The sequence below is a fragment of the Aegilops tauschii genome, chromosome 3 (assembly GCF_002575655.3).
Source record: "Aegilops tauschii subsp. strangulata cultivar AL8/78 chromosome 3, Aet v6.0, whole genome shotgun sequence".
Taxonomy (NCBI): Eukaryota; Viridiplantae; Streptophyta; class Magnoliopsida; order Poales; family Poaceae; genus Aegilops; species Aegilops tauschii.
In genome coordinates, this window is record NC_053037.3 from 14,404,088 (window position 1) to 14,476,176 (window position 72,089).

The 72,089-nt window shown below is 44.2% G+C and overlaps 3 protein-coding genes and 1 pseudogene across 8 annotated transcripts; 2 read left to right on the forward strand and 2 right to left on the reverse strand.

Moving 5' to 3' along the window:
• Nucleotides 1–8,123: 8,123 nt before the first annotated feature.
• LOC120970901 (uncharacterized) lies at nucleotides 8,124–12,489 on the reverse strand. 6 transcript variants are annotated; one of them, XR_012204062.1, is made up of 8 exons: nucleotides 11,823–12,486; nucleotides 11,509–11,563; nucleotides 10,098–11,122; nucleotides 9,914–9,987; nucleotides 9,701–9,788; nucleotides 9,501–9,595; nucleotides 8,807–8,912; nucleotides 8,124–8,334 (listed from the first exon to the last, which is right to left on the reverse strand). XR_012204062.1 is itself a non-coding variant. In XM_073509829.1 (7 exons), the coding sequence occupies exons 3-6, from the start codon at nucleotides 10,187–10,189 to the stop codon at nucleotides 8,856–8,858; spliced, it is 318 nt and encodes a 105-aa protein (XP_073365930.1). In that variant the 5' UTR covers nucleotides 10,190–11,122; nucleotides 11,509–11,563; nucleotides 11,823–12,489; the 3' UTR covers nucleotides 8,124–8,334; nucleotides 8,807–8,855. The 6 variants fall into 6 exon arrangements, 2 of the variants coding, with proteins under 2 accessions (XP_073365930.1, XP_073365929.1); XR_012204059.1 differs by having other exon boundaries at nucleotides 9,501–9,788; XR_012204061.1 differs by having other exon boundaries at nucleotides 8,807–8,890; nucleotides 9,701–9,987; nucleotides 11,823–12,485.
• Nucleotides 12,490–20,949: 8,460 nt separating this feature from the next.
• LOC141042607 (F-box/LRR-repeat protein 13-like) lies at nucleotides 20,950–22,825 on the forward strand. Its single transcript, XM_073511456.1, has 4 exons — nucleotides 20,950–21,252; nucleotides 21,350–21,479; nucleotides 21,621–21,865; nucleotides 22,724–22,825. The coding sequence occupies exons 1-4, from the start codon at nucleotides 20,950–20,952 to the stop codon at nucleotides 22,823–22,825; spliced, it is 780 nt and encodes a 259-aa protein (XP_073367557.1).
• A 4,087-nt stretch (nucleotides 22,826–26,912) lies between these two features.
• LOC141042608 (F-box/FBD/LRR-repeat protein At5g22660-like) lies at nucleotides 26,913–28,932 on the forward strand. Its single transcript, XM_073511457.1, has 2 exons — nucleotides 26,913–27,833; nucleotides 28,502–28,932. Exons 1-2 carry the CDS (start codon nucleotides 26,913–26,915, stop codon nucleotides 28,736–28,738), a joined length of 1,158 nt encoding a protein of 385 aa, XP_073367558.1. The 3' UTR covers nucleotides 28,739–28,932.
• Nucleotides 28,933–54,320: 25,388 nt separating this feature from the next.
• LOC109777196 (HIPL1 protein-like) lies at nucleotides 54,321–57,469 on the reverse strand (annotated as a pseudogene).
• Nucleotides 57,470–72,089: the final 14,620 nt, after the last annotated feature.

Sequence of the window (72,089 nt, forward strand, 5' to 3'; positions counted from 1 at the left end):
AGGTCCTTGGGCCCTGATCTTCAACACCACCTTCTCTTCAAACGACTCGACGTTCCCTTCGACCACATCATCTCCAGATTCATACTGCACACATTAATGACTGACATTAATACATTATGCATTCAAATACTATAAACATGTAATACTAACTCAATGCACAAATAACATTTCAACTAGGCCTTACCTCATACGGCTCATCTTCATCAGAGTCATATGGGTAGAACCCAGTCTTGTCCCGCTTCCTCTTGTTGCCCACAAGATCCTCCTCCTCCTGCTATATTGTCAAACAAGCACATCAATTATAATGAATTGAATTGCAGTTCAAAGAATGTCATTACTGACAAAATTGTGAATGTGAACCACATTGGTATGTTGCAAGTGACCAAATGCTTTCCTTATAAATACAGAATCTAAGCAATCAATCAACAGACAAATGCTTTCCTTCATAAATGCTAATGAAAATCCAAGCTGGATTCTTGACATTCCCTGGATTAACCCAACACTTTTCTTTTGAGGGAATCCCCCCCCCCCCACAGTACTTAATGGACACATATAGTATATTTTGTTGCTAGGATCCTGCCTTGGAATGTTTACTTCATAGTTATACAATGGTGACATCCTAGCTGCATATTTTTGTAATTCATCATAAGTATTTGCACAAGAGGAAAATCTCTGGCCAGGTTAATTTTATGAGGCTGGACAATAGGCCTGCCTACAACATTTGGTTTATAAAATTTTGGGCAAGGACAATATTTCAAGGCCATGTTACTGTTTTTGAGGCCACCCTTCTGCAATTGTAAAGTGAGTTATCTCTTAGCCCCCTAAATATAAAATTACATCCATTGCTACTAATTACAGAAGCCAACTACAAATTTTAATATGCACAAATTACTGTTTTTGGGATAATGCAGCAAAGCTCCTACACATATTAACATAATGCAGTAGTTAATTAGGTACAACTTCAACTATAAATGCATACATCTCCAACAAACATCTAAAATTTCATTACTTACCTAAACAACAACAAATTATACTATAGATGAATCTTGTATCATCTAAATCAATTCATTGGCACATCAAAATTAATGCATTCCAAATCAAATATGTTTCCATCCAGTATCATTGAACCACAGATCAAATCAAATAATCATATATGTCTGCAGCATTGAACTACATATCTAATAATCATATGACGTCTATCTGACCTTAAATTCCCCCTTAAATAAGGTATTCAACCTCATACTAATTAGAATCTAACAAGCAAAAATTCCACTACTAACCACTGAAAAAACCCCAAGGTGTTTTTATCTCTAAAGCTACGGCATTGGAGAGGATGTTCAATGCTGTAAATATCTCTGAAGCAACGGCAAAATACCACTACTAACCCAAACTAAATAAGCATAGACTTCCCCTTCCCCTCTCCTTCAGAAGCCCCAATCCAACACAAACAAATCCAGCCCTTGAGAAGCTCTTTTTGATTAACATGACAACACCCATTACATGAGCACATCCTTCACTATATTTACAACCAAACTAATGCACCATCTAATCACCTCAGATAGACATTTTCCAAAAACACAAGGACATGCACAACCCATCTCATAGCCTCTGCCAGACAGGCATCAATCAAGCATCAAAGAACTGCAACTATGACAACATGCATCAATCAAGCATCTAAGAATTGCAACTATGACAGGCATAATCCTTAGAACTAAGCATCCATTTAATTAATCATCAAGCCAAAGAACTAAAGCAGGCACCAACCCAAACCAATAGAGAAGTATATATTTGACTAATCCATCGTCTAATCCTCAAGCCAAACACCTAAAGAATTGCAAAAATTCCACTACTAATCTAATAAGCATCTGAAAAAAACCCATCCCTCAATCCGGCTACTTCTAACCTAATCTAATAATCATATGAGGTCCACCATTCTTGCACGAATCAAATACACAAAAACCCTAATGCAGAGAAAACCCTACATCCAACAAATCTAACCAAAAAACCTTCTGGCCACAAACCCTACAATCTAAAAACTACCACATTAAAGTGATAAGCAGATACCTTCTGCTCCGCCTGCTCCTCGCCAGAGCCGGCCTCCACCTTCTCCACCTCGTGCGCCTCGCCAGAGCCCGCCTCCACCTTCTGCGCCTCGCCAGAGCCCGCCTCCACCTTCTGCGCCTCGCCGGAGATCGCCAGAGCGGGTGCATCTGGCTGGACTGCGCCGCTGCAGCCCGCCCCCGCCTTCTCTGCAGCGGGGGGAGCACCGCGCTGGACGCCAGCGCGTCCCCTCACAAAGGTGCCTGCAGCGACCTGCCGCGCCTGCTCCACCAGATCTGCGCCCCAATCGGGGCGCTCGCCTCCTGCGTCCGCCATGGTGATGGAGAGGATGCGATGAGGGCGACAAGGAGGTTGGAGAGGAGAGGGAGTGGGAAGTGGGGAGTGGGGAGAGGGAGATGATGCGGCGGGGGGAAATGGTGGGCGATGCGGCCGGAGGTGGTTGCCGTCCACATTTATATGATGGGACGGTTTTGGAATCTACCCGTGACACGTGCTCCCCCACGCGCGGGCGGCTCCACGCGTGCACGAAACGCCGCCATATACAAATACGTATACGGCCGGGCATACGATCTAACCGGGCCCGTACGGGCCTCCCAGGGCTCCTCGACGGCTATACGCGGGGGCAACAAAGACGATCGTGCCCCTCGTTATGAACCGTTTTTGGTTCATCCTGGCCGTCGATGTGTTTTTCCACCTCGCGTTCAGCCCAGGGGGGAGCACCGGAGCAGAAACGAACCTACTGCTGAGAGAACGCCTTGCACGTGCACCAGTAACTAGTGCAGGTGGAAAGCACCGCGACCAAATGAAATTGCGTGGCGATGCATGGGGAGATGCCTTGTACGGCGATCGAGTCGATCATCGGCTCGTGTTGGTCTGGCTCCTACGGGAAAAGGTCGGGCCAGCGGGGGCTCTACTCACTGTCCACTGCTGTTCGGTTGCTAGATGTTGAACGTTCAAAGATGCACCAACAGTGCAAAACAAGATGCGTCGATCCGATGGCTGATGGGTCTGAAGCTAGCTTGATTTTTTGGGGTCTGATTCGATAGATTGGAGTGCACCGAGGACTGTCAACAAAAATCTAGTGGATATGTGTTCACTCTCTACCAAAATCTTCAACACAACCAGAAGGAGAAAAAAAAATCTCAAAGCAAACGTCAGGGAAACGCCACCCGATAGATATTCGTGTGGTTATGTGATCAACACGCCACGTACGACAGTTAATTTGCGAATTTTCCACGACAAGACGTCATGGGCGTTGCATCTTGCCATAGCCACACGAGTAGTTTTTCTAAAAAAGAAAAACCCACACGAGTAGTGTCTCGAAAGCAAAAAATTTCTAGTGCAGTAGTTACTGCCGGCACTATTCAGGACATTGTAAAATGCACATGCACATGTACCCATCCAGTCGCAGAAACAGAGAAGAAAGGCATTGCAAAATGCACATACGCCCATCCACCCGCAGAAAGGCAGAGAAAAAATGTCACCGTCATGGCTGTCCCTTCTTGTACTATATATTCATTTTACTTTTTATCATGATTAGGAATTCTCGTCATGGACCTGACGTCTGATGCCACCACCGAATTCACTACTGGTGGAGACTCTCTCTGCATTACTGGCCACTACAAAAACCGAGATCTAGCGACGGTCGTCTTAGTTTAGTTTGTGGGTCATATATCGATCCCTCGGTCATCGCCCAACTTTTTTGTGAGGTGTCGCCCAATTTCTTTATGGAATCCACTCGTGATGGTGTGATAATCAACAATGCAACTAATCAATGGACGAGTTGATCGTTTGGTGCGATAAAAAAGATTCTTTCAAGTTGGGCACTTGGTTGGCGGATGTTGACGTATAATGTGCTAACTAGTCTCTTTCATCAGATCGGTCTTTTGTTTGCATTGGCTAAAACATGTACTTCTACATGGTATCAAAACCGAGATCTAGCGACGGTCGTCTTAGTTTAGTTTGTGGGTCATATATCGTATCCCTCGGTCATCGCCCAACTTTTGTGTGGGGTATCGTTTCGTCCAATTTCTTATAGAATCCACTTGTGATGGTATGATAATCAACAACGTGTGCGTGCGTTCATAGAGATAAGTATAGATGCGTATTTTTAAGAGTCTACGTTTGTGCTGTGTTCAAACAAAAACTAATCCACGGACAAGTTGGTCGTTTGGTACGATAAAAACGATTCTCAAGTTGGCCAGTTGGTTCACGGGAATCCCGCCATCTTCCTTCTGGCAATATCTCATCGTGGGTGGCATGGAAAGATTAGAAAAATCTTGACTGCACTTATGAAAGTGAAATGCTCCCCCTGCTATTTCTCTTTTTACCCATTAATTGGTTTATTGATCTAATAAAGTCATGACAATTGATAACACAAGAAAGCAAACTGAAAACAAAGACAGGTGACAAAGCCTCGTGATAAAAACCAAAAGTTATATAATATTGTCTCTTAATTTCTGTTTGTGACGCGCTAAATAAATTGCAGATTTCATATCCATGATTTTTATTTTTGGCAATGATGGACCAGCTTAAAAATTTTCTTTTGATTTTGTTATTTTCTGGATGCAAAGATATTTAAAAAAAACTTCTATGCATAGCGTATATAGGGCCTATTTGGTTCATAACTAATTTTGCCACAACTAAACTTACGCAAGGTATGGTTGCTACAAAAAGTGTGGCTAACAAAATGGCCACCACAAGTGTGGCAAGATTTAGCAAAAAAAAAAAGAGCCTGTAACATGTGGATCGTGCAGCTAGAAAAGTGTGGTGAGCCACAAGTGTGGCAATGAACCAAACACAACCCTAAAATGTTATGGCACTAGGTGTGGCAACCTTAGGCTGCAAAACATAGTGTAAGTATCGACATGCAATTATTTAGACACACTAGATTGCTTAAATGAATCAACCCTTTCCGAGGACGTCGAAACAATACAAAAATATGTCAGAATGATTCCCACCAAGATTGCAATTATGAACATGAAATGCCCCTCCTGTGATTTCTTTTCTTACCCGTTAATTGGCTTTATTTATCAAATAAAGTCATGACAACATAAAAGTGGAAAACGGAAAAAACAGCAGCAACAAAGCCTCTTGATGAAACCAAAAGTAATATCATAATCGTCTCTTAATTTTTGTGCAAGTTAGATAACATGCAGATTTCATACCGATGTTTTTATCATTGATGATGATAGACATGGTTACATTATTTTTTATTGTTTTTATTTTATTGTTTTTGTGATAATGCAAATATGTTTTGACAAAACTTCCCTGTATATATTGGTGTAAGCATCAAATGCAAATATATTAACACACTAGATTGATTAAAGGCATGAACCACAAAAGTTTAGACACACTAGATTGCTTCAAGTGAATGTTGCTAGTTCTTCCAATGAATAATTATAGTTTGGTAAGCGTCGAAATCATGCTCTCTTTTTACATGACTTGAATATTACATCTCCTGTTCATGGGACATGCGTGTTAAATCATGTTTCTACGCATTTTCTCAATGCTTTGTTGACTTTATTCGGATATATTCCATATGTTTTTTGTTAAGAAAATAAAATTTAAAAAATCTACTACATGATTGCATTTACAGGGATTATGATCCCACCCATCCTTGAATACCTCCCCTCCCCGCCATGTTCTCTTAGAGATAGCTTGGAGGGAGGGATTGGCAACTTGCAGGAGGCGGAGCGTTTAAGAGCTTACGAGACGACATGAAATCTAAGATCAGAGGTGTGTGGCAAAGGGTTTCGAGTGTTGATGGTGGATCGATGTTACACCAACAAATGTTAGAGGATTGATAACAGAGACACAATATGCCACCAACCAAGGGTGATAGGGGTGACAATGAAGCCTCGCCAAATTCGATAGGTCGATTGAGATGGTGTCTTTTATGTACAAATATCCTTGATGCTTTTTCGAACTTGTTGTGTGCATATTCCATATACCTAGTTTCAAGACAATTACCTTAGCTTTTTTACTCTGACATAAAATAGATGATTAAGGTCCCACACATTCTTGAATGGCACAATGCAAAGTTACACTCTCTACTCCATCGATCTTTTTCTCTATGCTCGCTTCAAAGGGTGGAGTGGAAAGAGCGTAAGATGTGAGGTGTGCGACGGCATACAAAGTTTCACGATTATGCCTCTCATGGCAGTTGTTGTGCTGCGGCGAGCTACGTGCTCTTGGTGTTGTCTCGGTTCATATATGATCAATGATGGCGCAAGATGCCTTCCCTACTTCCTAATAACCCTGATTTCCCATGGCGGAGCTCCCAACCAAGGACCGTGTTCATGGCGCTCTCTCGACCAACATTACTCCAATTCTTGCCCTTCCTGGCGGAGCATGTGGTCATGGTATGGCAATTGTTGATTGTGGATGCCTCTGTGTTGCGTCTGGGTTTCGGCATGCACGCTGGTGTTGTCGGCCGTTTGCAAAGTCTTGATATTATGTTCCCACGATGACTCCCCACATTTACTTGTGTCTCTCGTGGTGATGGTCCTTCTACCTGCTAGCTAGGTAATGCTTTGTCCTTTTTTTTGAAAAGGAGGATAGACCCCCGGCCTCTGCATCTGGACGATGCATGTGGCCATTTTATTAGTTATTCACAGAGACCATACAAAGTAATACATCAGTCAGCCTGAAGCCACCATCTAGGCAACACCTCTTGCTACTCCTATCCCATTGATGAAGGTGTGCCGAATATCCGTGCCTAATACCAAACAGACATCACAGCAAACCCTAACATCTAAAGCCGGATGCCCCAGCCCAGCCACATACCGGGACTGGGTCTCATACTGGACCAACACACTCCCAGAGGCTGCCGCCACCATCTTCCACCGGTCCATCTCTAGAGCAGTAACTGAGCTATCGACCTTGTCTGGCTTGCCGTCGATGCCATCACGACGCCAGACAACTCCACCATGCTGCACGTATCCATCCACACGCGGCTGTCGTTGAACCTACGTGGCGCCATGCGACCGTGATCCGCAGTTGGCCTTACGGTGGATGAGACACTGCTCTTCCGCTTGTCCCATCCAACCAACACTTGCTCCAAAACGATGCAGATCACTGCTCTGACGGTGGCATTGTTCAGGCTATGATCTGGATCTGGATCTACCGGATTAAGTGGAGCATTGTCCCTAGATCTGGATGAGACACTGCAGGCTATGTGGAGCATTGTTCAGGCTATGATCTGGATCTGGATCTACCGGAGGGGAACCCTAGATCTGGATCTACCGGATCGGACGATGATGATACCTTTGATGCCATTGTCCCTCTCAACAAGCGTTTTGGAGCTGGTAGCCGAGTACTGGTTCAGTGGAGCATTGTTCAGGCTACAGAGTACTGGTTCAGTGGTTCTGGTAGCCGAGTACACTAGGGGCGTGTTTGGATAACTGGCTCGCACCCCCCGTGCAAATTCCAGTGTGATTGGTTCCCTGCGCGGCCCTCTCAGCCTGGCCCAGTCGATGCAAAAGGGGCCCTCTCAGCCAGGCTGAGGGGAACGCGGGAATCGGCCGTATGCGGGAGCCAGGCCCGCGCCTGCATCCGCGCCTCGACAGCAACCTCCCATACTAGCCGGTCCCAACGTTTTGGTGAAGCAAGTAGTGCTAAGTTAGTAGAAATCTTGGTTTAGCGTATGAATTCAAACATGATAACAAAATAAAGTGAAGAAGAAACATTCGTTTGTGACAGAAGAAACACATAATTGAGTTCAATACCGTTATGAGATTATAAGGCAACATCGAGTTCAGCGTATTCATAAGACCACAAAAGATAACCACTTGTCATTAAGTTTGATAAAAGTAAATAAAAGTAGGAACATAATGGATTAGTAGGCGATATGAGCATGCTGCTGGAGAGTGCATTGGAATTTTACCTTTGCTTTCAATATAGTAGCTCAAATCTTGACGCATCAAGTTTGGCAAAATGCAATAGATCAAAAGCTATGCAATATGATAAATCGGAATTAGAGCGAGTTATTTATATAGAAAGCAACACACTCCACAGGTCTTTCATAATAATTAGACCAAGTCATTTGTGCAGAAAGAGAGAGACTGAAGTCTGAGAAATGCATTAGAGGGTAGCCGTACAGTACAGAATACATATCCCATTGCTCTGGACAGAAGTGTAGAAAAGCACAACCACACTGATTGTGTTCTGTGAGTACATCCTTAGACGATAAATTACTCTACAAATTCCAAGATGATCCAACATGATATAAAGAATGATCCTGGCCGAGATTCTCACAATAGTATGGTCAACCTGAGTCATCGAAAATGGTTTAGAGACAACTTAGATAAGTGGTTGAAATATATAAGCAATAAAGAAAGTACATGCACACGACAAGAGACCAATTCCAATTGGATTTCTTGCACAAACAAAGATACATGATACAAAGCCTTTTTACAAAGCAAGTTGATAACTTTCGGCAAACCTTGTGGATGAACCCAATAAGAAACTAAAACTTTGAAACCATATTCTGCTAGGTTTCTTTAATCCTTTTCAACATGAGAATGCAAGAAACTCATTTCCTTGTGAAACCTTAGACGTTAATGGATACCCCATCAAGCTAGCATACACAGTTCATCTATAAAATCTACTCCTATTAACTAAATCAAGCTAGCATAGACAATTTATACCCAAATAGGATTACATCTCTTGGGGTCTGGTTACCCAAATCCAACCAGATGTCCTCACATGAGTTGGGGGGTGTAGAAGAGCAAAATGAGCTTACTTGTAAGAAGAAGCCAGAGTCCAGGGTCAGGCAAGTGTTAGACATGTCGTCACGCGCACCATTGCGGCTTCTGATCCATATCCCCTGCTTCACCGTATGATGCCACCTGAAAATAGTGTAATTTACTGGGAGGGAAAAAACACTGCCTTTCATACCCGGGTGGGAGGGAAAAAAAGTCAATTAGTGTAGAAAAGAGAGACTCTTCTTGAAAGAACATCCAATTTTACGGGTCAGTGGCAAAGCAACAGTACAAACAAAACAAGGAATAAACAATTAGTGCAGAAAAGATAGACATTAATATCTTGAGAGTACTTAATTGCACTACCTATATATTCACACTCACATATGTAGTCCATTTTTTTTAAATTGAAACATTATTGGCATCACTACATAAAAGTGAAGAAGTGAAACTTTTTGATGCAATGAACTTATATCTGCAACTTCAGTAGACCACATATGCAATCTCGTTGGTGCGAACTTACTGACCAAGAGACAAATTGAAATAAACCGCCACTAAATTCAGATAGCATATATAGGTTCATATGGCTGTACACAGGTATGAATAGAAGTCAAATACACTATGGAAAGTATAGGTTCATTCTACGCCACCATATGTTATTTTGCATCTACTGAGACACGCCAGCGTCACCAACTTTCCTTGCAACAATGGCAGTAAAAATTGTTCAAAATTTACCTTTAGTAGTACAAAGAGCAAGCAGATCAGCGGCCAATTGCTTGCATGATGACAACCGCTGAACTGACAGTGTTCTTGACAGCAATTACATGAGTCTGCAGAAAGTGCAAATAAGAATTGTTTCACATTTTTTAGACAAAACATGAGTAATTCATTGTCATCGACAAATAAAACATTCAGTGTGTTGCAGGTTTCCATACGAGAGCAGAAGAAATTCCATTATAGTGTATAGCTTCCAATATCTATGTACGTTCCTTGACTGAATACAACAGGAAGAGCATAAATCTGCTGTTAATCAAGAGAATGAGGCTAAGACTGACCATGGACTTTCAAGTAGTAAACCACGATTCCAGATTTATGACCCTAATAGATCAAGAAAGAGGGGAGAATAGGGTTTTGCACGAGAATAATACCTTCCATAGGAGCCCAAAATAATAATTCTTGCATCGCATGGTTCAACATCTTCAGCTTGAAGTCGTTCATGATCCTGCGACAACAACCATGAAATGAAAAAAAATCAAAACCCAAAGTAAAGGATTGCAAAAATGCCACCACAAGCAGAAATGTACACATACAAAAAATACGATGCCATCTCACCGAGGCTGGAAGGGGCAAGAAGTTACTGGAGTTTTCCGGGTGGCGGCGATGCTTGCTGCTCCTACACCCATCCAACCAAAGCAAGGGAACATTTCTGTAGGTCAAATAAAATAGTCTAAGAAAACATGCAACTATATACAACATCAGTGGGAAGTAAACTAACATAGTCCTCTCTGAAGCAAGCATGTAGCAACAATGAGCATAAAAGAGACACGGGAGATGCATAACTGAGATTAAAATCAACCTTTTCATCTTATTGGCTCTGCACTGGAAGAGGAAAACACAACATCCAATTTTGAAGCCTTAGCTAAATTACTTTTGTGGTACCAACTAATGCTAGACCAAAGTCAGTTAATAAGAATTGTTGTCTGATGAAACTACACCATATGGGGACAAGAGCCAACACCTCAGAACCAAAACATTAACATTTCACATTTGTGTTTCTACCTTTCTCTATTGGCTTTAGGAGTTTATGTACCTGAACTGTGGCCCTATAATTCCTATAATTAATGCAACTATTATTTTTTTGCCTCTGCTCTAGTGTGAGGATTCAGAATCTGTGCCGAATACATACTGTCGGATCTAGTGTGAGGATTCAAAATATGTCCCAAAAACATACTATAAGGTTGTGTTCTGTGAGAAAAGAGAAGTGCCTGACACACAAATAGATGCATTATAGACAAACATTTTCAGATTCTCAACTTCTCAATTAATCAATTTTCAACCACATGTTATATTCTTTAAAAGGTGTGAGTTGAAATGTGTAAACTGAACCAGGACATTCCTTTTTCTGTAGTACAAATAACTCCCTATGCACTCTTGGCCTTCTTCTGTCCATATAAATTATCAAGCACTTTCAGATTTCTCAAGCTCTGCTTCTCTCTGACAACATGGGCATTACCCTACTGATTCAATCGATTAACCCTGAACATGTTGCCAAAATCATCCAACGAATGGCAGCAAGTCGGGCAGAGAGGATGGCACTGGTCTCACCCATTTGTTTTCTTACCGAGGAAATCTTTGTCCTGTGAAGCAAAGAAAGGAAGATGCAAATAATCACTTGACGAAACGAATTAAACCAACAGATTTATTTTCTGGAACACTTGCCTTCCAGATTAAAGTCTAAAATTTCAGAATCTTAGGGCGAGTCTAAAACCACCCTCCCAGCTCTTGACAGATCATGTCCATTTGACAATGTGTCAAGGAAAACATGAGTACGTGCCTAATAGATCAGTGGCAAGCCGTCAGGTTAAGGGCCAAATATTATCTATACGTGAACAACTAATATTTGTAGCTTGATGGCTAAATATATATCCAGTCTGCTATTATCCATATCAAAAAAATCGTTACCTGATTCAACTATAAATTGCATGATCACAACCAAAAAAGGAATAGAAAATATTAAACTCACCTTATTTGTATCTGCTTCCAAGCTGCCTGGCCAAATTTAACAACACGTATGCCACCTAGTCAAATAAGGCAAGCACCAATTAGTTGAGCCGCAAACATGATAATAATTCGGTGTGACAGAATTCATCCTACTTTCCCAAATATAGTGAATATAAATCATACATTCAGTTAATGTTTATCATACTGCAATAAATCATACACCCACATATGACTCATGAAAAACTATATATAGGAAGCAACAATGCTAGAGACAAAATCAAATCGAGAGAGACAGGTAGAGAGATGTGGAAGAAGGGTGGACTGTTGAGATCTAACCGGTATTCCAGGTGAAAATTTCAACTGATGAGAGATGGAAATCGTACAACCCACAGCAACGTGTCACCTAACAATGCATCCACGGACATTTTCTGCAGGAAAAATCAAAGAACGCCCACCCACTTGCAGCTGTCTCTCTTCGCTCAATCTTCTAAGTAGGTTAAAAAGCTCTGTTTCCATAAAATATTTGAATCACAACCACCATGGCCCAGATATAAAGATGACCCATATAAACTATGAACACAGAGCCTCCAATCATCCACAAATTGAATATGTACAAATAAGAATTGACTTGTTCTTGTTTTGGTCGCTGACAAGCAAACCAGTCCACTGGCTGTATTCCCATTGTTGGCAACCTGAAGAAAAATATAAGATTAGCTCCAAAAAAGAAACTCAACAGATACTCCATTATCAACAAAATAGGTGAATGACTTGTACACAGCAGCACAAGATTTTGACAGCAAACATCCTGCCACAAACGATGAAAACCGAACATAAGCAAACCCCACACAAAAAAGAAAGCCTGACAATAATAGTAGATAGATCTATTAAGGCACAATCCTTGCTTAAAATACAGCCGCTCAACTAAAACACGAACAGAGAAAGATGGGAGAAGATGAGCACCTGCAACGGGATGGCCGAGCATGACATATTACCAGCTCACAGCAATCACCAATCCAATAGAAAATCCTAACCCTAGAACATCAACGGGGCAACAGAAGACCTAGATGAGCACCTAGAGATAACAAATCGACCAGAGAGAGAGGGGGGGTTAGAACCTGGAGAACAACTGCGGCCAAGTGCAACGCAGGATCTCAGGCTCGATGTGCGCTATCTCGACGTCAGCGCCGTCCTCCTCGCGCTCCGGGGGCGGGCAGTGGTTCTCCTTCTCGTCCCTACGCACGGGCGTGCGGTGCAGCGGCGGCCGGCCGGGCGAAGGAGATGACGGCGGCGTGGGGCTGGACGACGGCGACAACGCCGGCCGGATCGGAGGAATCCACCCCCCAAGGGGCTCCCCACTGGCCACGGGAGAGAAGGTGAGGGCCGGGGATGGGGAGAGGGTGGGGGCGCGGTGACGGTGGTGCTGGATGACGGCGAAGACTCCGGGGAAGTGGGCGGCGGGGGTGTGAGCGGGGCGGCGGCGATGTGGGCGGGGCGACGAGGTCTGAGGGAGGGAGAGGGAGGGGAGAGGGCGAGGCGAGCGGGGGCTGGGACGCGGGAGGACGAGGGAGGGGGGTTAGAACCTGGAGAAGAACTGCGGCCAAGTGCAGCGCAGGATCTCGGGCTCGATGTGCGCTATCTCGACGTCAGCGCCGTCCTCCTCGCGCTCCGGGGGCGGGCAGTGGTTCTCCTTCTCGTCCCTACGCACGGGCGTGCGGTGCAGCGGCGGCCGGCCGGGCGAAGGAGATGACGGCGGCGTGGGGCTGGACCTGGTGGTGGACGACGGCGACAACGCCGGCCGGATCGGAGGAATCGACCCCCCAAGGGGCTCCCCACTGGCCACGGGAGAGAAGGTGAGGGCCGGGGATGGGGAGAGGGTGGGGGCGCGGTGGCGGCGGTAGTGGATGACGGCGAAGACGCCGGGGAAGTGGGCGGCGGGGGTGTGAGCGGGGCGGCGGCGATGTGGGCGGGGCGGCGAGGTCTGAGGGAGGGAGAGGGAGGGGAGAGGGCGAGGCGAGCGGGGGCTGGGACGCGGGAGGACGAGGGAGGGGGCGCGAGTGCGGGGTGGGGAGCGGCTAGGTTATCTCCACGCGAGCCGTCGCATTTTATACACCTGCAGGTGAAATGACGAAAATGCCCTTGTAGGGGCGCTGGAATTACGCGCGGTGGCACGAAACGGGAGTAACTGATCATTGTAGCAGTAGATCCGGGTCGATCCGACGGCGCACGTGATCTGGGAGCTCGATCTGACGGTTCAAAACGCATCAAGTAAACGATCCGACGGCCGAGAGTCGCTCAGCTCTGAGAGAGCCCATGTTCTCCCAAGTAACATATATCTGGATTTCCCTTTCCCCTCTCTCTCAGCGCGCATCAGATCGAGAACACCAACCCCGCCGCCGCCGCCGTCTCCGGCCCCGTGTGCGCAGCTGGTCTGATCTCCGTCGCCCACGCTCCTCCATGCGCCCACGCCGGCTACTGGTCTGAACTCCGTCGCCCACGCTCCTCCACGCCCACGCCGGCGGCTCGCCTCCCCGCCTAGACTCATCGGGTTCCACCACCGCCCCAACGCCGTCGAACTCCGCCATAGCCGAGTGCACCTGGCCCTGCGGACAAGCTCGCTGTAGCTCGCCACTCCATCCGCCGTAGCAGTCGTAGTCTGTGAGTAGATCGAGTTGTAGGCTCTTTTGCGGTGATGCATGTGGATTTCGTCCGTAGTTTGAAGAATTTTCTAGTAGATCTGGCCGCATATTCATCTATGCGCGGATGCATTCATGCATGTACTCGTCCATCTTTAATTTTGCGGTAAGCTCATCCCGTAGCCTTGATTTGTAGGTTTCTGCTGTTCTTTTTTAAACAAATTTCTACTGTTTTCTGTTTCTGATTTGTTGTCTCGAGATGTTCCCGAATCATCTCGTCCTTTGTTGGATGTTTCGTTAGATGGATTAGCATACTACTTTGGATTCTGTAGGATCTGTGAGTTCCCTAGGAGAGTTGACAGCACGAACTTCATCATGTAAATCAAGAGCACTATGAAATGTTTTGATTATTACCGCAGTGATTCGTAGATCTAATTAGTGCGTGCAGTCTGATTGCTTCAAGTGTAATTCCATCTCATTAAACGCATCTTTTATTGGAAAAGAAGTTTCACACAATTAAGCTCAAATGCAGCATACCAAACAACATCTCTTATATATTGCATCTCTCGTGCACCCATATCATACAGCCCACCAAACACACATCTGAACTCATCTTTGCACCAGCTCAAGCAGGCCAGGCTCACCCAGGATTCCCCATGCAATGCAGGCTAGAGCCGCCACCCAGACAACCAAACACCCCCAGATCTTTTTTCCTGCAGCATCCGGCAAATGTGTACCGGTTTGATATATAACACTGTGACTACAGTAATCACAGGGCATCTTGAACAGTGACCGCAATAGTTGTCCTGATGGTTCGTTCAGTACTGACCTCTATGTTTTTGTTGTTCTTTTGCGTTGTGCTGTCGATCGCTGGGTGGAAGACATTGTGTAGAGAGGCAACTTCTCTCCTTTGCCGTCGCAAGTAGACACATCAAGTGCACTACTCTCTCTTTCTTACATAATATAGAAGCTGCGTCAATTAATTTACAAGCTTTTGGTATTCCAAGCAAAATGGTACTCCATCTGTAAAAAATATATGAGTGTTTAGATAACTACTTTAGTGATCTAAATGCTTTTATATTTCTTTACGAAGGGTGTAGGATTTAGAGAAACTTGTGACATTTGATTTGTCTTTCATGAGTACACTGGATTTTTGCTGCTATGATGTTACCAGGGCGAGCATGCACCTTGGTCAGCCCGTTCCATCTCGCAAAAAAAAGGTCAGCTCGTTCCACCCATGACAGTTATCAGCTTACCATAAATATGGTCAAATATCAAAGTCTCGTTTTTCTCCGATAGTAAATGGATTATGTGTGTGGTCTATCTATTTTACTCTTCTTTCACCTTCATGCATGAATACGACATCGCAAATTTGACAACTACTCCCTTCGTTCCTAAATACTTGTCTTTCTAGGCATTTCAACAAGTGACTACATACGGAGTAAAATGAGTGAATCTACACTCTAATATGTCTACATACATCCGTATGTGATATTCATTTGAAATGCCTAAAAAGACAAGTATTTAGGAACGGAGGGAGTAGCAAACGTCACATTATTGGAGGTGCGATCCGTGACGCTATCGCTAGCGATAATTGCTCGACGAATCCATTCATTAGTGGGCAATGTATAAGTGTGTGGTGGTACATGTATGCGTGTCTGTGTTTTATTTTGAAAATAAACAGGTAATAATTGCTTTATCAACAATCATAAAAAAAAAGATGCAAAGTTTCTAGCTTTGCATCAATCAGCAAACCAGCAAACGTTTGCTGACTCATAGTGATCTTTTGACATGGCACGACGAACATCTCGAGCATCTTCGGATCGTACAATGAGAAAAAAACAATACTACTTTCCCTTTGTGCCAACTAAAGTCATTAAGTGACAAATCTAAGGTCACATATTGTGTACATGTAAAACAAGGTTCCTGTGTGTTTGCATGTATCGCTGGTTTCGAACTTTTGCTCATCTCAGCATGAGCAACGCAATAGAATTTAGCGCTAGCTCCAAATCACGGACGGCTATATTGATACATAGACATGGTAGTGTAAAATGTTGCTATCAGCACAATGTAAAGCATAATGGTGGTTTGGTGGTGTTCGCACACGAACACATCACCGTGTACCTCCAAAGCCGAGGGTGATGCACCGCAGCTCACGTCAAAGGAGACCCGTCCGGAAGCGCAGTACACAAGCAATCCGGCGGGTGCTTTTCAGGATCCGAAACCCCACGCGCCCGGGAGGGACCCCGTTTGGACACGCGGCGGCTATGGGCTGCCTTAGGTTGGTTCGCCCGCCCCTAGATCCTCGAGGATCGCTGCCCTTCGACACGAAGAACGAACGAAGAATGAGAGAGAAAGAATAAGGGAGAGATGTAAAACCAGGGTAAGAAGTAGATGGGTTTTGCAATTGTGTGTTGTTCAATGGGCCGTCACCTCTCATCTACGTACGAGGCAACTGGACTTCCCGTACAAGAAAAGGACTCCAAATCCTGTCCAAAACTTTTCAAAATTAACCAAACTCGGATTAGGTAAGTCTGAGGTAGTTCGGTTTTTGGCTCTCACATGCCACAAACGACCTTGTATGAAGATGCATCCAAAAGAAAATTTAACAGTTTCGACGAGGCGAACAACTTTTGTGTTGAACGTTTTTCGATTCGAGGCCATCTTCAGGGAAAAATCACTCGCGTAAAACAGGTAATTATTCACGCAACTCATCAGAGATAGTCACATGTGTGTCTGGTCCTCGGCGTCACATTTTGCTCGCTACAGGTTCGCGTTGTGCGGGTTCTTTTTGCATATGACTTTGGATTGAGACAAATTTTATATCAAAATCGACCGTTTTGACGAGACGAAGACAATTCGTGTAGATCAGTTTTCCATATGAGTCCGTCTTGGGGGCATAATCAGCCGAACAATGTTCTGGATACAAAATCTCAGTATTTCGAACACAACTTCGGCCTTGGAGATGAGATCGGATGGCTATGGCCTAAATACAAAAGTTTCTCCCTTTGACGATACAGAACTTCCTCACTTTGAGCACTTTTCCATTCGAGGCCTTCTTAATTATGTTTTTGACCATGCCAAAATATGTGTCAACATGCAGTTGTATTTTAAAGACCTAGAGCATGATTGGTTTTCTGCCAATATTTGGCCAAATGTTGGCACTGCCAAATTGGCAATACCAACACTTGGCAACTATTGGCAACTTTCTGTGAGATGGCAAGACGACTTGGTAATCAACCGAGTAGTAGCCAATATTTGGCACAATGCCAAACATTGGCATGCCAATTTTTGGCACCAAACCAATTATGCTACTTCACGTCATTAACAAATTGCGACTTACATATGATTATGTCTTGTTTTTTCTGACAAAACACAGCCATGCTTGAGTGTGTGTAAAACTATAAATTGTAGACCCTTTCTACGTTAACGGCAAAATGCTTCCGTCTGGCGTAAGGCATAAGAAAAAGAAAAGAAAAAGAGGGAACAGATTATAGACAGTTGGGTCAAGCAACCCATATAGGAGCATCTCCAACACAACCTTTGGCTACCGAAAGACAGTTTTAGGTGAGGGGAAATAAGGTTTTAGGTAATCGAAAATTCGTCTGCTTTTACAACAACCTAAAAGTTTGATACCTAAATTTCAGCTTTTATTTCTATCACACATATGACAACTAACGGTGGGGAAGCCAGGAGGTGGATCTGACAATTGCCAAGGCGCCGAGCTTGATTTCGGCCGGGGGAACTCACCGGGGTCGAGACGGTTGTTGAATGCCTTGCAAAAGTGTCGAGAGGAGTCGCGCGAGGGTTTGGGGGTGGCAACCAACTCCTGTGGCGCAGCGCCTCCCGAGGGCTGATAGCTCGACACGGAGCCTCGGCTCGGCTATGGTCGCGTGGGGGTCACCGGACTGCTAATCGACCAAGGTGGGTTGCGGCGGTGTGGCGGCGACCATATTAGTAGTCCGCGGGGTGGGAGGACAACTAGGATCGGTGAATCCAGGATACAACATATTGAACTTTGGCGGTGGCTGCGGCCGGGGCCGAGGCGGGGTGGGGCGGCGGCGGGAAAGTTCGACTTGGGCGGTCGGCGTCCTCACAGTTTTGATTTTTGTTTTAGACTTCGTGCTGATGGCAACCTATATTTTGCATTTGGATAGCAAAATACATGTAGTAGGCTAAAAAACTAGCAAACCATGCCTTTTAAATTATCTGCTGAGGCCGTTTTTTGAAACAAAAAAAATCAATTTTAGTTTTTACGTACGGCACATTTTTTATGCTATCCGTTGGAGATGAAGAGTAAAAGGATACCGCCATGGACGGAGACCCACCACAGCCGTGAAGTTTTTGAGATTTTTTCTTTAGGTACAGGCATGGAGCAAGTTTGTTGTGAGTGGCGTCGAAAGGGTTTGTCGCTGCTAGGCACGAAAACGGGTGGCGCTCAAAGAACATGTTGCTGCCGAGGCATTGTGCACTGCGCTACACACCTCTCTTTGAACTCAGGCCGGCCTACCTGGTTAATCATCACTGCATTTTTTTTCGGATGATCAGTGCATGATTTTTTGCAAGTACACCGACGTGTTACGATGCCGGCGCACATGTCCTTGCACAATGCTACAAATCTTGATGTCTGCTCTGTCTCTCCCTGCGTCGACAGCTCGTTACCTCAGCTCAGCCCTGACGCGGACCTCCTCTGACTGACACGCGATGTCTCCGCGACGGTAACAGTGATTGTTTATGTGCATGTCGACCTCTCAGTCAAAGAAAGAAAAGAAGAAGAAAATGACGCCGTCCCGTCCGTCCTGGGATTTCACACCGGGTGCATGTGCGGTGTACCATCGCCCTGTATGTAATGCAACATCCAGTCATGCAATTGTGCCACAGAAAAATCATGCAATGCGTAATTATTAATGCAAACAGAGGCCGACATGAATTAGTCAAACTGTTAATTTGATTGAAAACCCACGCGAAAACGACGGGGGAGCAAGAGGATGAAGTGGGAGCATTGGGATGGAGCAGGCAAGCCGGATCCCGCTCACGGCTCCTGCCTATCTCTGCTCGTCGATTTGTCGGAAGTACTTTTGCCCGGGTCGTATTCCAACGTACTCGCGAGTATTCAGCCGAACAATGTCACGGTCTCTGCTCACGCCTTGACTCTCTCAAGCTGACCATGCACATCAGTTTCCTCAAAGCATCTCCAGCCGCGCCTCCAACAAGGTCTCCCAGGCGATTTTTCGGCCGCCGGCGCCAAAAAATCGGCCCAGTCACGCCCCCAGGGGCCCTTTTTACGCCGGCTCGGGCCGAAATTGGCGCCGGCGGACCCAACCCGAACCTGGCGCGCTGGGGGGCGCTCGGGGGCGCCGGGCGAATCGTTTTTGGCGCGAAAGCGCCGCGGGCCAGCCGCGTCAGCGACACCGCCCGCCTCGTCTTCTCCCGACGCCTCGGTTTCCCGCGGGGAATCAATGGCAAGGCTGCCGCCGGTCAGCTTTGCCATTGATTCCTCACGGGCGGCGCGTTCACGGGTGAAGACAGAGCACGGCGAGGTCGAGCTCGACGACGACGCGGCCCTTGAATGGGCACGCCAGGACTCCATCAAGATGGCGACGGAGCGCCAGCGCGCCGCCCTGCGGCGCTTCGAGCAGTGCCGCCGAGGCCGCGACGAAGGAGGAGTCGTCATCATCGACGACAGCGACGACGACGACGACGACGACGCGCCGGCGCCGCCACCAGCCGGGGAGGGGTCCAGCAGGGGCGCCCGAGTCAAGGAGGAGAAGGCCGACGATGGCGGCGGCGACGGTGACTTCTCGGCCTTTAGCAAGTTTTTTTATTAGTTTTTATATGTAATGGCGACTACTCGACTTAAATCCGCGAATATAAGCCCAAGTTTGCCAAAATTTGACATGTTTTAGCCAAACTTTGCGTAAATTTGCTACATAATTTTTTTTCCCGCGCCTGGGGCCGGCCCTGGGGACGGCGGCTGGGGGCCAACTCGCCCCCAGGCCCATTTTTTTCGTCGGGTCACCAGCAAGCGGCGATTTTAGGCGCCCCTGGGGGGCCAACGGCTGGAGATGCTCTCACCAAGCCAAAACATTGCACTTCAGTTGTAAGTTTTTTTTTCTTTGATTGAGAAGAACATCAGCTGTAGACACGGACCTGATGAGATTGGCAAAGTGATTGTAAGGACGATCCTTAATTAATAAAGCTCTTTTTGTGTGAATATAATTAATACAGCTCTTCATTCGCAAAAAAAAAAGTTATCCCGGAAAAAAATCATTTTTTTTGTTTTGTAGATCATTTCTGAAGATTTTCACGGCCTGGCCTACTACTCCCGTCCGAGCCTGATCCACGAACCCGCATGCACTCGCTGTTCTCTCACTGACGGGCCAGACTTCCGTGGGCCTCCGCTGGACATTCACTCGGCGGCCCCGTGCTCTCGCCCGGGCCGCGGTTTTCACGCAGCTCGGTGTTTCCGCAGACTGGAGCAGAGAAAAACTACGCGTGTTCTTCTTCCTACGAACCCTTTGCTCGTCTCGTCTTCCGATGCACCGCCTCTCCGTTGCTTGAGGCCACGCATTAATGGAGGATGCAGTAAACTGCCGCTCCGTTGCCTTTCTCCGCCCTCCAACCGAGGACAGAGATGGCTTAAAGGGCGCTCCCTTCTCTTCGTGCTCGGACTCAGAGAAGTGGCCGATCAAGTACTCCACAGCGAGCTCACCGACGGCCTTTTGCGCGGCGACTGCCGACTAGTCTAGGTACGTGAGGCTACGCGGTGTGTTCTCTAGTTCTTGACCATCTCTTCCGCCATCGTACTCACTCCCTGTCCATCGCCTTCGATGCAGGTGCAGCGCGAGCCACCTGTCCGACGAATGGCTGACAGCAAGAAGGTGGCCGTGGATGGCGGCAATGGCCGCTTCGAGGACCTCCCGGAGCCTGTGCTCGAGCTGTTGATGTCCTTCCTGCCAGCGCGAGATGCCGTGAGGTCGTCCGTGCTCGCTCGCCGCTGGCGCACCCTCTGGAAGTCCGTGCCAGCCCTGCGCTTTCATCCTTCTCAGTTCGGGAGCGTCCAGGCCTTCAACAATTTCGTTAACAAGCTGCTTGAGCACCGTGACCCAACCGCACCTCTTCATGAATGCCATGTCTGTGCATATCCGGATGGCGAAGAAGAGGAGGCATTCCGTTACGTTGAATCGTGGGTCCAGTATGCCGTCTTGTGCCAAGTGTTGGTGCTTACAGTCGCAAACAGGGGTGCTGGTCGTTGTTATTTGCAGCTATATATCCAACAACAGTGTCATCTCCAAGCACTTGACAAGCCTAATGCTTAAAGGTGTGGAGTTTGGCGAGAACCCTCTAGATCTTTTGAGCTGTGAGGCACTAGAGTCTTTAGTGTTCAATACTTGTTATATCAACCTTGGGTATATGTTACCCAAATCTTTACGACATCTGGAAATCCTACGTTCAACCCTTTTTCCCATGCATACACCACGGAATTATCTTTCTGCTCCAGGTCTGGTTACCTTCGCACTAGATGACTGTTTTGAGTGGACTCCATTGCTTGACAGCCTGCCATCATTGGTAACAGCATCTATCATTATTGGCTTTGAATGCAAAGATAATTGTGACCGTTATAAGTACCTTGGGGATTGCGGCAGTGAGTCATGTGTAGGATGCTATGGTGAAGATGATTCCTCTGTGCTTCTTGAAGGTCTGTCGGGCACTACCAATTTAGAGCTGACAAGTGAATGGTCTATGGTACGTTTTCTGTTTTGATAACTCCTTGTGTTGATTGCCATCCAATATTGCATCCTTGTATGAAATATCAATCAATCAAAGCATGTGTGTTAAACTTTACTGTTGACTGGTTTCATGTTCTTCACAAATATTGCATCATGTTTCTATGCAGACTTCTCCTATAATTGGGTTGTGAAGATGACAGTACATTATACATATATATTGCTAGTTGATACTTCTGACATCACACTATTTCGAAGCATACAATTATAATAATTTTGCCAGCTGTTTTAGTTTTTTGAACACTTTAGACAGTATGGCTTAGTATTTACTACTAGTTTTTTTTTTTTGCGTAAACCAAAAACCTGTAAAATCTGGTGTGTGTGTGTGTGTGTGTGTGTGTGTGTGTGTGTGTGTGTGTGTGTGTGTGTGTGTATGCTCACAATCTCACATTGATTAGTCGAGAAATGAAAACTCAAGAATTCAGTTCAGCATTATTCAGATTCTGAAGTTATAACTTTAACTGTTTAGCAAGTTTAATTGTTTTCTGAAGTTACAACTTTACTTGTTTTTCACAATCTTCTGAAGTTACAACTTTATTTGATTTTCAATTTCTCTGCACATTTTTAAGATTTTCAGAAAGGAGTTGAAATGGCGCCCTATGTTTAGCAAGCTAAAAACTGTGTTGCTTAGTGATTGGTGTCTGACAGCGAATTTCACTGGACTACTTTACTTTCTTCGGCACTCACCAATTCTAGAAAAGCTTATCCTTGAACTTCACTATAACCAGGTATATGTTTTTTCATATATGATAACTTCTGTTGCTGATGATAACACGTATACTTGATTCATTTAAGTAAAATCATATGTTCGCGACAGGATTTTGACTTTGGATCAAGTGAAAGCTACAACCCAATGGAATGTTTCTTGGTGTCGAAGCTTCTCAAGGTAGTTGTGGTTGCCGGGAAGAAGATAAAATGATTTGTCAAATTGTGAATGTCCTTGGTACACATGGAGTAACTCCTGCGCAAATTGACATCAAACCTTTTGATTTCCCTCCTGTAAGTAACTGTTTTACAATTCACTAATGTTTATGTAGTCTGCATGTCTCAGTGGAATCAAAAGTAAACCTTAAACTATATTCAAATTTTGAAAAGTAGGCATTGAACTGTTTGTAAATTTTGGAATGAAAAACTCGATTAGAATGTTATATTCTACTGAAAATGCGATTAGGCTAAAGCTAGTGGAAAAAGTAAAATAAGCACATACACAATTTGAGGTATTTTTACTATTGAGGTTAAATGAATCGTTTAATTGCATTCTGCATAGCGAGATCAAGTTGTATGTTGGTCCAATCTTCCAAAACAATTCTTTCTGTGGTATTTGCTGCACTTCAGTGCCGCTTGCTATCCAATCGCACCTTCTCATGTCTGAATATGCACTTCACGTGCTCATTGTGTCTTCTATTGTTTATGCAGCCTTCGGTTTAGAGCAGAGGGAGCTGACAGAGTAAATCAGATGGTTTGCTATTCCTGGTTATTCAGACTTCCATTTCCATGAATTAATTTTACCTGTCCATGTTCCATTCATATGAAGTCATGTTGCCCTTTTGGCTATTTCCTTCTGAACTTGGCCTCATGCCTCAACTTGTACCTTTTGAAGGCCTATGGTCTATTTATATATTTCAGATTCAGAAACTTGTGTATCTAGTTGAACATATGTACTCCATTTTCAGATTCAGAAACAGTATTATGGTACCTGTTCTTTTATATCGAGTAACTTTCATGACGGAAGGCTGTTTCAGTTTTCTTGTTGTTGTTGTGATGATGCACTTGCTAACCATGCTTTTTCTAATTGTGTTCGATCGGTTACACAAGACCTGATTGAGATCGATGTGCATGCCTGTAGCTATATATAAGTGTTGAACACTACCATCATAATACCAAGGTACAGTTAGTCTACTCCATTTTCTGTTAACGATGATCTGTTAGTCTACAACATTTTGCTCTGGGATCTGGCTGTGTCCGTCGAGTATCTCGCAGCAACGCAGTTCGCCCCTTCGATCTTGTTGTCGGTGCCATCAAACGTGATTTTCTTCAGTAATTAATAAAGCGTATTATCTACTCTCGCTTACTCAGCCCCAATACGTCTTTCAGACCTTACATCTTTTCATCAGGCGTAGACAAGAAACCAAACAGCATATCGCTCAGGCTGCCTGAGCAGGCAAAAAACGTCTGCTTTTCCAGGCTACCTTCAGGCGCCGTTTTTTATCAGCAGGGAGCTCAGGGCGGCAACGAAACAGTCCAGAATCTCGTTTTTCCAGCTTATGTTATTTGCCGTTGGATGAATGGACATTGGTCGCGTCTATAGAAGCCAGCCAGCGCTTCTGTGTACAATGCATCACTTTACACTGTGTGCTCTTTGTACTTTTAATCATGGTTATCTTAGAAATTACCTACGAAGATGATTTCCGGCCTGAACATCCCCGCGGTCAGTTCTTCTGGAGTACGCCTCGGAGCGGGGGCTGTCATCGATGGAAACAGACGGGCGCATATACTTCTATGAGGCCGGCTCGCGGAGTTTTTGACGTGAAAGAGACTAAGGGTTGACAGACCAGTGCTAATCAAGCTAAGGAAGAGCCGCCACAACAACGGTAGATGATGGTTGTCATTGATCTCATTTAGAAATAAGGTCGAAGATATAAACACTATGCAAGCTGATGAAATGTCAGTGAGTTTGTTACTCCCTCTCTCTCAGATTACAGGGCATGCGCATATCCCTAGGTCGTCAATTTGACCAACCTAATACAAGTCATATATTACAAAAAATATACCAATATAAACTTCAGATGTTCTATTTTTAAACGGTATAATTTTTGTGTTATATAGTTTATATTAGGGTGATAAAATTGGTAACCTATGTATACGCGCAGGACTTGTAAACTGAAACGGAGGGAGTAAAATGGATGTGATACATTGATGTTAGTTTGTTAAGTGGAACAAATGCGGAGCTTTGTCGTTTGTTCCTAAAATGGATAATGCTATGAATTATATAATTATATCAATTTACTCTTTATAAATCATGCGCACAAACTCTGGCACGATGAATTCATGGGAAGAAAAATCTATTTTTGCGATGACGACTATGTCAATGGTGGGTGCTACTTTCAGCCCGACACTAGTTAACTAGTTACCAGTGGCGGTCGCTTAGCCCGCCATAGATGACATATTATCAGTGGCGGGCACCCGTGAGAGCTTCACCCGCCACTACTGATGGCATTTTTTTCGTCCGTCACTGCTAGGCATTTCTACAGTACCGTATGTGAGGTCCCGCACACTAGTGAAGTGTGCATATCTGACCACACCACTACTAATAGGTTATTGATGGTGTGGGATCATTTAGCCACACCATTCACTTTGATGGCAATGTCACTAATGTAGATTCCCTATAAAACATTTCTGTACTAGTGGATAAGGGTATTCAATTCGGCTTCGGGGAGCATTTGCCTTTGCCCGTCAAAAGAGCTTTTGCAAATGTCAAAACAATATAAAGAAATTTAGATGTGTACATGTCCATGTCCAAATGTTATATACAAATACTCAAGGGCAAAAGTCCAACCATTTCGACATGTGCAAAAAAAAAAGGTTGAGTGCCATTTTATGACATTTTTAGAGCAGCAAACTTTGTTTTTTTTTTCATCGTGAAGCAGAGCTACTCCATTGCACATGAAAATTGTCGAACGTGCTTTGAACACTAACAAGGACATGTACATAGAATTTTGTAAGTTTGTTTGTTATTTATTTTAAATTACTATTCATACCCGCCACCAGGAGTATATATATATATGCTCCCGAGGGCCAAAACGCTATGCCCATATTTTGAGCTGCACATCAAAGAGTTGGAACAAAAAAATTGCTTTGTCAGGCGCTCACTGTTCTCAGCAACAGGCCAGGTCTATTTTTTCTTTGACACGCACGTTCTTAGACTAGCCACAATGGGTAGTAACATGCCTATGTTACTATCTCTATAGTGAATAGTAGCATATATGTGGTAACATGCAACACTTCATTTATTAGTCTATAGACTCATCTTGCCTCGATATGTGTGATGTTACTCATACTACTAGTAACTAGCTACTCCCTCCGTCCGGTGAAGAGTGTACATCTAGCTTTAAATTTTGTCCACAAAAAAGTGTACTTCTATCTTCCCAATGCACTTTAAAGTGGGAAAAAAATACTTCTCTCTCATCACACGATAATCAAAACCAATAACAATCTGCACATGGTTTTCTTAATTTTTACATGCACTTAGCTCATTGGGGGTTGGATAATTAATGAGGAGAGAGATGGTGGCTTGCACCTTTCTAATGCATTTTTTACTCAACTCTATAATTTGTCCTAAAATTTCTAGATGTACACTCTTCACCGGACGGAGGGAGTATGTTACCATTTGCCTCTCTTTCTTCATTTATTGCTTGACACATCATCTATTTTATCTAGATATGCGTGATGTTACTACCTATGTTACTCCCATTGTGAGTAGTCTTATGTATGAATCGCATTAAAAAAAAGATCGTATGAATACTCTCGCATTTTTTCAAAAAAAAAAGATCGTATGAGTGCCCTCGCATTTTTTCAAAAAAAAAAAAAGATCGTATGAATGCTCTCGCCTTCCGCTGTTCGTCGTCTCGTCTTCCGGTCGAATCCTCTCCGTTCCTCGAGGCGACGCATTAATGGAGGATTCGTGGGGACTGGGGACTAGGCCTCTCCATCGCCTTCCTCTGCCCTCAAACCGAGAACGGAGATGGCCTAGGCGAGAGCTCCCTACTGCATAACTCTGCTCGTGCCCGAACAAGTGACCGGTCTGAGTGCTTCAGATTTCAGAGCGAACTCACTCAGCACGGCTTGCCGTGCCATTGACGAGGCCCGGCGACTAGAGGTACGTGAGATTACGATGGTGTCAGTCTTCGATTTGTTTCCATCCTTTTCGTCTGCTTGGCTGATGGTGATCTTGCCCATTACGTGTTCATCTCCTCGGCAGCTGCGGCGCGAGCCACCAGTTCGACGGAATGGCTGACAGCAAGAAGGTGGCTGTGGCCGGCGGCAAGGACCGCTTCGAGGACCTCCCGGAGCATGTGCTCGAGCTGCTGCTGTCGTTCCTGGACGCGCGAGATGTCGTGAGGACGTCCGTGCTCGCTCGCCGCTGGCGCGACCTCTGGAAGTCCGTGCCGGTCCTGCGCTTCCGTCCATCTTCCAAGTTCGGATGTGCTGAGAACTTCAACAACTTTGTTAATAAAGTGCTTGAGTGCCGTGAGCAAACCTCACCTCTTCATGAATGTCATGTCCATTCATATCCGGATGGTAAGGACGAAGTGGCACACCGTGATGTTGAATCATGGGTCCGGTATGCTGTCTCATGCCAAGTCTCGGTGCTTCGAGTTCTGATGTTGGCTGATGGTCATTGTAATTTGGAGCTACCCAACAACGTTGTCATCTCCAAGCACTTGACAAATTTAATGCTTTATTGTGTGGACTTTGACGAAAGCCCCCTTGATCTTTTGAGCTGCCAGGCACTAGAGGTGCTAGATATAGATTGTTGTCGTGTCAACCTTGGGGATATCTTACCCAAATCTTTACGACATCTGAAAATCGTACATTCAACCCTTCTTTCCATGCATACACCACGGAATTGTCTTTCTGCTCCAGGTCTGGTTACCTTTGAACTACAGCACTGTGAAGAGTGGACTCCGATTCTTGAGAGCATGCCATCATTGGCAACATCATCTATCATTATTGGCTTTGAATCCAAAGATAGTTGTGATAATTTTAAGTACCTTGGGGATTGCGGTGTTGAGGCATGTGAAGGATGCTATGTAGAAGATGATTGCTCTGTGCTTCTTGAAGGTCTGTCGGGCGCTACGAATTTAAAGCTGATAAGTGAATATTCTATGGTATGTTTTATCTTTTTGACTTTTTCTAACTCCTCGTTTTGATTGCCATCCAACATCATCCTTGTATCAAATACAAATGAATCAAAATATGCATGTCAAACTTGTTCCTAGTATCCAGTTAAATGTTTTTCATGAATCCACTCTTTCTTGTCATCATGTTTCTATGCAGACATCTCCTAGAATAGGGTTTTGAAAATGACAGTTCATTACAATTTGTTGATAGTTGATAGCCATTTTAGACTACTCCCTCTGCCCCAAAATAAGTGTCTCAACTTTGTACTAACTTTAGCTGAGATACTTATTTTGGGACGGAGGGAGTATATGCAAAACTTTAGACGGTATGTCTTAATATACATTCCTTGTTTGAGTAAACCAAAGGCTTGTAAAATCTGGTTTGTGTATCTCTCTATCCAGTGGCGGAGCTAGCAGAAGATCTCAGGGGGGGCCAAACAAGAAATACACATCTTTGGGGGGGCCAAATGGCTAAACTCTCCTTAATTTAAGCCTCCAAATTTTTTTTCCTTCAGTAATTAGGCCAGGGCTGGGGGGGCAGTGGCCACCCCAGGACTGCATGTAGCTCCGCCGCTGTCTCTATCTGCTCATAATTAATTACTTGACATAAAAACTCATGAGATCTTATTCAACTCATCATTACTGACTCATGTCTCCTAAAGTTAGAACTTTAATTGTTCTTTAATTCTCTGCACTTTGTTAAGATTTTCAGAAAGGACTTGAAATGGTGCCCTATGTTTAGCAAGCTAAAAACTGTGTTGCTCAATGAATGGTGTTTGACTGCAAACTTCACTGGACTACTTCACTTTCTTCAGCACTCACCGATTCTAGAAAAGCTTACCCTTCAATTTTCATATGGCGAGGTATATGTTTTTTCATATATGATAGCTTTGTACTTGAATGTACCATGTACAGCTGATTCATTTGTGTAAAATGTTATGTTTGTGACAGAATTTTGACATTGAGTCAAGTGAAAGCTACAGCCCATCGGATATTTCTTGGTGTCGAAGCATCTCAAGGTAGTTGAAATCCACTGTTCCAGGAAAGATAAAAGGATTTGTCAAATTGCGAAGATCCTTGGTGCTCATGGAGTGACTCCAACGCAAATCAACATCAAACCTTTTTAGTATTCCTGTAAGTAGCTATTTTACAATTCACTAATGTTTATGTAGTCCGCATGTGTCAATGGAATCAAATACTGAACCTTTGAAAAGTGGATGTTGAACTATATTTAAATTTTGAAAAGTAGATCGACGTTGAACTGTTTATAAGTTTAGGAATGAAAAAAATCAATTAGAATGTAATATCATCTCCACTTTACGTATGCTACTGAAAATGTGATTAGGCCAAAGCAAGTGGAAAAGGTAAAATAAACACATGACAATTTGAGGTATTTTCACTATTTAGGTGAAATTAATCATTTAATAGCACATCCTTCCAATATCTGCATAACGAGATCAAGTTGTATGTTCATCCAATCTTCCAAAACAATTTCTTATACAGTATTAGCTGCACTTGAGTGCCGCTTGCTATCTGATCGTACCTTCTCATGTCTTAATCTGCACTTCATGTGCTCACTGTGTCTTTTATTGTTTGTGCAGCCTTCAGTTTCGAGCGGAGGGAGCTGGATGACTAAATCAGATGGTTTGCTATTCCGGGTTATTCAGACTTCCATGTGCCTGAATTAATCTTGGTAGCATCAGGTTGCTGTGTTTTGGCTATCTGGACCGTGCGCTTGTCCCTTTTCCATTCATATGAAGTCATGTTGCACGTTTACCCATTTACTGAACTCCTTGTCAGGCCTCAACTGGTTTACCTTTTGAAGCCCTATGTTCTATTTATATGTTTCAGGAACCTGTGTATCCAGTTGAACTTATGTATCATGGCACCTGTTCTTTTATATCCAGTAACTTCCATGACGCCCTGACGTTTCAGTTTTGTTGTTGTTGTTGTGGTGGTGGTGGCGGTGGTAGTGTTGATGACATAAAACACATCTAGTTCGTTGCTTTGCTACACATCTTTGATTTTCTGCACTTGCTAACCATGTTTTGTTTCCTAATTGTGTTCATTCAGTTACAGACTGAGATCGACGTGCCATTAGCTATATATAGGTAGTTCAACACTTCCATTATAATACCAAGGTTCAGTTAGTCTACTCCATTTTCTGTTAACAATGGTCAGTGCACGCTGTGTTGTTGGTCGTGGCTTGCTTTTGGAGTAACAACCTGCTGTGTTGCAACTTGTCTGACTTTCTGGGTGGGCCGAGCATGTCATGGAGTAGAATTATTCCTTTAACTGGGGAAGATATCAATGTCGTAAAAAGATGAGAAAACGAATAATTGAATGGCGGCACAATTCAATTTCTTGGGAAGGCACAACTGTTGCCAAAACAATAGAATTTGAACATGTTGTATTCTTCCTCTGCAAACTAGTGGAAAGGGGGCTATGCATGTGACTCGCAAAAGGTCACATTTGAGTGGTTGAATTAGGATCCTTCGTATATGAGGTAAATTCCCTCCTGTCCGTGTGTCCGCCCCGTCGGCCATTGCCAACCTCGACCCCGGCTCTGTCCGCAACCTGCAGACTGTCTCCTGCTTCCTCCTTGACCCCGTCACCGACCCATTCGCAACCTTGATGCCTCTCGTCGTCCCTGACCCCGTCATCGTCGCCGCCATCTTGGCTACAGCTCATGCCAGTGAGCCAGTCGCCCCCGAGCTCCTCAGCTCATGCCCTGTCCTTTCTTTGGAGATTTTCAGCTGTGGTCTTGTTTATAGGCAGCAGAGCACAGGCAAGAATCTCTTGTTCCAAAAAAGAAGACAAGAATCTGATTGTATTGGTATTTTTCTTGCTCTGCTATTTTAACTAATGGAAATGTGCCCTTATTGATGGTGGTTCTGCTGCTGTCTATGCAGCCAGGCTCACCCTCAAGAAGACACTCTCGAGCACCACGCTACTGGCTTTACTGAATCAGAGCAAATGTAAGCATCCACGCTACTGGCTTTACTGAAATCTCTTCGTGACCTTTTCTGTGGTGATTTCAGTCATAGGTTGTGCAAAGATCCTTGTGACCTCACACTCGACTGCCCCTAAGAGCAAGTTGAAGGCGGTGTATTAGGATTGTACAGATAACTATTATTACGATTTCCTTGACAAATATCACGCCCTGGCTATCTGATGCTGTTTGTGCATATCATTTTCTTATCCGAGCAGAACATTGCACATCAGTTGTCGTCCTGGGAGCAACAAGGATCTTCCCAGCCCAGCTTACTACTGCCCAACCCCGTCCGAGCTGGATCCACATCCACGGATCCGCACGTGAGAGCTATGTCTCGCCTACCGCGAGATAGACTACTTTCCTGCAGTAGGCCATCCCTAAGATGTGCCCGCCCAATATAACCTACTCTAGCAAACGGTTTTGTACTGGTTTGTGGAACCTTCCATCGGTTTTGGATGATTTTGGGATGGTTCCAGACGTTTTTCTGTTATGTGTTTTTCTTTTACGTTTTATTATCAACTTTCTTTCATTTTTTCTATTTGTTCTTTATTTTTACTTTTGATTTTTCGTTTTTTAAATACACACTGTACGAGTCATACTTCTTTTGATATATGTTAAAAAAAGTCAAATACATGTTTGAATATTGTTTTGAATACTTGTTAATTTCTTTTCAAATACACGTTGAATATTTTCCAAATACATGTCAATATTTTTCAGAATACACCTTGATTTTTCTAAAAAAATACATGATGAATATTTTTTCAAGTACATGTTGAACATTATTCGAATACACGTTACACATTTTTTGTATACACTTTGAATATTTTTTGATACACGATGAACTTTTTAAATACATGGTGAACATTTCTTCAAATACAAGTTTGGATATTTTTTTCGCATACGTGTTAAACTTTTTAAAAATACATATGGAGATTTTTTTAATACATGTGGAGCATTTATGAAAAATTGCGCGAACAATTTTTTACATATTTTTAGGGGAACAATTTTTTTACATTGCATGGACATTTTTAAACGTTGTGTTAGCTGCCGCGGGATGTCCACTAGGCGGCGGACTGGATTTCAGCTTGCTTGCTGTTTGGGATCTGTGATTCTTTGCGTTTGCCCATGTTTCTTTGCGTTTCGACAGTTTACCCTATGAGAGGTTGGGATTGCATGAGTTTATTTTGTCTTCATCGTTCACAAACGTCGTCCTCTCGACACGATCGTCAATTCTTGAACCCTAATCCCTTCTCTTCGGCTTTGTCGTGGACGACCTTTGTCGGCCATGACGACAAGTGATGCAGGGGAGCACTCGCCATGGGACCTCGACGGCCACCACCACTGAATCCCTTCCAACCTCTTCTCCAAGGTAGGCACGAAGAAACCCCAGGGCACCACCATTGCTGGGTAGGCGACCACAGAGACTAGTTTAAGAGGTCTATGTTAGGAAGCAGGGGGATTATAAAATACTCATGACAACTAATTTCTCTTTTAAGCATGCATTTGCGAGAACTGTCGTGGGAATAAAAAAATGTTCATGCTACTTATGTGAGGTTTTTTGCGGAAGAAAAAAAAAGTGTAGTCTGTCATACTATTTTATGCGCATACCCAATAAAATTGTTTCAGTATTTCAAACTAAATGAACATCTATTTGAAATTTTTGAGAGGATGTAAGGCCAACTCCAACGCACAACCCCAAACAGACGTTCGTTTTGTCCGAATTTGTCCGTTTGGGTATAGCAATGGGGCGGCGTCCGACCGTTTTTCTGGATGCGCCAATTGTGCTCCCAACGAGCAACCACATCTAGTCCGCCACGATCGGCCGGAGGCCCTCTGATTGTGCAAATAATAACCAAATCAAACATTGCAAATACTTTTACAAACAAATAGTTCCACGCCCAAATAAAAACACAATCAAATAGTTTTACAATCCAATCGAAATTGTTTTGCATAGATGGAAAGTAAATGAACCGATACATCTACTCGTTGTCAGTTCTTGGTGCTCAGGCTCAACAGTTTCACCCTGAAAATCAAACCCTTGGTTGTAAATGTTGTCATCACGCTTATCCTTCACGATCATGTTGTGCATCATCACACAAGCAGTCATCACCTCCCAAAGCTTCTAGGTGCTCCATGTAAGTGCAGGGTTTCGAACGATACCCCATCGAGATTGAAGCACAACAAAAGCACGCTCCACATCCTTTCTAGCACTCTCTTCCATTTGGGAAAATCTATGTCTCTTCTCTCCTTGCCGATTGGGTATTGTCTTCACAAGAGTTGACCACTAAGGATAGATACCATCAGCTAGGTAGTATCCCTTGATGTAATGTTGGCCATTAATCTCAAAGTTGACCTCTGGGGAGTGGCCTTCTGCATGTCTCCTGAATACTGTAGAGAACGCTGAAGCACGTTGATATCATTGTGCCATGCCAAAGAAAAAAATGTCATATCCACATATCTTATGAAGCCACCACTTCTAGTATGATAGTGGCACCTTTCACGTGCCCCTTGTATTGCCCCTGCCAAGCAAATGGATAGTTCTTTCACTTTCAGTGCATACAATCTATACTACCAACACTAGTAGAAAAAGGAGCTTTCGTTCGGGCCTGTCCAGCCATTAGTCCCGGTTCTTATACGAACCGGGACCAATGGGTGCATTCGTCCCGGTTCGTGAGCCCAGGTGGCCGGCCGGGGCCTCGTGGGCTTTGGTCCCGGTTCGTCTGGACCCATTTGTCCCGGTTCTAGGCACGAACCGGGACCAATGGGCCTCGCTCCTGGCCCACATCCATTGGTCCCGATTCCAGCCACGAACCGGGACAAATGATTTGCCTATATATAGCCCATCGCCGGCGAGCAGAGCACTCCACACTGCTCTGTTTTTTGCTGGCCGGCGAGGGGAGGGCATTTGGGGGCTCTAGCTCACCTCCTATGCACATGAGGTGTTCGATGAAATGTCCGAGCCACACTAGTTAATATTTCTTCTCTCGAAACTCGACCTCCGAGCTTCATTTTCCCCGAGATTTTTCTAGGTTTAGCGGTCCGTCACGTCCCGTCCCCGTCTTCACCGCCGTCGATCGCCCGCGCCGATCTCGTCGCCGGCACCACCGTGGTGAGCCTCTTGTTCTTATCTTCTTTCTGGAAAAAAAATCTTACTTGAGATAGATACTTGTCTAATTTTCTTACTTTTATTATTCCTTGTTATTATATAGTGCGATGGTTCTGGTATCCGCCCCCGTCGGCCCTCGTCCTGTCTATGATTCGGATGTGGTACATATTATCTTTTTATAACTATTTGGTTCATTTATTGTTTATGACAATTATGCCGACCAACGTGACATAGATTTTATTTATGTAGGAGGTGGTTGAACCGGAAATTCCAACCGACCCTATTGTCGAGAGGTTAAATTTAGTTGCAGAAGAAAACAATTACTTGAAGGAAAAAATAAAAAAAATTGAGGAGGAGAAGATGATATTGGAGTTGCATGTTGCGGATGTCGTCGATGATCACAAGATCAAGATGGATGCAATGCGGTTGAAGATTAGAAAAATTAGAAAATATGCCATTCATACCGAGGCTTGGTATCATTATGCCGTTGGATCAATTGTTACCTTAGTTGTGATTATGATCGCATTTGTTGTTGCATTGAAAGGTTTTTCATAGTTTCAATGTATGGTTTAACTAGATGCTCTGGAGAGCTATATGTTGTTCAATTTAAACTATGTATGTACTTTGGTTTTAATGTGATGATGAACTACTATTAATTTGGTCACTTATCTATCCATGTTCATTTGTAGTGCTTTTCAATTTCAGGGTCTTATAGCTGAAAAAAATTAGTAAATGCATGAAAAATAACAAATGAAGTCAGAAAGGGTTGAAAATTGATGATGTGGCTTTGAATGGTGCATTTTGAACACAGAAAAACTATGGAGTTCAAATAAGTTCAAAAAAATGAAATCCCTTTGTAACAGACGAGTTTCCGTATGAAACCCTGATACTTCGAAAGAGATTGTCCGTTTTGTACACGAAGTGCATCCAGTTTTTGCCGTAAGCCTATCTACTTTCTTGCACATGCTATGTGGGTGAACTGATGATACCATGCCAACTTTCAACCTTTTCAGAGTTCATTTGTAGCGCTTTTCAATTTCAAGGTCTTATAGCTGAAAAAAATCAGTAAATACATGAAAAATAACAAATGAATTCAGAAAGGGTTGAAAATTGATGATGTGGCTTTGAATGGTGCATTTTGAACACAGAAAAACTATGAAGTTCAAATAAGTTCAAAAAAATGAAATCCCTTTGTAACAGACGAATTTCCGTATGAAACCCTGATACTTCGAAAGAGATTGTCCGTTTTGTACACGAAGTGCATCCAGTTTTTGCCGTAAGCCTCTCTACTTTCTTGCACATGCTATGTGGGTGAAATGATGATACCATGCCAACTTTTAACCTTTTCAGAGTTCATTTGAAATGCTTTTCAATTTCAGGGTCTTATAGCTGAAAAAAATCAGTAAATGCATGAAAATTTAATAGCAAAAAGAATTATCATAAAATAAAATAAATAAGTAATTTGAAACAAAATAATATAAACTTTAATAAAATATATAAGTAGAAATAAAATAAAATAAAATAAAATAAACTTTAATAACATAAATAAAATTTATGAAACTAAAATTATCAAAGTATTTCTGTTCAAAACATTATAAGTAATCTCTAAAATTTATGAAACTAAAATTATATAAAATTGATGCAACTAAAATTATCAAAGTATTTTCTGTTCAAAATCATTAAAAGCAAAAAGAATTTTCATAAAGAACTTTTTTTGTTGGAAACTTTAATAGCAAAAAGAATTATCATAAAATAAAATAAATAAGTAATCAGAAACAAAATAAAATAAATAAGTATTTTGTTGTAAGTAGAAACAAAACAAAAGAATAAAGCAAAAAAGAAAACAAAAAACTGGGAAAAAATAAAAAAAATTGCCACCTACTGGGCCACCACGGCCTGAATACGACTAGAAACCCATCCATGGGCCAGGATTTAGGCCCGCAGAAGGCACAGTAGGCCCATCAGGCATAGCAGTCAGAATTAGGCCCGTAAGCCTGCAATGGAGAGGAGCTCGAGAGGGGTGCGGCAGTGGGGCTTATAAACCACTACGCGCCCCTCTCAACTAGCGAGGTGGGACTAAACTCCCACCACCACCCCGCTGTGCAAGTCCTTTGGTCCCGGTTGGTGGCACCAACCGGGACTAAAGGGGTGCATTGGTACCGGTTCATGGCACCAACCAGGACCAATGCCCCCCCCTTTAGTCCCGGTTGGTGCCACCAACCGGGATCAAAGGCCGCCGCTTCCCGCCCTCTGGGCTGCTGAAAAGAGGCCCTTGGTCCCGGTTGGTGGCACCAACCGGGACTAAAGGTCGCCTTCGTCCAGGTTGGTGCCACGAACCGGTGCCAATGCCCTGGGTATATAAGAAAACACTTAGCAGTTTCGACCAAATCCATCACTTCTTCCCCCGACGCCCCTGCTCCTCCTCGCCGTCGCCGCCCGACGCCCCTGCTCCACCTTGCCACCACCGACGTCGTCAGGCTGCTCGACGTCGCCGTCGCCGCCGCCACCGACGCCGTCAGGCTACTCAACGTCGCCGCCGCCGCCGCTGACGCCCTCTGCCCCGGCGACGGCGTCGACCCTCGCGCCCCTGCCGGCCCCGACGCGCCGCCCACCGTGCCCCGCCGCCCCCTGTGAGCACCAGCCTGCTCCCGCGCCCCTCCCCTGCCCCGCCGGCGCCTGCGCCGGCGCCGTGCTAGCTATTAGATTTTTACATGTTTTTAGATGTTTTTAGATGCTATTTTAGATGTTTTTACATGTTTTTTTAGATTATTTTAGTTTATGTTTAGTTTAGTTTTAAGATTAGGAAAATTTCAGATGTATAGTTATATTTATTTAGATGTATAGTTAATTTAGATGTTGTAATTTGTTCATAAAAATTGTGCACTTTTGTATAGAAACTTTATTTTTTTTTCATATGTACGAAAATGTAGAATGAAAACGAAAACAAACATATAAGAAAAAACAAAGGAAAAAATGAAGAAGGAAAAGAAAACCGCCCGGCCCGGCCACCACCGCATTTTCATAAAGTGTTTCCACCGAGTCCACGTCGCACCGTCGAGCACCCGCGGCGAAGCAAGTCTTTTATTAAGGTAGTTCTTTGTTAAAGTGAGGGGGACGTCCGGAGCACCCCCCGACCCTCTCGCTCGACCAAAACTCTCGAGGACACCCATACCCTAGAAAAAACGATGTCGGTCTCCTACCCCCTCCCGCCGTGCCCCTACCCGATCGACAAACTCTCTTGAGGCCACCCAAATTTACCAAGTTAAAAGAGCGTTGTTGTCGAGGCCACCCCGAACCCTTGAAGCGTTGTTGAGGCCACCCCAAACCCTTGAAGCGTTGCCGAGGCCACCCCAAACCCTAGAGAAGCGTCGAGGCCAGGCCACTAATATGATTCCTTATTGTGCTTAGCTAGCTAGTGCTACGTTTGCCACTAATATATCCATCTGTCATGTTTGAATAATAATTGCCATGTTGTAAATATTTGCAGAAACTATGGATCCGCACCCCCGAGACGAAGCAAAAGAAGCGGTGTTGGGGGAGATAATCGCACACGGAAGTGATGCGGTCTTGTCGTTTCTCAACGACACATGCACCGATGGTCTGGAAAGACATGATGAAGAAGCAGGCTACGACGATGATCAAACAATGGAGGAGGAAGGACACCGTGATGACGGCTCCGGTGACCGAATGGAGGAGGAAGGACACCGTGATGACGGCTCCGATGACCGAACGGAGTCCAGCCAGGTATATATATTAATTAATTAAGCATGTGCTGACTATAGCTAATTGATGCATTAATTGTTTTTGGTATGTACACATAGTAACTCTCTTCTTTTTCTTCTTTTCTAGCCCTCCGGATCGAGCAACACTTCGGTAACGAGACGAGGCCCGAAGAGAAAGTTGCGCGCGGATGAAAGGTACACGATCATCGAAATTGATCGCGCTGGCCAACCGATTGAACCCCTCCGGACCAAGCAAAAATTTAATGCTCAGTGCGGGGTTCTAGTTAGGGACATGATCCCGATCAGCATCGAGCAATGGTTGAAGCCTAAGGACAAAGACTCTCAGATGTCTTATGTCAGCGATAGGCAGAAAGCTGATCTTTGGACCGCGCTGCAGGAAAATTTCACCTTCCCGCCAGAGGAGGATCCGGAGAATCTAGTTAAAAAGCCAATGATCAAGGCTTATGCTCTTAAGAAGATGGCTGAGCTATTCAGGAGGTGGAAGAATGAGCTAAATTCATCGTTTGTCGACCAAGACAAGACTCCAGAATTCATCGGCCGATTTGAGAGGATCAAAGATCAGTGGCCCGCATTTGTCACCAAAAAGAAATCTGAGAGAGCAGCGAAGATGTCAGCGACAAACAAGAAAAATGCTGCAAAGAAGAAGCATCACCATCGCACGGGGTCAGGTGGCTACCTGAAAGCCCGGCCATTGTGGGACAAGGCTGAGAATGACCTCATTGATAAAGGGATCAAACCAGAGACGCGACGCTGGCCAGACCGTTGCAGGACTTGGTTCTTCGGGGTTGGGGGAAATTTGGACCCTGTAACAGGGAAGTGCGTTTGGACCAACGAGCAGCTGAACACACCCATCGAGAAGCTTCAGGAGTATATCGAAAAAGCGCAGCAAGGGATGTTCGTTCTGGACAGAGAGAACGACGAGCTGATGACCCACAAGTATAGGGGATCTATCGTAGTCCTTTCGATATGTAAGAGTGTCGAACCCAACGAGGAGCAGAAGGAAAGGATAAGCGGTTTTCAGTAAGGTATTCTCTGCAAGCACTGAAATTATAGGTAACAGATAGTTTTGTGATAGGATGATTTGTAACAAGCAACAAGTAACAAAAGTAAATAAAGTGCAGCAAGGTGGCCCAATCCTTTTTGTAGCAAAGGACAAGCCTGGACAAACTCTTATATAGAGAAAAGCGCTCCCGAGGACACATGGGAATTATCGTCAAGCTAGTTTTCATCATGTTCATATGATTCACGTTCGGTACTTTGATAATTTGATATGTGGGTGGACCGGTGCTTGGGTGCTGTTCTTACTTGAACAAGCATCCCACTTATGATTAACCTCTATTGCAAGTATCTGCAACTACAACAAAAGTATTATGGTAAACCTAACCATAGCATGAAACATATGGATCCAAATCAGCCCCTTACGAAGCAACACATAAACTAGGGTTTAAGCTTTTGTCACTCTAGCAACCCATCATCTACTTATTACTTCCCAATGCCTTCCTCTAGGCCCAAATAATGGTGAAGTGTTATGTAGTCGACGTTCACATAACACCACTAGAGCATAGACAACATACATCTCATCAAAATATCGAACGAATACCAAATTCACATGACTACTAATAGCAAGACTTCTCCCATGTCCTCAGGAACAAACGTAACTACTCACAAAGCATATTCATGTTCATAATCAGAGGGGTATTAATATGCATATAGGATCTGAACATATGATCTTCCACCAAATAAACCAACTAGCATCAACTACAAGGGGTAATCAACACTACTAGCAACCTACAGGTACCAATCCCGGACTTAGAGACAAGAATTGGATACAAGAGATGAACTAGGGTTTGAGAGGAGATGGTGCTGGTGAAGATGTTGATGGAGATTGCCCTCTCCCGATGAGAGGAGCGTTGGTGATGACGATGGCGATGATTTCCCCCTCTCGGAGGGAAGTGTCCCCGGCAGAACAGCTCTGCCGGATCCCTAGATTGGTTCCGCCAAGGTTCTGCCTCGTGGCGGCGGAGTCTCCTCCCGAAAGCTTGCTTATGATTTTTCTTCGGACGAAAGACTTCATATACCAGAAGATGGGCATCGGAGAGTCAACAGGGGGCCCACGAGGCAGGGGGCGCGCCCAGGGGGGTAGGGCGCGCCCCCCACCCTCGTGGCCAGGTGGAGGCCCCCCTGATGTATTTCTTCCGCTCGATATTTTTTATTATTTCCAAAAATAACTTTGGTGGAGTTTCAGGACTTTTGGAGTTGTGCAGAATAGGTCTCTAATATTTGCTCCTTTTCCAGCCTAGAATTCCAGCTGCCGGCATTCTCCCTCCTTATGTAAACCTTGTAAAATAAGAGAGAATAGGCTTATTGTGACATAATGTGTAATAACAGCCCATAATGCAATAAATATCGATATAAAAGCATGATGCAAAATGGACGTATCAACTCCCCCAAGCTTAGACCTCGCTTGTCCTCAAGCGGAAGCCGATAACGATAAATATGTCCACATGTTTAGAGGTAGAGGTGTCGATAAAATAAAATACGGACATGAGGGCATCATGATTATTCTCATAATAGCAACATATATGGATATTTTCATATGATTCCTTATGCTCAAGTAATAATCTATTCACAATGCAAAGTATGAATCAGAAACTTTATTGAGAACTAACAAACTATAATCTCAGTCATTGAAGCAATTGGAATTTATCATAACATCAGAAAGAGTCTATGTCAGATCTTTCTAGCAAGTCCACATACTCAACTATCATTTAGTCTTTCATAATTGCTAACACTCACGCAATACTTGTGGTTACGGAGTTTTAATCGGACACAACGAAAGATAGGGGCTTATAGTTTCGCCTCCCAACCTTTTACCTCAAGGGTAATGTCAACAATAATAGTTCATGCTAACCCATATCCAATTAGATATATCTATCAGGATCTTTCCAACACACTGTGCTTGCCAAAAGATAAAATATAAAAAGGAAAGGTGAAGATCACCATGACTCTTGCATAAGGTAGAAGATAATAATAAAAGATAGGCCCTTCGCAGAGGGAAGCAGAGGTTGCCATGCGCTTTCACGGTTGGATGCACAAAAGCTTAATGCGAAAGAACGTCACTTTATATTGCCACTTGTGATATGAACCTTTATTATGCAGTCCGTCGCTTTTATTTCTTCCACATCACAAGATCGTATAAAGCTTATTTCCTCCACACCAATCAATCATACATATTTAGAGAGCAATTTTTATTGCTTGCACCGATGACAACTTACTTGAAGGATCTTACTCAATCCATAGGTAGATATGGTGGACTCTCATGGCAAAACGGGTTTAAGGGTTTTTGGAAGCACAAGTAGTATCTCTACTTGGTGCAAAGAATTTGGCTAGCATGAGGGGGAAAGGCAAGCTCAACATGTTGGATGATCCATGACAATATATTTATCTCAGATATAAGAAAACATTACCCATTACGTTGTCTTCCTTGTCCAACATCAACTCTTTAGCATGTCATATTTTAATGAGTGCTCCCAATCATAAAAGATGTCCAAGATAGTATATTTATATGTGAAACCTCTCTTTTTTATTACTTCCTATTAATTGCAATGATGACCAAAGCTATGTTTGTCAACTCTCAACACTCTTTCTATGTGAAGTCATTACTCTCCATAATATCAATATGATCTCTTTGTTTCTTTTTATTCTTTTCTCTTTTCTTTTATTCACTCAAGATCATAGCAAGATAATCAAGCCCTTGACTCAACACTAATCTTTATTATATAGCTCATGGACTCGATTACATAGAGAGATCATAAAGCAAAACTCAAACCTAGATCATACCAAAACTTTATTCTACTAGATGAAGATACTACTTAATAGGATCAAACTAAGAAAAACGGTAAAGATACCGGGGCATCTCCCCCAAGCTTCGCAGTTGCCAAGGGGAGTGCCCATACCCATGTGATTATGTCTCCTTTGCTGGTGAAGGGATTGTTGATGATGTAGGCTTGTCGTCCATCTTCCAAGGCATAGGCTCACCATCATAGAAGGATGATCGAGTCTCCGGGATCCTTAAATCTGCAGCCAAACTCATCCTTTTGAATCTATATTCATACTCACAGTTTTGGTTTTCCAGGTCATAGATTTGAGCTTGGAGGTGCTCGATTTTCTCGTGGAGCTTGAAGATGGCCTCCCCAATGTCCTTGGCATCCAGCTTGTGGTCGTTGGTGAACTCCGTGATCATTATGTGATTGGAGTCAAGTCCACGCTCCACCATCTCCTGGCACTTGAAAACTTGTTGCTCCATTGCTTGAAGCCTTGTCTCCACGCTTCCGGTCCTCCGTGGTCCCTCAACATCGCGGATGTGCAGCAACCCCTCCCGCATTTCAATGGTTTGAGGGTGTTGCAGCACCTCCGCGAGGTAGGGGTTGATGACCTTCTCGAAGAACTTGTCCTTGGGGGCGCTTGGAGACGTCATGATGATCTAGATCTGTCAGAGAAACAGCTCGGAACGAAAACAGAGGATATTTGCGTGATACAGGAGTCAAAACCTTCGGAAGATTATATAATGAATTTTTACGGACCAAAATACGTGTCATGCAAGAGAACGGAGTCCGGAGAGCACACGAGGTGCCCACGAGGCAGGGGGGCGTGCCCAGGGGGTAGGGCGCGCCCTCCACCCTCGTGGAGGCCTCGTGTCCTTCCCGGACTGCTTCTTATTTTTCTATTTTTCTAAATATTCCAAAACGGAGAAAAATTGCCTTTAGAACTGTTTTGGAGTCGGTTTACTTACCGTACCACATACCTATTCCTTTTCGGAGTCTGAAACGTTCCGGAAAGTGTCCCTTATGTATTCCTCTGGGGTTACGGTTTCAATAACATTTGTTTCAACATTTATAGGATTACCTGCGATATAATGTTTAATTCTTTGACCGTTCACCACCTTCGGATTTGTGCCTTCGAAGTTGTTGATTTTTATGGCACCGGAACGATAGACCTCCTCGATAACGTAAGGGCCTTCCCATTTAGAGAGAAGTTTTCCTGCAAAAAATCTTAAACGAGAGTTGTATAGCAATACATAATCACCTACATTAAACTCACGCTTTTGTATCCTTTTGTTATGCCATCCTTTAACTTTTTCTTTAAACAATTTGGCATTTTCGTAGGCTTGTGTTCTCCATTCATCCAGTGAGCTAGTGTCAAATAACCTCTTCTCACCGGCAAGTTTGAAATCATAATTGAGCTCTTTAATAGCCCAATAAGCCTTATGTTCTAGTTCAAGAGGTAAGTGACATGCTTTACCATAAACCATTTTATACGGAGACATACCCATAGGATTTTTATATGCAGTTCTATAGGCCCATAATGCATCATCAAGTTTCTTGGACCAATTCTTTCTAGATCTATTAACAGTCTTTTGCAAAATTAATTTGAGCTCTCTGTTACTCAATTCCACTTGACCACTAGACTGTGGGTGATAAGGAGATGCAATTCTATGATTAACATCATATTTAGCAAGCATTTTTCGGAAAGCGCCATGAATAAAATGTGAACCACCATCAGTCATTAGATATCTAGGGACTCCAAACCTCGGAAAAATAACTTCTTTAAGCATTTTAATAGAGGTGTTATGATTAGCACTACTAGTTGGAATAGCTTCTACCCACTTAGTAACGTAATCAACAGCAACTAAAATATGTGTGTATCCATTAGAGGCAGGAAAAGGTCCCATATAATCAAAGCCCCAAACATCAAATGGTTCAATAACAAGTGAATAGTTCATAGGCATTTCTTGACGTCTACTAATATTACCAATTCTTTGACATTCATCACAAGATAAAAAAACTTACGGGCATCCTTGAAGAGAGTAGGCCAATAAAAACCGGATTGCAATACCTTATGTGCAGTTCTGTCTCCAGCATGGTGTCCTCCATAAGCCTCGGAGTGACACTTGCGAGGATCTGTTCCTATTCATGCTCTGGTACACAACGTCTAATAACACCATCTACTCCTTCTTTATAAAGATGTGGGTCATCCCAAAAGTAATGTTTCAAATCATAGAAAAACTTTTTCTTTTGCTGGTATGTGAAACTAGGTGGTATAAATTTAGCAACGATGTAATTAGCATAATCAGCATACCATGAAGCAGTAGAAGAAGTATTTATGAAATTTAATTGCTCATCAGGAAAGCTATCATCGATAGGTAGTGGGTCATCAAGAACATTTTCTAACCTAGACAAGTTGTCTGCAACGGGGTTCTCAGCTCCCTTTCTATCAACAATATGCAAATCAAATTCTTGTAGCAGGAGAACCCATCTAATAAGTCTAGGTTTAGCATCTTTTCTTTCCATAAGATATTTAATAGCAGCATGATCCGTGTGAATAGTTACTTTAGAATCAATAATATAAGGTCTGAACTTATCACAAGCAAATACAACTGCTAAGAATTCTTTTTTAGTAGTAGCATAATTTCTCTGGGCATTGTCTAGAGTTTTACTAGCATATTGAATAACATTTAATCTCTTATCAACTCTTTGCCCTAGAACAACACCTACAACATAATCACTAGCATCACACATAATTTCAAAGGGTAAATTCCAATCAGGTGGCTGAACAATAGGTGCAGAGATCAATGCTTTCCTAAGTATTTCAAATGCTTCTACAAAATCATCATCAAAGATAAATGGTATATCTTTTTGTAATAAATTAGTCAGAGGCCGAGAAATTTTTGAGAAGTCCTTAATGAACCTCCTATAAAAACCGGCGTGACCAAGGAAACTTCTTATACCTTTGATGTCCTTAGGACATGGCATCTTTTCAATTGCATCAACCTTGGCTTTATCAACCTCAATACCTCTTTCAGAAACTTTATGCCCCAAGACAATACCTTCATTAACCATAAAGTAGCACTTTTCCCAATTCAAGACAAGATTAGTTTCTTCACATCTCTGCAAAACTCGATCAAGGTTGCTCAAGCAATCATCAAAAGAGGATCCATAGACGGAAAAATCGTCCATGAAAACCTCACAAATCTTTTCACAAAAGTCAGAGAATATAGCCATCATGCATCTTCGAAAGGTAGCAGGTGCATTACATAAACCAAAAGACATATGTCTATAAGCAAAAGTACCAAAAGGGCAAGTAAAAGTGGTCTTTGATTGATCATCGGCTGACACAGGTGTTTGAGAGAAACCAGAATAACCATCTAGAAAGCAAAAGTGTGTATGTTTGGATAATCTTTTTAGCATTTGATCGATAAAAGGCAAGGGGTAATGATCTTTTTTAGTAGCTTTATTAATTTGCGGAAATCAATTACCATCCTACAGCCTGTAATAATTCTTTGCGGAATCAATTCATCTTTATCATTAGGAACGACAGTAATACCTCCCTTCTTAGGGACACAATGGACATGACTTACCCACTCACTATCAGCAACGGGATAAATTATACCTGCCTCAAGGAGCTTTAGTATTTCCTTTCTTACCACTTCTTTCATCTTAGGATTCAGCCGTCGTTGATGATCACGAACTGGTTTGGCATCTTTCTCCAAATTTATTTTGTGTTGACATAGAGTGGGACTAATGCCCTTAAGATCATCAAGAGTATATCCAATAGCAGCGCAGGGCTTCTTCAGAGTTTTCAATAATCTCTCTTCTTCATGCTCTGAAAGGTTAGCACTAATAATAACATGATATATCTTTTTCTCATCAAGCTAAGCATATTTAAGAGTATCAGGTAACGGTTTAAGCTCAAACACGGGATCACCCTTGGGTGGAGGAGGATCCCCTAAGATTTCAACAGGCAAATTGTGTTTCAGGATAGGTTCCTGTTTAAAGAATACTTCATCTATTTCCCTTCTTTCATTCATAAACATATCATTTTCATGGTCTAGCAAATATTGTTCTAAATGATCACTAGGAGGTACGGCAATAGAAGCAAGACCAATAATTTCATCCTTACTAGGAAATTCCTCTTCACGGTGTTGTCTACTAAATTTAGAGAAGTTAAACTCATGAGACATATCACCCAAGCCAATAGTCACGACATCCTTTTCGCAGTCTATCCTAGCATTAACTGTGTTCAAGAAGGGTCTACCAAATATAATGGGACAAAAGCTATCTTGTGGGGAACCAAGAACAAGAAAATCAGCAGGATATTTAGATTTCCCACACAAGACTTCAACATCTCTAACCATTCCCATTGGTGATATAGTATCTCTATTGGCAAGTTTAATTGTGACATCAATATCTTCTATCTCAGCAGGTGCAATATCATGCATAATTTCTTTGTATAAGTTAAAAGGTATTGCACTAGCACTAGCACCCATGTCACATAAGCCATGATAACAATGATCTCCTATTTTAACAGAAATAACAGGCATGCCTACCACAGGTCTATGTTTATCTTTAGCACAAGGTTTAGCAATTCTAGCAGTTTCATCACAGAAATAAATAACATGCCCATCAATATTATCAGACAAGAGATCTTTAACAATGGCAATATTAGGTTCAACTTTAATTTTCTCAAGAGGTGTATAAGTTCTAATATTGCTTTTACGGACCACAGTTGAAGCTTTAGCATGATCCTTTATCCTAACAGGGAAAGGTGGTTTCTCAACATAAGAAGTAGGAACAATAGGATCATTATAAGTGATAATCTTTTCTTCAACTTTAATAGGTGCAGCTACTTTTACTTCTATGGGAGGATGATATTTAAACCACTTCTCCTTAGGGAGATCAATATAAGCAGCAAAAGATTCACAGAAAGAAGCTACTATCTCAGAGTCAAGTCCATATTTAGTGCTAAATTTACGGAAAACATCGGTATCCATAAAAGATTTAACACAATCGAACTTAGGTGTCATACCTGACTCCTTACCTTCGTCGAGATCCCAATCTTCAGAGTTGCATTTAATTCTATCCAATAAATCCCATTTGAATTCAATAGTCTTCATCATAAAAGAGCCAGCACAAGAAGTATCGAGCATGGTGCGATTGTTATCAGAAAGCCGAGTATAAAAACTTTGAATAATTATTTCTCTTGGAAGCTCATGATTGGGGCATGAATATAACATTGATTTAAGCCTTCCCCAAGCTTGAGCGATGCTTTCTCCTTCGCGAGGCCAAAAATTATATATAATTGCGATCACGATGAACAAGATGCATAGGATAAAACTTCTGATGAAATTCCAATTTCAATCGTTTGTAGTTCCATGACCCCGTATCATCACATAGCCTATACCATGTCAATGCATTTCCCTTCAAAGATAAAGGGAAGAACTTCTTCTTAACAACATCACCGGGCACACTTGCAAGCTTAAATAATCCACAAACTTCATCCACATATATTAAGTGCTCATCAGGATGCTTTGTTCCATCTCCTGCGAAAGGATTAGCTAGCAGTTTTTCTAACATACCCGAAGGAATTTCAAAGTGGACATTTTCATTTTCATTAGGTTCAGTAGGTTGAGGAGCAACTATTTGCTCTACTGGCCGGGGTGAAGATACCCCGAACAAGCCCCTCAGAGGATTACTTTCCATAGTAACAAGTGATAGTAAATTTCAGCACACTATATAAATTTTTCCTTACCAAATTCCACCTACCAAAGGTGCTTCACTCCCCGGCAACGGCGCCAGAAAAGAGTCTTGATGACGCACAAGTATAGGGGATCTATCATAGTCCTTTCGATAAGTAAGAGTGTCGAACCCAACGAGGAGCAGAAGGAAATGATAAGCGGTTTTCAGCAAGGTATTCTCTGCAAGCACTGAAATTATACGTAACAGATAGTTCTGTGATAGGATGATTTGTAACAAGAAACAAGTAACAAAAGTAAATAAAGTGCAGCAAGGTGGCCCAATCCTTTTTGTAGCAAAGGAAAAGCCTGGACGAACTCTTATATAGAGAAAAGCGCTCCCGAGGACACATGGGAATTATCGTCAAGCTAGTTTTCATCACGTTCATATGATTCGCGTTCGGTACTTTGATAATTTGATATGTGGGTGGACCGGTGCTTGGGTGTTGTTCTTACTTGAACAAGCATCCCACTTATGATTAACCTCTATTGCAAGCATCCGCAACTACAACAAAAGTATTAAGGTAAACCTAACCATAGCATGAAACATATGGATCCAAATCAGCCCCTTACGAAGCAATGCATAAACTAGGGTTTAAGCTTCTGTCACTCTAGCAACCCATCATCTACTTATTACTTCCCAATGCCTTCCTCTAGGCCCAAATAATGGTGAAGTGTTATGTAGTCGACGTTAACATAACACCACTAGAGGATAGACAACATACATCTCATCAAAATATCGAACGAATACCAAATTCACATGACTACTAATAGCAAGACTTCTCCCATGTCCTCAGGAACAAACGTAACTACTCACAAAGCATATTCATGTTCATAATCAGAGGGGTGTTAATATGCATATAGGATCTGAACATATGATCTTCCACCAAATAAACCAACTAGCATCAACTACAAGGGGTAATCAACACTACTAGCAACCTACAGGTACCAATCCCGGACTTAGAGACAAGAATGGGATACAAGAGATGAACTAGGATTTGAGAGGAGATGGTGCTGGTGAAGATGTTGATGGAGATTGCCCTCTCCCGATGAGAGGAGCGTTGGTGATGACGATGGCGATGATTTCCCCCTCCCGGAGGGAAGTGTCCCCGGCAGAACAGCTCTGCCGGAGCCCTAGATTGGTTCCGCCAAGGTTCCGCCTCGTGGCGGCGGAGTCTCGTCCCGAAAGCTTGCTTATGATTTTTCTTCGGACGAAAGACTTCATATACCAGAAGATGGGCATCGGAGAGCCAACAGGGGGCCCACGAGGCAGGGGGCACGCCCAGGGGGGTAGGGCGCGCCCCCCACCCTCGTGGCCAGGTGGAGGCCCCCCTGATGTATTTCTTCCACTCAATATTTTTTATTATTTCCAAAAATAACATTCATGGAGTTTTAGGACTTTTGGAGTTGTGCAGAATAGGTCTCTAATATTTTCTCCTTTTCCAGCCCAGAATTCCAGCCGCCGGCATTCTCCCTCCTTATGTAAACCTTGTAAAATAAGAGAGAATAGGCATAAGTATTGTGACATAATGTGCAATAACAACCCATAATGCAATAAATACCGATATAAAAGCATGATGCAAAATGGACGTATCACGAGCTCACAGAGGCCCTCGGGAATCCTGAGCACCCTAGACGGACACGAGGCACGCCAGGCTCCCTTTCGTGGAAGGCTGGATTTCCCGACGCAGGCGGTTACAAACGCCGGGAGAGGAAGAAGAAAAAGGAGTTGACCCAACTACAGGCACTGCACGCAAGGGTACAAGCGCTAGAGGAACGAGACGCAGTTCGGAGCACGCGACCTGCCGAAGCTACACCCGAAGCTACCCCGCCATCTCAGCGGAGAAGCAGCGTGGCTTCCACGGAGCTGCTTCAGGAGCCTGTCTTCACGGCTCCTGCTAGCTACCCCGTGGATGCTATCACGGAGTCTCAGCATTGCCACCTTATGACGCAGTGGATGGAATTGAAAGTCAATGCGGCTGTTGGCTCTGTTGCACCTCCTGAACCTGGCGCAACTTTTCACTGCCGGCCGATTCCAGAAGGATATGCTAGGGTGATGGTGGATGAAATCACAGAAAGATTTGAGGACCTCCAGCTTGACCAGCCTACAGGTGACGGGGAGACTCGGCTGGGTTCTTGTCTGAAGACTCCATGCCTATGGCGGAAGGAGCTCATCAACCTTCCGAACTGGACGCCTCCGCCTCCTCGTCCTCCTCCGGCGAGTCAGGGCACTCCGCCTCCTCCTCCGGCGAGTGATCAGGGCACTCAGCCTCCTTCTCCGGCGCGTGGCGGCACTCCGCCTCCTTCTCCACCTGCGTCGGCGCGCCCGAGCAGCGACCAGCCTCCTCCTTCTCCGCCTCCCCAGCAAGGGCGGAAGAGACCCGCCGCCGCCCCGTCTGCTCCGGCGCGTCGTAGTCCTTCTCCTCCGCCTCGTAACCAAGCACGAAAGAAGACAGCCGCAGCCGCTCCGTCTGCTCCGGCTTCTAGCAGTACAGCCAGAGGCGGGAGGCAATACAGATACGGTCCACCTCTCAAGCCTCTAGAGAAGTTACCGTATGAGAGGACCGTGGAAGAAAACAAGAAGATCGTGGAAAAAGAAGTGAAGGACTTCTTTGAAGGGGTGAAAGCAAAGAGACATCCACCTCCGGAGGAGAAGGTAGATCCGGTGAAAGCAAAGCGCACTATCGATGGCCTGAGGAAACCACCAAAGTCTCCGCCGAAAACCAACTATGAGCGCGTTACTGAAAAGGTATATCTCGAAGCGGAGCGGTCGGGAAGTACTGTCAGTGATCAAAGGTTAAAAGAACGACGAGCAGCTGGGAAAAAAATTGCCCAGCTCGGCGAACAAGTGAACCAATCGTGCCCCCCGCTCAATGTGTCTAGCGACATCGTCGCTAATGATCCAGGGATGGTGCCCGGTTATAACAATCTTGGAGATTACCTGCCCGACGATGTACATTATGATTTCTTGGAGGTGGACGAACACAGATACGAGTACGGGAAGCCTCTCGTCAAAGATGAAAAATCTCTAACAACGATGATGCGAACATTCCATGATTGGTACATGAAAACCTGCAGAGAGTCTGGGGGGACGGATACTTTGTATCTGAGAGTTAAAGAGGAGCATGACCTCGTTGGAATTGATCTGTTGTATGTTCCATTTGAGGAGTTCTTCCAGTTCTTCAATCAAAAGGCCCTCGATAAATTAACTGTCACTTGCTACTGTCTGTAAGTACTACTTCTGTCACTAAGTCTCTATATATAGCTCAGCTCTTTGATTGCATGTATTTATAATTATCCTCACTATATTATGCAGATTGAAGATCGTCGAGTGCAGAAAAGCAGAAATGTATGATATTGGGTTCATTAACACAAATCTCATGGATGAATTTCAGGTTAAAAAGAGCGCCCAAGATGCCGAGGCCAACTTTCTCAAATCATTGATAACAAATCAAAACAAAGATTTAATACTCTTTCCTTACAACCTAGAGTGAGTGTTACTGTCGTGTGCATATTCGGTTTCCCTTATTACTCGAGCGAGGTTATAGTAATGTAATTGATGAGTTATGCATGCGTCCGCAGCTTCCACTATATTCTCCTGGAGATTAAGCTTGAGCGTGGACTAGTAACTGTCTTAGACTCGAGACGAAAAGATCTCGAGACCTATGCAGACATGACTAAAATTCTCAACAAGTAAGTTCAATCGATCATTATCGCACCATATCGGCAACTTTTTGTTCATTTCCTGATATCTCAAGTAATAATTATTATTTTTGTCTTGCAGGGTTTGGAAAAAGTTCACCGCAGAAGCTCCGGGACTGCCGAAGGTGCTGCGATATACATACCCGAAAGTAAGTACTACTAGCTAGCTAGTTGTGCGCATCTCCCGTTGATTCTAGCTACTTTCATCAATGCCATTTATAATGCTTCATTATCAGTTTGATTGACCTCTATTTCTCGTAAAGTGCTTGTGGCAGGAACAAGGGAATGATTACTGTGGATACTACGTGTGCGAGTTCATCTACAACGCGACTTGCAAAGATAAGCGGGGCTACTCTAAAAGACAATATGAAGTGCGTAAGCAATAATATTCACAATTTTCATTTTATTACACCATCATTTCTGTTGAGTTTCATTCATACATATGTATTAACCCTCTTCTTCAAATCAGACGTGGCAGACGCGGAATGAACTCCTACCACAAGATCGCATGAAAGCAATTCAAGAGGAACTGGCGGGATTCTTTCTTGACCACGTCATCAATAAAGCCGGAGAATACCATGTGGAACTTGAGTTCAGATGCTAGGGGATTGTAAGAGATCTTACATATTGTATATGTATGTAGCCAGTAGCGTCGGATAGATAATAAAAAAACTTGTTGTTCGACCAATCTCTCGGAGAAGGAGAGGTCGATCACTTCTCTCGGTATGCATGACGAACTTCTGTACTTAATGGTTTCCTTCATTTTCTTACTAGCTAGCGTGTCGAGGGCCTCTCTATACGTATAGTACGTAGCGTCGACCAAGCACGCAGATAAGAGAGGACACTTCTCTCTATTAATTAATTAGCTACCTAACACAATATATGAAACACCTTAATTAACCATACAAAACCCCCAAATCCACCCCCCTTTCAGAAAAAGAAAAAGAAAAACCCTAGCCCCTGAACAGCTGACGCGTGGATGCCTATTGGTCCCGGATGGTGCCACCTACCAGGACTAAAGGGCCTCCTGCCTGGACTCGCAGCACCGGCCACGTGGAGGCCCATCTGTCCCGGTTCGTGTAAGAACCGGGACTAAAGGCCTAGGCATTAGTAACGACCCTTTAGTCCCAGTTCCCCAACCGGGACAGATAGGCCTTATGAACCGGGACAAATGGCCCTTTTTCTACTAGTGCAAGCATGCCCGGAAAGTCCCTCTCGGCATTGATCGCCAACAACATCTCTATATCAGCAGCAGTTGGCTCTCTCGGGTACTCAGGGCCAAACACTACGACCACGGCCTTGCAGAAACTGTACGTTGATAGGAGGCATGTGGACTCACTCATACGCACGTACTCATCCACAAGATCACCTAGAATTCCATACGCAAGCATGCTAATACACGCAGTGCATTTCTAATAAGAGGAGAAGCCAAGCTTTTCTCAAGGGCATCCTCTTTGCACTCAAACTATGGGTCATATGCTACCACTCCCTTCCGAATACGATTGAACACATGTCTCTCGATACTGAAGCGGCAGCGGAATTGATGTGGCTTGAAGAGCACGGTATTCTCAAAGTAATCAACATAGAGTAGGGCGTGGCCGCTGTCCCTATTGCGGTTCAAGGTCAGAGCATGGCCCGAGATTGATCCCCTAAACCGAGGCCGCTAACTAGGAATGTGGTAATTGACAGCCAATGCAGCTACCACAAGGTCTTCGTTATCCGAGGACGAATCATCGGATGAACAAATAAAGTTGTGGGGAAAAATACTCATCCCCACTATCCATGGTACCTTGTGAGCAAAGTGTCGAACACCTTGCGGTCGAGATGGAGACGCGGCTGGGAAGAGCACCTCGAACTCCCCTCACAGGCAGCAGGCAACGTTGGCGTTGGCCGGCGGCGCCCTGCGGCTATGCAGCGCCTGCTGGGAGGTGTTGGGGTTGATGGGCGTCGTCGGCGGCCGTAGATTCTCTCGCATCAGCTGCATGAACAAAGAGCCACGAATGCCAGCAAAAAACTCTTCCGAAACGCGAGCATGGGCCGGCTGCAGCATGACGTGGTTGTGGTTTGGGCGGCCTGGCAGGAAAGCGAGGAAGGTGGTCGAGAAAATGGGTATGGGTGGCGGCAGCGATAGCCCCGGGGGGGGGGGGGGGGGGCAGGGGAAGAGAAAAGGGGCATCTGTTCCACCGATGGGTGGGCCAAGGAAGGACAAGGGTGCATGTCCTGCATGTCCGCGTTCTGTCCTCTTGACGCAAACGCGGCCCAGATTTGGGCTGGGAATGGGCCAAAACTGGACAAAGAACGGAAGTTTGTCTGGTTGTTCCCGCGCATTCGACCGCGTTTTGTGTCTGTGTACTTCAAACGGACGCGGCCGGACCATTTGGGGTCGTGCATTGGAGTTGGTCTAACATCCTGCATGCATTAATCCTGATTCCCGGCACACACCCAACATGGATTTGGGAATAAAAATTAAAACTCCCACGTGTAAACTCCCATTTCGTTTCCCCTCTGTATCCAAACATGTTCTGTGTGTTTCACCTAAAAAAGAGGGCTTGTTTGGTTTTTTGGTACACTAGTAGAAGAAACCGGCGTGTGAATCCTATCGTCATCTAGCTGCTCTCGCCTTACTAATCTCGTCTCGTCTTCCGATCCGTTCCCCTCCGTTGCTCGAGGCAACGCATTAATGGAGGAATGTGTGGGGACTGAGGACCAGGCGGCACAGTAGAAACTGGCTCTCCATTGCCTTCCTATCCCCTCCAACCGCGAACAGAGATGACCTAGGCGGAAGCTCCCTTTTGCCGTGCGGCGACTACAGGTAGTACTCCCTCCGTCCGGTGAAGAGTAGACATGGTCTTCCTAATTTCTACATGCACTTAGCTCATTGAGGGTTGGGTAATTAAAGAGAAGAGAGATGATGGCTTGCACCTTTCCAGTGCATTTTTTATTCAACTCCATAATTTGTCCTAAAATTTGTAGATGTACACTCTTCACCGGACGGAGGGAGTACGTGAGATGGCCAGGCCTCGCGTAGGCACTGGCAGAGTCAACGGTTGTAGTTGAGGCCAACGCGCCGCCACCGCTAACAGTACCACGCGCGCCTGAGGCGTGGCGCTCCATTTCATAGACGATCACCGTGCTTGTCTATGTGTTGTGCCCGCTCGTTTGGTTGATGACAAACATTAGGTATAGGAAAGAATTAGGTATGAGACGAGAAAGTAGGGGATTGATGAAGGGGAGGGATTCACCAAACCTCCATCAAACACCCTGCCAAAACAAGGCCTAACGGGTGAGTATTACAATATTTAATCAATTCTTGTTCAAATCGAAAAATCCCTTTTTGGATCACCTTGGAGATCTTATGCAATACCATGCTTGACTTGTAAACTTCATAAAATACAGACTCCAAAATTACACGTTATCACACACAGAGAGATTATCTAAAATATATACCATCAAAACACCACAATCATTTGGCTATTTTGCAAAACACTGTGAACTCAAAAGTAACGGTTCTCCTCAAAAACCCAAGCTCGACAAGACAAGTAACACTCCTACCAACAACATTGTTGTCAGGGTGGAACTTTGCACATTGAATGCGGAGCTCGGCGATGCTGCAGATGGGGGCACCCCTACCTCCGCGGAGCTCTTTATCGGGCATGCATAGTTGCAGCTGTTGGGATCGACTACCCTGTACACGCCCTTGCTGGTGAGCAGGTATAAGTCCTTGGCGCTATCCTCGCCGAAGGAGAAGATGTAGCCGAGCGAGGGCAGTGGGCTCTTGGCCGCGACATCACATGGGATTGGCGATGCCGCGGAGCAAGCGAACCTAAATGGTGTCACATTGTACACTCCACTGTTCTCCGGTATCTCAATCCCCGACCACATCGACTGTGCGTATAGGTCCGCGTAGATGTACCTGTACACATGGAAGGGCAAGATGAAATTAACACACGACACATGCCATGGTCGCTGGTTGCTTGAGAATGCCATGAAAGCAACAACAAAATGAGGTGGTGAATGACATCGATCGAGATGTGTAATTATTACCTGCCGTTGAGGCAAGGGTTAGTCATAGAGCGGTAGACATAGCCGCCGGCGATGGAGGCGGAGCCAACATTGTTGTTGACGGTGTTGTGGGCGTAACCCATGACGGGCGAGATGGCGTTGATGGAGTCGGCCGAGGTGTTCCCTCCGGGAGTTGATAGTGCTGGGTACGATTGGTCTCCCTCGAACACGCGCCACCCGTAGTTCCCGCCTTTCACCACCAGGCTGACCTCCTCGTACAGAGACTGCAAATTCACACAGATTTCACCATGACCCATCTCACGGTGAATTTATTGGTACGAATTGTGGTCATAAAGCATGGGGACGCGAGAGGTTACCTGGCCGACATCGGCACAAAAGAAGTAGGATGGCTTGCCGGAGTCGAAGCTGCAACGCCACGGGTTCTTGAAGCCCAAAGCGAAGACCTCCGGCGCGAACTTGGGGTCCACGGAGAACGGGTTGTCCTTGGGGATACCGTAGTTGCCCCAACCGGGAGTGCTGTTACCAGCTGAACGTAGTTCAAATTTGAACACGAAAAATTAGGCATTCTGACAGAAATTTGAATTTGAATATAATCATGAAGTATAAACAGTTGCCATCATATATAATCGAAAGTGATACCGATAGTTCTTAGAGTTTCTGTTGCAATATTCATGTTCGTTTTCCAGAAAACGTAAACTAATGACTTTCAAACTGAATCGATTATTTTATTCTACTGAAATTAGGCATTCTGACGGAAATTTGAATTTGAATATAATCATGAACTTTAAACAGTTGCCACCAAATATAGTCGAAAGAGATACTGATGGTCCCCAGAGTTTCAGTTGCAACAAAAAAAGTACCTTCAAACTGGATCAATTAGTATACTTATTCCAGAGAAAGTAAATTGAGTTTCTAGTTGCATTACTTGGCATGTTGTTGACGTCGATCCGGATGATCTTCCCGAGCAGGGTCCCCTTGTTCTGCGCGAAGTTCCACGGGTCGCCAACGTTGCCGCCGTCGCCCATCATGAAGTACATGTAGCCGTCTCCCGGGCTGAAGAGGATCTGCCCGCCGTGGTGGGTGGTGAACGGCAACCCGAGCGTCATGATCCGCCTCGCCTCCGTCGGGTTTGCGGAGGTCGCCTGAGGCACCGCACGGCGGCGCATCAGCAGTTCAGCACACACCGGACGAGAATTTGACATGATACCGTGCACTACTACGTACCGTCGAAGGCGAGCCGGAGGAGGTATTGGCGGTGTACTCGGCGATGACGCTCTGGTACTGGCACGGCTGCGCGCCGTTGTCCGCGCCGAGCTTGGACGGGTCGCACCCGATGTCGGAGTTGCAGGCGCACCTGCCTGAGCACGACGCCGACTGCGTTTTGTCGCAGCTGTAGGAGACGAAGAAGCGGCCGTTCTTGTCGAAGTCCGGGTGGAAGGCCATGCCGAGGAGGCCGAACTCGTTGTCGAAGTGCACCTCGTCGGTGATGTCGAGGAACGGGTTGGACACGTCCAGCTCAAGCGGCTTGCCGGAGCCGTGCGGGGGCACGGTGGCGAGGAACACCTTGCCGGCCTGGTTGTTGAGGAACACGCGGTTGGAGCCGTCCGGGTGCGCCGCCATGTTGAGGTACGAGCCGTTGCTGAGGCGCTCCAGGCACATGCCGTTCACCGGCGGCACGACGCGGGTGGCATTGAACGCTGCGGCCTCGCCGTCGAAGCAGATGGGTCCGCCGCCTAGCGCGCCGCAGAAGTCGCCCTCCGACTGCCACACCTCGGTGAGCTTCAGCGCCGACGCGCCGCCCTTGGGCGGCTGGAACGGGGAGCCCGGGATGGAGACGTCCTTGCAGGTGTCCCACACCTGCGCGCAGTATTCCCGTCGCTGCGGCCTCGCCGCTGACCCGGCTCGACACGCCGGTGGAATTGCATAGCAGTGGCACCGTCCGAGGGCTTTTTTCGACGGTGAAGAGCTCGCCGGCGTACGGGTTGCATCTCTGCAACATGAACCCCATTGTGTGAGTCGCAGAGCCGGCCTTCCATGGCCATGGTAGTTCGATCCAGCTAGAAAGCTACTCCTAGTAGTGAGCAAGAAACCATACCGCGCAAAGGATGGACTTGACGAGGTGGCCGCACGGCGTGCCTGAGATGTTCATGGCGGCAAACCGCTGCCGGACCGCGGCGTCGTCCGTCGCGTTGCAGCAAGCGGTGCCATTGTAGCCGCAGAAGGAAAGGGAACCGTTGACCGGCCTTGGGAAGGCTGCTCGACATGATCGAAAGTCACAAACTGCTCGGAGAAGCAAAACAACACGTAGAAATTTCAAGAGATCGACGGCATACTCGAGTCCATGCACAATTGCGCGCAATGGCTGTCCTTGACGGCGAGGAAGAGGACAACGGCAGCGATGAAGAGCGTCGCGTTTGCCATCGACGACAACCTCATGGTGCCTCGATCGTGAAGGAGGTGAAGATGTGAGGGAAGAAATGGAGCCGTAGTAGAACTGACTGTATGGAGGCGTGAGGATGCAGGCGTTGACCAAATATTGGGACAAATCTGCCAAATGCTGGATGATAATGACAACCATGTCCATACTAAAACTTGTGAGATGATTAAAGTAAACTCATGGACCGCTCGGGGACAAATGTACCTGTTTGGATTGTGAAAGTGACAAGGTGAAACTGATTGCTAATTGTCAACGGAAATGGGCGAACAGAACGCATGGACACGTCGGTCTAGGTCCCACATCCACATGTCACCAAGACATCCAACGGGATTCCCCTTCATGATATCGGACTGCATATTTGTATTTCTTCAATGTAAGACAAAGACACCTGTGCCCAAAAATAATTTTTCAAATGTGAAAAAAAATCAAGACAAAAAATTTATGTGATCTTGCTCACGTACAAATGCTACCTGCAAATTTTGAGGCAAAAAGGTTAATCATTTTGGCACGTGCAAAAAAAAAACAAATTGAAGACCAAATGTCATCCTAAATTTGTTTTTTCACCGACAAAACACTGATGCTCCGTTTCACATGAAAGTTGTCACGCATGCTTGCGACACTAACACAAACATCTACAAAAAAACAGAATTTTTTTACTTTTACATTTCTTTGATTTACCGGTCATCTGGGAGCATATGCATTTCTTTAATTTATGTGTATTTTTTTTGTAGTGTTATATCATACAGATCAAATTATAAGTCACATAAAGATTGATGTGGCAAAACTGAAAAGATAGCAGAACGTCTCTGAGCTTGACACCAACGTCCGGCACCACCATAACAGCCACCGAAGAAAAAAAATGACTGATCAACTCCTCGCCTGAGTTCGACGCGGCTCCATCGCTGATATACAACTTTGCTGACCTCCAAGGTGGCTCACCAAAGGTGAAGCCATTGCTGTTGAACGAATCAGACCGATGCAACACCCCGGACATGCCATCGAACTCCAGATCTGGCACCCCACCACGACTAAGATGCCGAAGGAGGAAACCATACCTGCCATCCATCAACAATGAAACCCAGCACACGTTCCGTCTTTGAAATGTCATCGTTGCATACCACAATCTACATCCGCTCATGGACTACCTCCCAAACTCTGTGCTGACGTTGGAGCAGACGTCGTCGCAACAACGAAGGCCGAGGACACAAGTGCACCACAAGGATGCCGCCGCCACGATATCCTCGCTTGAATAGATTGGTTTCCAAATCTATCACCGACCATAGAGATGATCGCCTCGCCGGAGAAGAATCCGAAGCTTCTTTATTCAGCATCATCTCGTCGCTGCCACAGGCGAGAATTTGGTCCACTGACCTTGTAACTGTATATAACGGTATAAATAGTTAGCTCCTAGCTTCGTTCTACTTGGTGAAAGAGAAAAGGCCATTTGGGCGGCTTGTGGTTTGATTTTTTTGGCTTGTAATTCGAACTGGATGGATGTGAGGGAGGTTGGGTGGAATTCCTCTGTAAACAAATCAAATTCTTCAGTTCAGCCATGAAATCGTGCTTTGTAGTCTAGTTTCAGCTTTGTGGTGAGGTTCCCCGCCATGCGGGCTCGTCTCATGGCGGCGCATCTCATGCCTAGGAGTTGTCGGCCTTCTTCACTCGCCTGGAGGCGTCCCGGTGGTGCGGCGTTGCTCTGCTCCGGCTACGGATCCGGGCGGCGCAGCTTCATCTCCGTGTTGTGGCGGATCTGGAGCGGATGCAACCGTTGCTGCTTTCGGCGCTGGCGACGTAGGTGGCCTTGGCCCTATGAGGGGTGGGGTGCTACGGGGCACCTGCGTGGCGATATGGATTCAGGGCGGCGGCTCTGAGCGGTGGCTGCTGGTGAGGCCTAGATCGTCCTCAATTGCATAGCGCGGATGTACCCATGTCCAAGGCGGAGCTGCTCCGGCATTCCGGCGGATCGACCCCAGATCCCGTTCGCTACAGAGAAAGTTAAGAACGTGCTTGGGATTCATCCCAACGGCTCTTCCGGCATGGCGTGGTGGGGTGGCAACCCTCCCTCCATGCTCTACTGCTGGCGCCCTTCGACAGTGGCCGGAGTGTCAGATTACACCGCGGTGGTAGTGCGGTTGTGGATGATCGTCGGATCTGGGCGTCCAGCTCCGAGGCTTTGAAGGTGGTCTTGCAAATGCAGAGGTTGTCAGTTGGATGTGTTTGGGACGGATCCGGGTGAAAACCTGGTCTTCAGCCGGTGGTCGGAGCCGGTGATGGTGACGTCCTTGGCGTCGTTTCCTTCATGAAGGCATCATCAAGGTGAAGTTCCCAACTCCTCCTGCTACCTCCGGGGAAACCACTACAAACTTTGCTCTATTTTGCGACGCTTCACTTGTGTCATGTATAGCTCTTTTTTGTCACAAAAAATACACTGGCGACGTTTTCCGACCATCACCCCAACCGTCGCTGAAGCACCGTCATAGCAAATAAAATCTCGATGGTACCACTTTCTCTGTTACGCAAGATCATATCTTATGTGATGGACACAAAATCGTCGACTCTTCTACGACGGCTAAAAAATGTCACTGGAACTATCACTATATATATACTAACAGCTGACCCAATGATGACCCACAAGTATAGGGGATCTATCGTAGTCCTTTCGATAAGTAAGAGTGTCGAACCCAACGAGGAGCAGACGGAAATGACAAGCGGTTTTCAGTAAGGTATTCTCTGCAAGCACTGAAATTATCGGTAACAGATAGTTTTGTGATAAGATAATTCGTAATGGGTAACAAGTAAAAAGTGTAACTAAAGTGTAGCAAGGTGGCCCAATCCCTTTTGTAGCAAAGGATAAGCCTGCACAAACTCTTATATAAAGCAAAGCGCTCCCGAGGACACATGGGAATTACTGTCAAGTTAGTTTTCATCATGCTCGTATAATTCACATTCTTTACTTTGATAATTTGATATGTGGGTGGACCGGTGCTTGGGTGTTGTCCTTACTTGGACAAGCCTCCCACTTATGATTAACCCCTCTCGCAAGCATCCGCAACTATGAAAGAAGAATTAAGATAAATCTAATCAGAACATGAAACATGTGGATCCAAATCAGCCCCTTACGAAGCAACACATAAACTAAGGTTTAAGCTTCTGTCACTCTAGAAACCATCATCTACTTATTACTTCCCAATGAAATCATGGTGAAGTATCATGTAGTCGACGTTCACATAACACCACTAGAGGAAAGACAACATACATCTCATCAAAATACCGAACGAATACCAAATTCACATGATTACTTATAACAAGACTTCTCCCATGTTCTCAGGAACAAATGTAACTACTCACAAAGCGTATTCATGTTCATAATCAGAGGGGTAATAAATATCATTAAGGATCTGAACATATTATCTTCCACCGAATAAACCAAGTAGCATCAACTACAAGGAGTAATCAACACTACTAGCAACCCACATGTAGCAATCTGAGGTTTTGAGACGAAGATCAGATACAAGAGATGAACTAGTGAAAGATCGTGGATGCCGCCTAGAGGGGGGTGAATAGGCGCTTTAAAATAATTACGGTTGAGGCTTGAACAAATGCGGAATAAACCTAGCGGTTAATTTGTCAAGCACAAAACCTACAACAACTAAGCTCACCATATGTGCACCAACAACTTATGCTAAGCAAGAAAAACTACTTAGGTGATAGCAAGAAATATGACAAGAAACAATATGGCTATCACAAATTAAAGTGCATAAGTAAAGGGCTCGGATAAGAGATAACCGAGGCACGCGGAAACGACGATGTATCCCGAAGTTCACACCCTTAGGCCAAGAGATGAGAAAAGAAGAAATACAGCCACGACTAACCTCAACAACTGACCCAGTACCACAACGGCACGAAACTCGCCTTGCCCAACTTCCGTTCTTCGTGCAGGTGTCGGTCGCGTCGTTAGGCTACGAGTGTGAAAGCTCCAGGCCTAGACAGTTTAACCTGTTGGGATATTTAGACGGTTTTCTGCACATTAACTAAGAGGCAACCACGTGAGGTGCTCTGGACTTTAGGACAAACAATCCCGACAACACCGACATCGCGTGAATCGCACCGACAAACAATCTGCATTTGGCACAGCGTATTTTTCTTTCCTGCACCGAAGTCACGAACGATGTTGTAAAAGCTCACAAACAGCTGCTACTCTGCTCATTTTCCAGAACCGTGGTACGAAACAAATCTGATTTCATAGGCTTGAGGTGCTTTTCTAATTCATCCAACGCAATCTGCCGGTAGTGTTCCCCACGACCAGCCTTATCTGAACATCTGTCCAGGACAATCGTCAGACATACAACTGGACTGATATTGTCGCTCTATTTGCTAGAGCGGCCAATCAATTGCTTCAACGGTTTGACTCGATACAGCAAAAACAACGAAAAGATTTGTTGATGATGAGTGCTTCCCCATTTCGAGCTGAAATACAGTACATCTAAAATGCTTGCTCATAATAAAAGCATAAACGGCTAAACGGTTCCTAATATCGTAGCAGGGAACTCCATTCATGATCGAGCCACAATGCAGGAATGGGCTCAGGTTCACGTCCAGGTTCAGGTTCAGGTTCATGACCAAGCTACTGACTGCAATCACCGAGAGGGGACTGGTTGCTGAGCTACTCATCGAGGGCACACGGTTGATTCATATCCTTCAGAAATGTACCAAAGTTGTACTAAACCAATGACAAGTAATATGGATCAGAGAGAGTAAGGATCATCAATGCTTTGTGGCTTAGAAGCTGAGGGTGAAGGCTGGGCTGCAGATTTCATGGGGGTTATTGAAGGCTTCAGAGCAGAATATGATGGCACTGATGACTGCTGCTGCTGCTGCACCTTTGGTTTTGGTGTGGAGAGAATGGATTCCGCAAAATGCCAATGGCGGGCGACCTCCATGAAGGTAGTTATTTCAAAAAAATAAAAATAAAAACATATTTTGAAGTTCCAATTTTTTTTGAAAAAAATCATACATGTTTATATGGATGCATTCTGCATGTGTGCAATTTTCAAAGATGATATTCCCTCTATTCCTTTATGTAAAACGTATTTTTTTAGCATGGTGACCAAGGCAACATACTATAGATAATTTAGGACAAAATTACCCTTGGCAAGTTTATTGGTTAGTGGCAAGTAAATCAGTTAGTCTAGGAAAGGAAAAGATGCACGTAATCAGGGGAGAGATAATTTCCATCTTTTTCTATAAAGAGAGATGCATGTGTACTGAGGAGAGGTACTTTCTTTTTTCTGTAGGGCTAAAAAAGGGATTATCAGGAATTAGAACAAATGCACCTTATAATTTTATCAAAAAGCAAATACACCTTATATAAAGAACGGAGGGGGTATATATTATGACGAGAGTTACACAAAATAGACAAAATCACGATTTGGAAATGATGAACAATACAAACACTGTTCACTAGAAATACAGGATTTTTTTCTTTTTTTTGTAGCTCTCACCATAATGTATTCATCGTCGGACTTGATACACATGTAGAATACATCCATATGAATGTGTATAATTTTTTTTCAGAATTTTTTGGACCTTCAAATGTGAGTATCAATTTTTTTTAAATATCCACCTCCATGAAGGCCGCCCGCCAAAAACCTGCACTCGAATGGATTCTCTCTTCACTCGACCTGATGCAGGAACCTACGACGGAAATTAAATTTGAGGTCTTTGTTCAGTGCAACACAGAAAACTAACGGTTTAGATGCAACAAGTAGTTACTACAAAACCCCGAAAGAACAAAAATTTACTAGGTTTGCTAAATGTCGGGCATCTAATTTTTTTACCGCGTACATCAGTTGAGCTGCGATTCTGTTCGACTGGTATTCCACTGGCTTGTTTTATGTTTTCAGATGTTCCGTTTGTTGTCGGGCCTTATGGGCTTGTTTCTACAGCCTAGCCCAGTTAGCTGATCCGGCTCAGACGCAACCAACCCTCTGTTTTACCAACCGTAGAAATTCACTGGCTTCTTTTCAAGCAAACTACTAGCAGAAAAACCTATATGAGGTTCTTTGCGTCAAATTGTCGGACAAATGCACTGGCAAACCACCAGCATGAGAATTTTGGCCGGCCACTATACCGCAACGAAGCAGCTGATGTTGCGAACCTTCTAGAAGGTTCCTTTTGGATTTCAGTTTTTTTTTTACATTCTATAAACCTTTATATGAAGCGGGTTTTTTTGTTTCTTTTACAGGTTTTCCGGTTTCATTTGGATTTCACTTTTGTTCATTCTTCTGTTTCTTTTTTTTCTGTTTCTTTTTAGTTATTTGGTTTCTCTTTTAAAAAAATAAAAATTTGCTTGGAAGTTTTTAAAAAATATGTCTTTATAATTTTGTTCAAATTTGTAAAAAATGTTTGTCTATCACAATTTTTGTTCGTAAGTTCAAAAAACCATGAATTTAAAAAAAATAACTGTTTTTCAAAAAAATAATGCTCTCGAAAAATGTTCAGGTTTTGAAATCTTTTTAAAAAAATGTTCATGTTTTCAAATTTTGTTCATAAATATAAAATAAATTGGAATTTATCAGAAATAATCGTCTTTTAAAAATGTTCCTTCTTTAAAAGAGTTTCGCAAATTTGAAAATGTTTGCGATTTCGAAAAATGTTCCTGCTTTCGGAAATTGTTCACAGATCCAAAAAAACGTTTGTTTTTTAAAATTTCGTTCAGAATTTTAGAAAAATCTCTTGCATTTGAAAAATATTCTTGTTTCCAAAAAAACCAAAAAATATGTCACGTTTTTTGGAAAATGTTAGAAATTTCAAATTTTGTTCGGATTTTTAAAAACTGTTTGAAAAATAGTTCACATTTGTCAAAAAACTTCCAAAATTTCAAAAACAATCTTCACATTTTTCGAAAAATGTTTTAGAATCTCAAGAATTATTCACAATTTTAATATAAGGTTTGTAATTTCATAAATTATTTGCGGCTTTCAATAAATTACATTTTTTCAATAAACCTTTGACATTTAAAAAAATCATATATTAATGTTGTTGTGTACACTCACGACTATTTTTTTTCCTGTATTTGTATGTCGCTTTTTACAGAAAACAAGTTTCTTCGCACCCTATGGACCGGCCCTCGTGCATCGCCCTTCTATTTGACACGAATTGCGTCATATACGAGGTCCTACTGCTACCCACAACCTAACACAATAGATAGATAACTATATGATTCTCCTTATGTGCCTATTATACAAAATCTGATGTAGTGCACATGCATCCGTTGCACCAATATATTTATGGACCACAACTTTATTTTCCACTTCATTTTTAATTTTTCTTCACTTTTTATTTTGTGTGTGTGCCAATCTTGTTTGTCCTTGTGCATGGACATGGGAAGGCGACACCATCAGCATAAAATGCAATTCATATTTTGGTCTAGAAATGATTAATATCCAACAATATAGTTTTTGTTGTTTGAATACCGAGCATAACATAGACGTATCGATGTAAATTTCAATCCAATATGTGTGCTAAATATACATTGTCTACAAATTATTGTACTATATGCTTGTCCTTGCATACAGTGGAACAATATACAATGTTTGTGCAAGTTTTTATCATCATTGGTTTCAAGTGTTTTCCTTCTTTTTCATTCTTCTCGCGGTGTCTTTGTTGGGATCCGATGAATTGTGGGTTTATGATTAGAATATTTATTTAAAGTAATTGAGTCTTCTCTGGATTATTTTGTGTGATTTTATAGCCTTGTATTCTCCAATTTATCTATCTATATTGGCCACTTAGATTGATTTATCTTCAGTGGGTGAGGTGCCTTGTAGTAGGTTCAATCTTGCGGTCTCCCTACTCTGTGACAGGAGGAGTCGCAAGACACGTATCGTATTGTTACTACCAAGGGTAAAACGACGGGTTCAAACATATTACTCCTTCCGTTCCAACATATAGTGCGCCCGCGCATTCCGAGCTTCAACTTTGACCGTAAATTTAACCAGCGAGACCGACTGCGGCGGGAGCAAAAATTATATAATTGAAAACTTCCTTTGAATACAAATTCATTGGTATAAATTTTGTTCCCGGCGCAGTCGATCTCGTTGTTTAAATTTATGGTCAAAGTTGATGCACGAAAAGCGAGAACACACTATATTTTGAAACGGAGGGAGTATTTGATCTTACTTTGTCTACATTATGTCATCATGCTCCAAGCATTACTCGGTTTGTTATGAACTTAATACCTTAAGATGCATGCTGAATACCGGTCGAGGGGTGGAGTAATAGTACTAGATATTGATGAATTTCGATCTACTTGTTTCAGACATAATGTCTATATATTGATCATGCCATGAAGAATCATCATAACTACGCGATATCTATCAATTCCCCAATGGCAATTTATTGACCCACCATTGCTTTGCTCATGAGAGAGATGCCACTAGTGCACCTATGCCCCCCGGGTCCATTCACTTCATATATGTACTAAAACTCTAAAAATATTTTGCTGCATTTTACTTACTTTTATTTTACTTTTTATTTATACTCCCTCCGTCCGTCAAAAAGTGAACATTTGCATATTCTATGACAAATTAAGGATTTTGCAAAAGAAAAAAGCTCCCACCACTCAATTAAGGTGCCAACAGCCTTACCAATGTTTCGATTCCCGTTGATAATAAATGAGAAGGGAGAACTAAACATAAATTTGCCAACAGAAATTTCTTCCCACCACGACACTTCCCGCCATCTACAACTATTAGGTGAGTACTAGTACAATATGGTGCGAGATTACAGAATTAGAAGCGCCAGATTACACAATTGAGCTATGAGCCAAATTTCAAATTTAGGAGACCAAGGGACTATACCTAGCTATAAAGCCACCACACTAGCACCAAGTAGAACAACACACACAGAGACCATGGCCATTGACTTGAACATAGCACCAGAAGAGGGAGAAGTTGAACATGAACCTCCCTTGCATGAAGAAGTGCTCCATGTTGGTCATCAAATCGATCTAAACTTGAACCCAGGTACATCTTGATCATCTTTTCATTTGTTCTCCTTGTTCATGTGCACATGATGATGATGATTCTTCGCCATAGAAGACGAACTTGAGGCTGCCTTGCATGAAGAGCCCCAAGTCGGTTCTGAGCCTCACTTGCATGAAGAAGTACTCCAGGCCGGCACCAATTTTCCGGAGAAGATGAACATGAGCCTCCCTTGCATGAAGAAGTGATCGAGGTTGGTCATCAAATCGATCTGAACATGAACCCACGTACATCTTGATCGTCTATTCCTTTGTTCTCCTTGTTCATGTGCATATGCTGATGATTCTTCTTCGCCATAGAGGACGAACTTGAGGCCGCCTTGCATGAAGAAACCCAGGTCGGTCTTCATGTAGAAGATGAACATGAGCCTGACATTGAACATGAGGCCGATGTTGCCCATGGAGAAGAGAACCTGCATGACTCAGATAAATCGGGTTAGTAAAATAATTTAGTTATAGCATATATGAATGTTTAACTATAATCTTATTCAACTGCTCACATAACCTCACCTTGTAGACCATGAACTTGAAGACCAAGGCGGTATTTTCCAGAGCATGGAAGAGGAAGTGCAAGCAATGTATGAAGCTCTACATAACCTTCAAGTTGACGAGGAAGACTATGGTGTGTATGCAGGCGATATAGAGATACAGTTTGAGGAAGAAGAGCTTGATGATTTAGCAGATGAAGCCATGTATGATTCAGCACCAGAAGAAGACATGTGTGTGGAGCAAGAGCAAAAAGATAATGAGCAAGTTCATGATGAAGACAAATACAAGAATTTAATAGATTTGCAAAGGACTGGTATTTATGAAGAATTGTTAGCAAGAAGTGTCAATCGAAAATTAAAGAAGACCACAACCAAAGAAGTTGCAAACATGAACCATGTTTCGTTGCAGAAGGTCAGACATGTTTGGAGGAGAGGGAAGGAATGCCTTCGACAAGGCATGCTCGTTGATGTAAGATCAAGGAAGTCGAAAAACTATGGGCGCAAAAGGATTGTAGTTGACCTCAGTATGGTTCCTGATATTCCTCGGAGCCAAAGGAGAACTATACGCAGTCTCGCAAGAGCTTTGGGTGTGAAGAAAAGCACACTACGTAGGATGTTTACGGACCAATTTCTTGATAGGCATTCAATCTCACTCAAACCATATCTGAAGGAAGCAAACAAAAAGGCTAGGTTGCGGTTTTGTCTCTCTATGTTTGACCAACAAAGTTTGCAAAATAGGCCCACATTCAAGGATATCCGTAACATAATACATATAGATGAAAAGTGGTTTAACACCACTCAGAAGACCATGAAATTCTACAAGCTGCCATCGGAAGAAGACTAACATAGGATTGTGCAAAATAAGACTCACCGAGATGGATCAAATGTGCGTAATGGTTGGATTTTGTGTGGAGGCTATATATACCCCTCCACCCTTCTTCATATGTGAGAGAGACATCAGAACGTGCCTACACTTCCACCATATATTTTCTGAGAGAGAACCACCCTCATGCGTTTAGATCAAGATATACCAATCCTACCACAAGAATCTTGATTTCTACCCTTTCCCAAGTTGCTTTCCACTCAAATCATCCTCCCATCATATCCAAATCTGTGTGAGAGAGTTGAGTGTTGGGGAGACTATCATTTGAAGCACAAGAGCAAGGAGTTCACCATCAACACACCATCTATTACCTTTTGAAGAGTTGTGTCTCCTAGATTGATTAGGTGTCGCTTGGGAGCCTCCGTCAAGATGTGGAGTTGAACCAAGAAGTTTGTAAGGGCAAGGAGATCACCTACTTCATGAAGAACTACCTGAGTGAGGAAAGTCCTTCATGGGCGATGGCCATGGTGGGATAGACAAGGTTGGTTCTTTGTGGACCCTTCGTGGGTGGAGCCCTTCGTGGACTCGCGCAGCCGTTACCCTTCGTGGGTTGAAGTCTCCATCAACGTGGATGTACGATAGCACCACCTATCGGAACCACGCCAAAAAATATCCGTGTCTTCATTGCGTTTGCACACTCCAATCCCATCCCTTTACTTTCTTGCAATTTGCATGCTTTACTCTTTCCGCTGCATGTGCTCTTGTCATGCTTGCTTGAAATGTATTGTGAATGCTTAAACTTGTGCTAAACCTCAACCTTAACTTGAATAATCTAAAAACTACTACTTTTGCTTGTTAAGGGTCTAATCACCCCCCCTCTAGACCCCTCTTCTCGATCCTTTCACCAACGACCCTAGGTCCTTGGAGGGCAAGCCACCAGCCCCCTCCACGCCAAAATAAAGGTGGGGAGGCGTTGGGGCAGCCCCCCTTGGACACCTCTCCCAACTCCTCCTACGTTTCACCGTCAGTGCTTGGCGAAGCACTGCCGTCATTCCGCTGCCGCCACCACGCCGTCATGTTGGTTCAGATCTCATCTACCTCCTCTACCTCACTTGCTGGATTAAGAAGGAGAGGACGCCGCGAGCCGTACGTGTGCTAAACTCGGAGGTGCCATCCTTTCGGCACTAGATCGGATTGAATCGTGAAGAGTACGACTACATCAACCGCGTTACGACGCTAACGCTTTCGGTCTACAAGGGTATGTAGACACACTCCCCTCTCGTAGCTATGCATCTCCTAGATTGGATCTTGGGTGTTTCGCAGGAAAGATTTTGATTTTCATGCAACGTTCCCCATCAACTAGGTACAGGGACAAGACATCCTTTGCGACTTGGGAGCATGGCTACAGTGCCTCCAGTACCGCTGACCGTGACGGCTTATGTCAGAGCGGTCCGACACTGTAGAAACGTCATGCCACCCACCCCGTGACGCCATACCCTACGGGCTACAGTACCAAGCAGCCGGCGGGCCCCACTGGAGGCCTGAGACGCTGGTAATATGGGCCCACCCGTCTTTCTCAGACATTTTGTAACCTGGGAGGCCGAAGTATAAGGCCTCCCAAGAGCCCTCCTAGAGGGTGGTCGATCATTCATGCCACACACACTCAAGGAAGAGAGCAGAGCCTATAGCCCTCTTCTTCCTCTGATATAGCTCCAGGAGCAACCTTGTACACCATGAGTTCATAATTGAGATCCTTGCAGGGGTAGGGCTGTTACCTCCACACGAGGTCCCCCAACATGGGTACATCATTGTGTCCGTCAGTGCTTGTGCTCAATCCTGCATTCAGACACCGTCGGCGCTCATCGGCCCCTAACCACACGAGATAAGCCACCCCATGGCATCTGCCATGCAAATACCACGACAGTATGCATGTTGGAGCATCGCAACCGCATCACCGAGATCGACAGCCCACTGCTCCAGATCGGGTCGTCAGGCGACGAGATCATTGATCTTGGCAAGCCCAAATTGTCATGGTGTTGGCGTCAAGACTGGACTCCATCTTGTCAAGCAAGGCCTTGAGGTGGGATCCATGGTGGCTGGATGAGCACGCACTTGCCGCAAACTCCTGGATTCGATGAATTGCGCCAAATCGACATGAAGGAAGGATTGAGGGTGGTCTGTGATACCAGATGTAATAGAGGTGATAGTGACAAGCCAATATTGACATGTCTATCTCCCCCTCCCTCCCTCCCTCTCTCTATGGAGGCGAAGTGCAGGGGAAAGAGAAGCAGTAGGTAGGACAAAGGTAGTCGCCGCCGCTTGAGTCGTGATCCACTAGATGCATGGTTGTCCTTTGGTGTGGGGTTAAGTGCATCTACAGCCGGACTTGGCAAATCCGGCCCCTCAGACGCCCGCGGACGCGCCCGTGCGCGTCCGCAAGCACTGACTGGGCACGCCTTATATTTTGCCTTCCACACTCGCGTCACTCATATCTGAAACCTCAAAACCATGCAATTCATGCAACGCTATGTAAAACACATGATCAAAGCGCAGTTCATCGGATTAGACGGACAAAAGGAACATGATTCATCGGATTTCAACGGCGGACAGTGCAAATCCATACTACAAACTTATGAAATATAGGTAAAATATAAACAGAACGAGGAAGGGCGGAGGAAATCACCATGAAGGCGTGTCCTTGTGCGTCCTTCACAATGCCGAAACGCAAGAAAAAACGGTGTAGAAGCAAGTCGTGGTAGAATGTATGAGGCTCGCTCTCAAGAGCTCGAATGGTCAACTCACGTGAGGCGGAAGTCGGCACAAAGTCCAAGAATCCTACACATGCACACAACAAAACAAAGAACGTATGCGCATGGTAGATAAACACATCATCCATCATGATGGTTCTCTTCTCTTGCACATAACCATTAGAAGCACAAGTGCATGAATAATATGATGCAACAATGGCAATATTCATGGCACTAGGTATATGGTGCAAAGAGGTAAGACAAGCATGCTTCACAAGAAATATGTCAAAATCTCCAAATATATGTGAGAATGCTATGGGGGCAAACTCATTATCAAGACTAAAGGCATTGTTGCACTCAATACATGTCAAATCATCTAGCATGATGGAGGCAACATATGGAGAGATATGACAAGAAGCAATAACAATCATGTGCAAAGCATGCAGATAGTTGTCATCAACCGCATGAAGTGAGCAAGTATGAATCATCGGTGATGCAACAAGGCAAGCAATCATAGTAATCAAGTCGTGCAAACTAGTGGAGCGAAGATGCAACACACTAGGGGAAATCATGGCAATCATGTCATGTGAGCAAATAATAGGCATAGGCAATGCACATGACATATCGCAAGCACGAACACAAAGCAAGATCATAGTATCATCATAGGAATGGGTCATAAGTGGAACATGGCAATAACAAGCAATATCGCCACTAAGCTTGCAAATACACATACAGGTACTAATCATCATGTGTAATGCAAAGCATGGGTCACAAATGCATGGCAAAGGCATAGAAATGAGCATATCATGCAAAGTGAACATGGCAAGATGGGCATATAATATGTAATGGACAATAACCCATAGCCAAGTGAGGGTCATGTAGAAGAAATGTGAGAAGACTCCGCGTAAAGAGAGCGGTGGGGAGGGCAATCCATGGGATCCCAAGTCATCATTGCTCTCTAGAGCTCGTTTTGTCAACTCATGGGATTGTGAGGTTGACAAGTGTTCATGGGTACCTACACAAAAGAGACACAACCGAAAAAATTGTGTGCGTGGTAAATGTACACATCATCCATCATGATGTGTATGTGCACGTGTGAGTTAGCACAAGATAAGCATCGCTCAAAGAAATTTGATGCATGGTATAAGAACATGTCATCCATCATGAAAGAATAGTTGTTATGTATGACACGATGGGGATGCAAATTGAGCATACTAGTATATGGCACAACAATATCATTATGATTCATGGGGAGCATATTGTGCACATAATTATTGGGATCATGCAATGGATAGGATGAATCAAAATCTCCTAACATGTATGAGGAAACTATGGGGGTCTCCTCATGAGCAATATTGGAAACATCATATGGAGAAAATGGACAACATCCAAAACAATGCATATCCGAATCTAGTTGGTCATGGCATGACATATGAGATAAATGATGCAAAGGGAGCATATCAATATCATCACAAGAAAAACAACTACCAATAACCATGGGCTTGTCATCTATGCCATATGTGCAAATTGGGTTAATTTTAATGGCATATGCATAGTCACTAAGATGAGATTGCAAATATGACATATGATTGATCTCATGCATAG

What these genes read in the sequence shown, in the direction of transcription:
- LOC141042608 (XM_073511457.1), top strand. Translation starts at nt 26,913, where the DNA reads ATGGCTGACAGCAAGAAGGTGGCTGTGGCCGGCGGCAAGGACCGCTTC. An exon ending in CTTTTTCTAACTCCTCGTTT is followed by an intron (nt 27,834 to 28,501) that starts TGATTGCCATCC and finishes AATTCTCTGCAC; the next exon opens with TTTGTTAAGATTTTCAGAAA.
- LOC120970901 (XM_073509828.1), bottom strand. Translation starts at nt 10,189, where the DNA reads ATGTTCCCTTGCTTTGGTTGGATGGGTGTAGGAGCAGCAAGCATCGCC. An exon ending in TCTTGCCCCTTCCAGCCTCG is followed by an intron (nt 9,988 to 10,097) that starts GTGAGATGGCAT and finishes TTGTTGTCGCAG; the next exon opens with GATCATGAACGACTTCAAGC. An exon ending in ATTTTGGGCTCCTATGGAAG is followed by an intron (nt 9,596 to 9,913) that starts GTATTATTCTCG and finishes CACTTTCTGCAG; the next exon opens with ACTCATGTAATTGCTGTCAA.
- LOC141042607 (XM_073511456.1), top strand. Translation starts at nt 20,950, where the DNA reads ATGCAGGTGCAGCGCGAGCCACCTGTCCGACGAATGGCTGACAGCAAG. An exon ending in CACCTCTTCATGAATGCCAT is followed by an intron (nt 21,253 to 21,349) that starts GTCTGTGCATAT and finishes TGGTGCTTACAG; the next exon opens with TCGCAAACAGGGGTGCTGGT. An exon ending in CCCTCTAGATCTTTTGAGCT is followed by an intron (nt 21,480 to 21,620) that starts GTGAGGCACTAG and finishes TTTCTGCTCCAG; the next exon opens with GTCTGGTTACCTTCGCACTA.